At 43.5% G+C, this 64,968-nt stretch overlaps 3 protein-coding genes, 1 long non-coding RNA gene and 2 pseudogenes across 7 annotated transcripts; 3 read left to right on the top strand and 3 right to left on the bottom strand.

Annotated features, from left to right (window-relative positions):
• Positions 1–11,446: 11,446 nt before the first annotated feature.
• On the bottom strand, positions 11,447–16,895 carry LOC127777750 (probable homogentisate phytyltransferase 1, chloroplastic). 2 transcript variants are annotated; one of them, XM_052304367.1, is made up of 13 exons: positions 16,630–16,895; positions 15,553–15,842; positions 15,338–15,421; positions 15,176–15,250; positions 14,915–14,998; positions 14,441–14,530; positions 13,790–13,891; positions 13,149–13,244; positions 12,981–13,052; positions 12,820–12,915; positions 12,103–12,207; positions 11,844–11,903; positions 11,447–11,752 (listed from the first exon to the last, which is right to left on the bottom strand). In XM_052304367.1, exons 1-12 carry the CDS (start codon positions 16,706–16,708, stop codon positions 11,862–11,864), a joined length of 1,215 nt encoding a protein of 404 aa, XP_052160327.1. In that variant the 5' UTR covers positions 16,709–16,895; the 3' UTR covers positions 11,447–11,752; positions 11,844–11,861. The 2 variants fall into 2 exon arrangements, with proteins under 2 accessions (XP_052160327.1, XP_052160326.1); XM_052304366.1 differs by having other exon boundaries at positions 11,447–11,760; positions 16,630–16,893.
• A 6,493-nt stretch (positions 16,896–23,388) lies between these two features.
• On the bottom strand, positions 23,389–25,373 carry LOC127777729 (pentatricopeptide repeat-containing protein 10, chloroplastic-like; annotated as a pseudogene).
• Positions 25,374–26,136: 763 nt separating this feature from the next.
• Positions 26,137–31,606, bottom strand: LOC127777325 (uncharacterized). Of its 3 annotated transcripts, none has more exons than XM_052303902.1 (9): positions 31,307–31,606; positions 29,544–29,593; positions 29,283–29,395; positions 28,896–29,175; positions 28,217–28,346; positions 27,878–28,113; positions 27,677–27,773; positions 27,516–27,585; positions 26,137–26,727 (listed from the first exon to the last, which is right to left on the bottom strand). In XM_052303902.1, the coding sequence occupies exons 1-9, from the start codon at positions 31,530–31,532 to the stop codon at positions 26,430–26,432; spliced, it is 1,500 nt and encodes a 499-aa protein (XP_052159862.1). In that variant the 5' UTR covers positions 31,533–31,606; the 3' UTR covers positions 26,137–26,429. The 3 variants fall into 3 exon arrangements, with proteins under 3 accessions (XP_052159862.1, XP_052159861.1, XP_052159863.1); XM_052303901.1 differs by having other exon boundaries at positions 27,872–28,113; positions 31,307–31,605; XM_052303903.1 differs by having other exon boundaries at positions 27,872–28,053; positions 31,307–31,604.
• Positions 31,607–35,330: 3,724 nt separating this feature from the next.
• On the top strand, positions 35,331–38,980 carry LOC127777043 (probable homogentisate phytyltransferase 1, chloroplastic; annotated as a pseudogene).
• A 4,233-nt stretch (positions 38,981–43,213) lies between these two features.
• On the top strand, positions 43,214–43,591 carry LOC127777328 (uncharacterized). Its single transcript, XR_008018313.1, has 3 exons — positions 43,214–43,254; positions 43,380–43,438; positions 43,518–43,591. It is a non-coding gene; the product is annotated as an uncharacterized LOC127777328 (long non-coding RNA).
• Positions 43,592–48,549: 4,958 nt separating this feature from the next.
• Positions 48,550–54,980, top strand: LOC127777327 (AP2-like ethylene-responsive transcription factor AIL5). The gene is made up of 9 exons (XM_052303905.1): positions 48,550–48,773; positions 48,899–49,190; positions 49,469–49,551; positions 49,710–49,718; positions 49,829–49,917; positions 50,273–50,346; positions 50,579–50,629; positions 54,093–54,169; positions 54,275–54,980. The coding sequence occupies exons 1-9, from the start codon at positions 48,659–48,661 to the stop codon at positions 54,883–54,885; spliced, it is 1,401 nt and encodes a 466-aa protein (XP_052159865.1). The 5' UTR covers positions 48,550–48,658; the 3' UTR covers positions 54,886–54,980.
• Positions 54,981–64,968: the final 9,988 nt, after the last annotated feature.

The following is a 64,968-nucleotide window of genomic DNA, read 5'->3' as shown; positions in this document are numbered from 1 at the left end:
AGTGGGTAACCCATCTGTGTATATACTGTAGTACCACTGCTGCTCTCCTCATGCATGGAAATGTAAAAAGGACACCTGATCTCTATCGAAAATGTCAAGAAGTTATGGAGTATGGATGCTAACTAAAAGAATATCCACACTTCAGTTTATTGAATTATATTGAATCCACGTTGATATAAATTCTTTTTATATGTTTAATTAAGTTTATAGAAAATATTAACAACATTTATGACACCAATTAATTTCATTAAATTTAATATTGAATATATTTTAATATGCAAACGATTTATAATATGGAACGAAAAGGTATTAATTGTACTATATATATGCTGCACTACATGGGGGCGCCTAGTTGGCGCGTGCGCACCCCAGCGCACGTTTCTAGGACTATACATATAGTTAACTAATAAATTAGTTTTAGATAATTAGTGTTTGAGATAATGACGGTAGTAGTTAGGATTTTTTTTTCATGAGATTTTTTTAACTAACAAATTGAAAAGAAATCTATATCTGAAGTCAAAATTTCAAAATTTTAAATCCAGATTTGAAAATTTTAACTCCAAAATTTAAATTTTTAAATCAAGTTTTGAAAACTTTCAACTTTTCATCTCAAATTTGAAAACTTTCAACTCAGATTTGAAAACTTTCAACTCAACATTTAAAAACTTTCAACTCAAAACATGCTAAAGATTAAAAAAAATAATCAGAAAAAGTAGGGAAAAAAGCAAAAATATCGGTAAAAAAATGAAAAAATGCGTGGGAGGAGGCGCGCGCCAGCAACGCTGGCGCTGAGCCTTCTATACCTGAAGCGCGCGCGCGAATTAGCTATCGCGACACTGTATATTATAGTATGTTGCACACACACATGATCGATCAAATTAAAGAAATTACAGTGCACAGTAGTGTAAGATATATACCATTTTAGTTTCTGTTGATGAATAGCACCGTACCGATCCGACGTACATAGTAATAGTATTACACTAAAGTATAGATGTCACTTAATTGGGTAGCAGGGATTCACATACATAGTAATAGTATAACACTAAAGTGTTAATGTTCTGTCTGCTCTAGTTATCATGTACTTAATTACTTCTTGCCCTCGCATAATACAATTAATAGCGCGCGGCAACACGCCGGCATATATATACTCTATTTAGGCATCCTTGACGTCACCTCACTTAAACTGATAGTACTACCATATATTATATCAGCATCACACACGTACGAGCTAATTAAATTCACACGCTACTGCACACTCGATCATGCAGGCAGCTGATGTTCATGCTCTTATTTGTGCATGCATACATGACTCCATTAACACCGGTGGAGAAAGCCTTTTTACTCCCGGTTGGTAACCTCCTATAGTCCCGGTTTTTCAACCGGGAGTACGAATCCGGGACTAAAGATCATTATCGGGACTAAAGATCATTATCTTTAGTCCCAGTTGGTATTACCAACCGGGAAAAAAGAGAGGAATCTTTAGTCCCGGTTGATAACACCAACCGGGACTAAAGAGAGAGTAGCGTTTTTTTTCTTTTGCCAGATTTAATCTCTATATTTTCTCCCGAATCTAGTGCCATGTATATCCCTAAATCAATCCCCAATTCAAAGTAACATCCCAAATCTTAAGTTACTTATAAACATAAATCAAATACATCACAGATTTTTAAAAAAATACACTCAAATCAAATACATCACAAATCCTAAAAATACACACAAATCAAATACATCACAGATTATACATCTCATATCCATGCAATGAATCACAAAATTACACATCTCAATCAATCACAAATTGTCAAAAAAAAGAAAAAAAAGAAAAAGTCCGGCCGGCAGTCGAGAGGGCACGGCCACCGCCGGGCGTGCCCCCGCCGGCCGCCGCCACGCGCGGCACCTCTGGCCGCTCGCCATGGCCGCCGCCGGGCCGGCCCCGCCGGCTGCCGCCGCGCGCGGCGCCGCCGCTCGCCAGCCCAGCGCCGCCCGCCATGGCCGCCGCCCTGCGCCGCTCGCCAGCCCGGCGCCGCCCGCCACGGCCGCCACCCCGCGCGGCACCGCCGCCGCCCGTCACGGACGCCGCCCGCCGGCCACCGGATGGGAAGTGAGGAGGGGGAGGAGAGGGGAGGAGGAGTTAGATCTGTGAAGAGGAAGTGGAACGGTTCTGTGAAGTGTAGGAGAGTATAAGGGATAGGGATTATATACTACGTATTAAATTTTAGTCTCGGTTGGTAATACTAACCGGGACTAAAGATCAATATAATTTTTTAGTCCCGGTTAGTATTATCAACCGGGACTATAAAGATGATCTTTACTCCCAGTTGGTGTCACCAACCGGGACTAAAGTTTCTCGGCCCCTGACAGACTACTGACACGGGATAAACTGGGAATAAAGATGATTTTTAGTCCCGGTTGGTAACACCAACCGGGAATAAAGATCATAAAATAGCTGAGGTGTTTTTAACCGGGACTAAAGATCATTTTTAGTCCTAGTTTTTATTGCAACCGAGACCATTGTAGATTTTGGCCGACCAACTAAAGATGGTTTCTTCACCAGTGTAACTTTTCTTTTTCATATTATCACTGCAATGTATACTCGGATTTTTCAGGTGTGAAATGGTTATATTTTTGAATAAAAACAGTAAGGTTTCGTTTCTAGTACAAATAAGATGAAGCATAAGTATCTCACCATGGATGGATGCACAGTGCATACACAGCACAGTGAGCACCTAGCTAGCCCACCCTGACAAACACATTTGTCCAACTAGCTAGTATATACATACTCTCTTCGTTCTAAAAAAAATCAACCTAAACAGGGATATAACATAACCTAGCTAGTACAACAAATTTAGATACGAGCATATCCATATTCATTGTACTAGATTATATCTCATCCTTATTATCTAAGTTGGTTTTTTTTGAGACGAAGGGACACGGTGACATATATAGTGACGTGCGTAGAATGCAGTTGGAGCTACAGCTAGCTAGCTAGTACTCCCGTATACTACTCCGTCCCAGGTTTATTGTTAGGATTAGATTTTGTTTGGGACGGAGGTGTACACGCCTGGTGGCAATGCAGGTGGGGCTAGTAGCAAGATTTAGCTCAACCCCCCCCCCCCCCCCCCCCCCGCCACGGCTGACCCCACTGTCAGCCGGTCAGGCTTCCGGCGCCCTCTGGCAGTCTGGCTTGTGTTAAAATGGAAACAGTGGATCGAAGGACGGCGTCTCTCGATCGAATACAGACATGCCACAGATCTCCCCCTCGAATGGCATATGATGCAGCAGCAGCAGCTAGCAATAACCATATATTTTAGCAGGGGACCAACACAATGCAAGCTAGCTATATTATACTCCCTCCATCTCTGAATGTTTGACGCCGTTGACTTTTTTAAACATATTTGATCGTTCGTCTTATTAAAAAAAATTAAGTAATTATTAATTCTTTTCTTATCACTTGATTTATTGTTAAATATACTTTTATGTATACATATAGTTTTACATATTTCATAAAAAAATTTAAATAAGACGAACGACTAAACATTAAACATGTTTAAAAAAATCAACGGCGTTAAATATTTAGCGAAGGAGAGCCGACGCGCATTAACATTCAATGTACGTTTCTGTAATTAGCGGCCGGCTAGCTACTATAGCTGGTAGTAACCACGTATGCAAGCAGATTGTGACTGTGCGTTTACAGTGGCAGCGTCAGCGTTAGCTCGATCGATCGATCGCAGTACGTAGTACGTGCTGAGTACGTAGCGGCGGCAGATTGGAGGCAGAGGCGCGCGTGACACCGGCAGGCGGCGGCTGGCCGGCCGGCCGGTGGAACTACGGATCGGTCGATCGCTAGCTTGCGATCGAACAGTGGGAGACTTGAATTGCGCGGTTACCGAGAGAGATCGCGGAATCGTCTAGTGCTTCCCACCCGCCCGCATGCACGTGGTACTCCCTCCGTATCATAATAATAAAAAAAATATGTAACAGAATGAGACATTTTATAATATAACATACCTATAAAATAGTTCATCTCATTCTTGGATTACTATATTATGGAACAAAGGGAGTACGTGTCATGAATTTTGAATTTTCAAACCAACATACCAATCGACCAGGTAACTTGGTGTCTCGCGATATATATATATATATGATTGGGATAAGAAGACGTGGTTGTTTTTTTGGGGTTTGAAAAATCGTCTCTTTTATAATACGTCGCATGTGATCTTTTATAATTATAAGACCGTTCCTATTTACTGTTATGTTATGTAGTAGTGTGTTAGGGCGGGCTAGCGTGCGGTGAATAGCTCGATTGAGGATGAGATGGTAACACGATTGTCATGGAGCATGCATGGAGTGCCGGGAGAGAGACAGGTAGGGTAGGAAATTAACTCACCCTGTAATCTATATCACACAATTAATCAGCAAGGGTCCAATCAAAGCGTAAAGATGCGCAATTAATCACCCAAGGGCCACACACTCGCTGCTCGCCCTATCCGACACACTGTGCTCGATCGATCCAACGCCAATTCGCCACGCTAAAACACTGCACCCTGCTGCGTGACCATCGATTGTCACATTGTCTGCGTTAAAATCTCTCTCGGTGAATGTCTCTGGGTTGTTTTATTTTTCAATTTCTGTATAGTAGGTTTTAAACTTCTAATCGGCCAGTGACGCGCGTGGGAGCTTCGTAGGTTGCCCATATCCCCCAACAAAACAAAACAGCTTATGAAAGAATAAAAATCAATTTACAGTTAAAACTTTTATACATTTGTTCGTAGCGATCTAACTGCCAATACTGAAAGGAAATTACGTTCAAAATATATTAGAACCAACTTTAAATTCAAAGTTGAAAATATAAATTTGCTTTGAAAATTGAAATGTGGATCTCCGGCGCCGTCGCGCGGGAGGGACCCCGCTGCCGGCGGAGAAAGGGGCAGGCAAGTAACTGCGCGCGTGCGAGAGCGAGAGAGATTGCGAGTGATACGTAGGCCGCGGCCGCCATATACTCCATCATTATATCGCATTATTTACTAGCGTTCGTACAGGCTAGCTGCGTTGATATATCTCCGGGGCGTATATACGTACGTACTACATCATTATATGTACGACTGTACGGTGTACGTGCACGTGCATTGGTCATTGGTGGATCTCCGCAGCCGCCAGTGGCCACTGTTCAATTAGCTCCGGGTAATTATGGGGCACGTACAGTGTAACTCCGATAAATGCACTGGTTAATAAGGGATCCCGTCGTCTACCGCTACTACATAAACGTTTTTTTTTTTTTTTGCAAATAACCAAAATTCATTTTCACAAACGACTGAATGGTCCGCCTACAACAAAGTGTCTGTGTAAATCGGTATTTTCTCAAACGGGCAGCACAACCACGTGGAAAAATCTATTTTCGTAAGCGATCGAGTAAAGTCGCCCGCCTGCACAAAAATAAAAGAAAAAAAAAATCAGAATTTCAAAACCTAACACCCATCCGTCCTAGGCACCATTGTCATCACCGCAAGACCTTGCTGTACCAGAGGATCCGCCAGCGCACCTAAGGCCGCCAGCGGCGGATCCACCCTTCCTGGGACTGGGGTTGTTGGACCCGCCACCGTCATTGTCATCGTTGGATTTGCGAGAAAGGCCGGCGGTGGCGGAGGATCTGCCCCTTCCAAGGCCCTTGTTGCCGGATCCATGAGGGAGAAAGCCAGTGTTGCTCGGCAGGGCCGGTTCAACAATTTCGAGGGCCCTAGGCGAACTTGATACAATGGGCGCTTAACAAGTTAAGGCTAATTTTTTTACTTCTAATATGTACTTTATGAAACACATATACTAATAGTGACACAAGTAAACATTTCTAATATGATAAACTATAAATCAATCAATTTGCAACTTGCAATATAGTAATTTATTCTCGATAAATAATAACGATAATATAATTGATAACTGAAAAACGCCATAGAAACAAAGTAGTATAAATACCTTAATAAGATATCAATTAATTGATCTTCTCGTTTTCTTTTATTTCTTTTGTGAGCACCCGACAAATGTTTTGTAGGTAATGAAATTACAAAGTAAATTATACAACAATAACCATGAATTGAAATGATGAAAATTGGTATATAGTGACTAATTGATTAGCACACCTTCAACAGTCCAGCTTCAGGAATCAACCTCGCTCTCCTTGGCGCATGCCTAGGCCTCGCACCTATACTCGGGGGAGGGGGGTGGGTTGGGCCCCCCCTCTAGCCCGGGCCCTAGGCGGTTGCACAACCGGCCTAGGCCCAGGACCGGCCCTAATGCTCGGATCCGTGAGGGAGGTTGGGTGCTCCCGAGGCAGAGGATTCCCCCTGAGCGGGCGACACCACTGCCACCGTTGACGCACACCTCCTCCGTCGGCCTCCTCACGCACTGCTGGACTCACAATTGTTGTCACCACAGTCCGCCAGCCTCCTCGCACGCTTCCGTCGGACTAAAGAGAGAGAGAGAAAGAGGACGAGGAGCAGAGGAGAAAGTAAGAGAGAAGGAGAGGCAATAAATGAGTGGAGTAGTGTGAGTAGATAAGGATGAGGAGTGGTAAGCATCGCAAGTGGGCCTCTTAATAGGCTCGTGTGGGCTTATTAAGAAATCCGCTTGCGAAAATAGATTTTCACGAGCGGGTTTGTAATGAACACCACCCAAATAATTTTACAAACAGACATTCTTTTAGCCCGCTTACGATTAAATAGGGGGTATCCGCAGAAACCGTTTTTAGTGGAGGGGAGAAAATAAGACAAGAACGGATACTTCATGAAGCATGCATGATCGATCGAGGGCACAACATGCGAGGCAATTTAGGGCGTGCTTGTTAGGTCTCCAAATCCTAAATTTAATTTCATAATACTTACTCTATCTAAAATAAGTCTAATCATGTGTGTCTAGATTCATTCGTAGGTTTGGACTTATTTTGGGATAGAGGGAATAGTTCACAGTGTAGTTATGGAGCTTCCTAAATCCCGCTACACCTCTCCAGTTCATTTTAGCCAGCTTCGCTTATCTTTTGGGTGAAACTGAAACCGCTTGGTTGGGCTCTAGTTCCAAAAAAGATGGAGCTAGAGCTATGCCAAAGTTGGAAATATACAGAAATTAGTGATGGATTGTGAGGTGATGGCGGCACTAAGAAAATGATCGGCGACGAAGCCAGTACACGGGTAGTTCGGACGGCAGCCCCGTTAGCGCCTCCACTGTATGAGAGTGTATCCTATGCACACATGCCCTCGCGTGTACACACCGTGTACACCAACTAAAAATTTTCACAAAAAATTCTAGGAAAATTCATACATGTACTTTTAATATTATTACATCTACGTGCAAAGTCGCATATTCAAATTCATTCTACATAGAGAATAACAAAAAAGATAAAATTCTGACAAAATTACAACCTTAAAACGGTCAGATTTTTTGTTTTTTTTTTGTTACGGCTAAAATATAATGAATTTGACGTTAAGATTTTAACCCTAGGTGTAATACAATTGAAAGTATGTGTATGATTTTTTGTAGATTTTTTGGTGACATTTTTTAGTTGGTGTGCATGTGTGTACACGTAAGGGCTTGTGTGCATAGGATATGTTGCCCCACTGTGTATATAGGTGGCCGTCGACATCTTAAAAAATGATTGACCATAGAAAAACGCTATTGATCACCCGACAGAATTCGACCGTATCATCGGCTCCGCCACCAAAAATAGTGGAGAAAGTAGCGAGAGAAGAGTGGGAGAGATAAAAGATAATAATCATTAAGAGCTAGCAGTAAATATCTCTACCGGGATATACTTCAGAGACTAACGAACCTCCTGTAGTACCTGGAGGTAGTCCCCGGGCTTATCTCGTCCTCTAGACGTGCCCTGCGAGATTATTTACCGTGCTCTGCTGCATGTCTCCTCACCACACGGCTCCCATCATCTCTCGATAAGCATCTGAATTTCGGGACAATATATATACGGTCGATGTGCGTCGATCCGAATTCTGCCAACAACTGCCACTGTTAACCGTATACTAATAAAACCGCTCTGCACCTGCAGTGCTGTGGCTGTGCTGCTGCTGCCGTTTTGTTCGCCCCCATTTTCTCGTGCGTTTCGCGGTCGCGCTGCTGCTGCACAGCCACAGCACTGCAGTGGCCGGCCCCCGCCTGTGCGTTTTGCTTCCGTTTTCTCGTGCGTTGTTTGGGGTTTGCCTTTGCCGTTTTGCGGATGGGTATACGGTACGGGCAGGGGCGATTAAATGGGCGACGTCACGTTGGACGTCTCTCTGAGCGACTGAGCGCTGCATATTGTCAAACCCGGTGAATATCCCCGCGGCTTGGCCAACGTCACGCGATCTCCCTCTTGTCTGCCTGTCTGTGCCTTGGCTGGCCAGTTCAAACTCCTCGTCACGTGACCGCACAGGGCTATATATCTCTCTTCACTCATTTTTTTTTCAATTTTAAAAATAAACTTTTTCAAGACCTGCTGAGCTGGCGTGATAAAACAATACTATCATGATGGTCTGAATGGTATAGCAGCGTCATTTGACCACCGTTTTCGGATAAGAAAAAACTTTAGTCTAAATGTATGTGGGTATCGAAATTTTGCACTATTTTTTTTTACTTTGAGATACTAGACACATATGCATACACACCGCTACACAATGCACACGACACCACACTCACGCCCGACGAATACGCCCCCTAAGACATTCTAAGAGGCGAAAACCAACGTCATTTTCAATCTAAGTACATGTGGGTATCAAAATTTTACAGTAATTTTTTTATAGCTTAAGATACCTAAGTACCTGCTAGTACATTTTTATGGATGTTAAAATTACCCTTCAGATAAAGCTAGCAGATTTTCCCACGTAAGTTGCATGGAGAACTTAGATGTGGTTAAACTTTTGTTTCCTTTTCTCCCTTGGATTAAAGGATTTCCGAAGGAAAAATAGAGGAATCTAATCCAAAATAGTAATTTGTCTGTATGCTACTATTTGGTTTAGGAAAAAAAAAAGTACAAATTACCCCCTAACTATCGTGGTCAACCGAATTAGCCCCTAAACTCAAAAACCAGATATTGCGCACCTTGAATTTTTAATACCGGACAAAACACACACCCCCCCCACCCTGAGCACTATTGCAAGCGGTTTAGAGTTCAAACAGCACACGTGGTAGTCCAGTCATCCTTTTATTTTTTTAAAAAATCGCTAGGGCCCACTCTTCAGAATCCCCACCCATCTCTCTCTTCTCCATCCCATTCTGAAGCGCGCGACGGCCGGGGAGAGGGCGCGACGCGATCAGCGCTCTTCTCCCTCCTGTTCTGAAGCGCGCGGCGATGGGGGGGGCTAGTTCAGGACTCCATTTGCAAGCTGCTCGGATAATTTCATTACCTTCACGAGCAAGATCGCGCCAGGGCGACATAGCACGGCGACGCGACCGACGGCGGCATGGAGGCGGAGGCGAGGGCGGCGCGGCGAGCGCGCGGAGGACGCAACGGCGATCAGAGTACTGCTAAAATCTCTCCTCTCTCTTTCTTCCCTCTGGTGTGCAGCGAGATTGGGGAGGGCACGTCGCGATGGGGCCAGAGGGGTAGAGCCGCCGGCGAGGGCGTTAAAAGGAGAGGAGATTGGAGTGGCGGTGGAGCAGGCGGCGGAGGAGCAACTGGGTGCGGGGATGACGGGGATGGGCGACAAACTCGTCGTCGTATCCTACCACCTCCAATGTCCTCGGCGCCGCCCGCCGCTTGCCTCGCCCACCCCACCGCACGCGCCTGCCTGCTGCTCCGAGTCCTCACCTCAGCATGGAGACGAGAGACGGGAGTCGGGAGAGCAAGCGAGCGAGCGAGAGAGAGAGAGAGAGAGATAGGGAAAGGCGGCGCGTGCTGACGGCGCTCACTCGCGACCCCGAGCTGCCTCAGCCTCGCCACTGACCGCGCCGCCCTCGCCTCCGTGGTCGCCCAGCCATGTCACCCCTCTCCCTCGCCATGGCTGCCTTCTCACGTAAGTCCGACGCGGCTGCTACTCCCCCAACCACAGGAGGACAAGGCCTGGTGAGCTTGATAGGCCGGCCTCCGCCTCGAGGAGACTCGCAACCGCTGGCCCGTCGCTTGTCCTTGACCGCGCTGCCTTCGCCTCCACGGTTGCCGGCCTCTACAGCCGTCCCGCTGTGTCACGCCCTCTTCCCTGCCATCGTCGCCTTCTCGCGTAAGTCCGGCACCAGCCGCCGCTTTCTCGACCACAGGAGGACGACGCGAATGGTGAGCTCGACGGGCCAGCCACCACCGGCACGCGCGCCGCTCATTCTCAGCGGCGAGCGAGCGACGGACGAGAGAGATAGAGAGGTGAGAGGGGACAGAGAGGTATGACAGGTGGGCCCCACCATTGTTGTAATAAAAATTTGCTATCTGGACTACCACATAGGACCAAAACCACTCCGATGTTGAGTTAAGGGGTGTTTTATCCGGTACTGAAAGTTTAGGGTGAGCGATATCTGGTTTTCGAGTTCAAGGGGGTAATTCGGTCGACTACGATAATTCAGGGCAGTAATTCATACTATATCCTTTGGTTTATATGTTTGATTCAAAGGAATTTCATAGGATAAGAAAGATTACTCCATATTTTGGAGGAAATGTTTTTACTATACGGTAAACACATATGCACACACACCACTACACAAAACATGCGACACCACATTTACACCCCACAAATACACCCCCTAACACATACTCTAAGAGATGTAAACCAGCGTCGTATCCCTAATCTCACTAAATTCCTGTTGACACCAGCGTCGTATCCCTAATCTCACTAAATTCCTATTGAAAGTCCACCTAACATGTTTGGAGGAATTCTAACATGCATGAGAGTTAGCATCATGTTTTCAAAATCCTTTGGTAGTTCCAATGCAATGTGTTTTTCTCTCTCCCTTCTTTCTCAATTCCTCAATTATTATGTTACAACCTTATACAGCTCACTGTATTACTTCCACGTTCTAAACTACAAGTACTTTTGGAAATTTTAATGGGGATCAAGGAGTAAGGTAAAATTATATTTTGAGACAAAATTTAAACGTTAGTAGGGTAGGAGCTATATTGTGAAACAAAGGGAATCATATTTCCTACTTTGTAAATTTATGTTGCATTTCTGTAGTAACTGGTGGCCGGCAGTATGCATCTTGATGTAGTGGTTGGATTCATTTCTATCATCAAAAAATTAAAACATCCGAAAACGAACGGTAACCGGACTTCGTTAGGGGGCCACTAAATCCTGAAACACCTGTAAATTCCAAACACGGTGACCGGTGAGTTCACAACGCGTATTCGATCCTGTAGTGCACGACAATATACGTGTGGCACGCACGGCCAAATGGCGGTGGAAGGTAGTGGTTGTCTTGTGCAAGTATTTATACATGGATGAAACGCGACTACGGCGGAAATTGAAGCCTGCGAGGAGAGATGAGCTGAGCGGACAGTAACCCAGAGCTTTATTATGATGATTATTATTACTGCTGCTAACAAGTACTACCACTGTTCCAATAACGTCTACTATAGGCTAGCAGATGCTCACCTGGCCTAGTTACTTTTTTTGGGGTACGTTGGGAGTTGGAGGTTGAAATGCCGTGCGAAATCTTTCAGAGGAATGATGGTGCCGACGATGATCTATCAATATCATATCTGGATGCAGGATGTCAACATGTGTACCGGGTGATTTGCAGGTGATTTTATGGGGCGCCGTCCGTTCATCCATCCAGCCATGATCCAATTCCAATCTACCTGCGTCCCTACCAGAATTGACGAGGTTTGTTTGAGCTTTTCAGAAATTAGCAGAAGTGAGTTTACTCCGGCACTCAAAGTTGTCCCGTACCTGGAGTAATCGCCTTTGTCACCTTACAAGAGGAATGAGAAGGTATTCCGCGTAGAACAGCTGCACAAACCATGTGGGGGGAAGTAAATGGGTTAGCGTTTAATTAGCGATTGGATTGTTTCAGGATACGCGAGCTGAAGAAGGTAAACAACCAATTGATTGAGCTGGGGCAGTACAGTAGTACGTAGCAGGAATTTGTCAAGGAGGACAGGAAAGTGGGTGAAAGATCAGGAACAGATTTTGGAGACGAGGTAATTACCTTCCAGATAAACATGTAGAAAGAAGTGATTGCAGTTTTGCTTGTCAGATCAATCGACCGTGAGCGGTTCCATAGGATTGCCGCAAGGATTGCATGTCCCACCACCTTCAAAAGAATATAAATTCCACTTCATAAACAAACCAGGAACATTATCTTAAAAAAGATAAACAAATCTCGAAGAAGCATACATCACAGTCCATGAAAGCCTGACAGGTGCCAGGTTAATCACTAGAACTGTATTCTAGGAAAGATCTGGACAGGTAAACAAGTTTATCACAAAAGGTAGAAGGCAAATTCAACAAAACACACAGCCGTGGGCTTCCAGACACAAAAGTCGAAACAATTTTAATACTCTGTAAAGAAAACATAGCCCAGCCCAGCAGTTATGGCTTTGTTTGGATGCTACAAACCCAAGCAGGATCGATCCTGGCCCAAAATAATTATTGGCACCAGCTGGAATCCAGGCCAGAATTGGACCATCCAAACAGAGCCTTCTGCAGATAGCTTAAGATGCTAGAACTGACAGTAATTTGTTTCTTTTAAGAACTGGCAGTGGTAATCAACCATAATTGAATCTAGTCTAATACTGGTTAGCTTAACAAAGTAAATTTGACGATCCGAAAACACCTGGCATATATAAATAATAAATAAATCATAGTTCATAACCAAAACTAATCATTAATAATGCTGCTGAGTCGCAAGAGAGGTGATCCATACAGTTGCGTATTTGCTCCACAAACAGGCAGAAGTAGCTCCCATCAATATTGCAACACAATAAGCCATCTCGAGCAGACCAACACAAATCCAGAAAACCTGTTCAGATGTTTGTATCAACAAGTAGAAGAGTAATTCTCTGAGAAGTGCGCTTTTGCACTAACCTTCTTTTGACCTAATCGAACACTGAAAGATTTGATACCAAAAATACGGTCTCCTTCAATATCAGGTATATCCTACACGGAAACAGCAAATTTTATTAAGGCGAATCCGACCACTTCTGCAGCTAGATTTTATAGGGAGTTACCTTCCAGATAAGTACAGAATATTACCTTGAACAATGCTATTACAACGGAGAAAAAGGTCATGAATGCAGTTGCAAAAATCAATGGCCTGGTAAAGACTGCTGGTCTTCTGAATACGAATGTCTGATATATTTGCATGAACAGATCGTTAGGATAAGATAATGTGCTATGCAATTATCTGTTCATATGATCATAATATCTGATAATCCATGGTAAAAGCTCCTGGAATAATAGAAAGGTGCAGATAATTCTCACAAAAAAGAAGCGTCTACTCTTATTTGGTGGATCCTAATTACAGCTATCAACAACCATGGCATATTAAACTCAAAATATAAGAAAGAGATCCGATTATCCAAACATATACAACAGCATTCTTTAAGATATATTCCAAGCAAAAGTAGAGGTGAAAAATTTAGGAGTCTCTATTCTTTTAAAGAAAGCACAGGAGAGCAGCATGTTTGTACTAATAAAAATATGCAGATAAAGGTCAAGGTATTGAAAACTTAGGAATCTCTAAAGAACAACAATACAGCACAATGAAATTGACCAGACCAGACAATCTAATTTTAGATAATGTTCCACATGAAAATGCAACTGCAATTGACAAACGTACTGATTTTCACCAATGATTTTTTTTCTTATTTTTGAGGTTGTCACTGAAGACTCGCCTGAATGTGGAGAAAAAATGCCAGCTGAACAATCACTGCACGGACTGCTAATATGCAAAGTGCTGCAACAACAGCAGATCTCTTCCATCTCAGGAATGGCAGCTGTGGAGGAATAAAATGGAATGTCAGCTCTTTTGGTAATAAAAGTGTCGGAAAATGCTAGCAACATAAAAAGCCATTAACGTTGAAAAAAAAACATGCAGGAACTGAAAAAACAAGTTCATGTCAAAGCATCCATTTCATTTTTTTTTTCTTTTGAAGTAAAAATATGTGGATGATTGGAGGTCCAAAAATGCACTGAAAGGAGTACCAGATAATATTTAACATAGCCACGTTTTGAAAAACTTTTATTGCTTATATTGGCTAGTAAACTTTGAGGGGAGACTGACTGCAAGGTAAGCTTTGTATCAGTAAAATCTGCCCAGCCCACTAAACCTCTGGAGCCACGTTTTGTGGTTTGGTTTATAGTAGGAAATACATTCCTTAAAAAGTAGAAATAAGTTGTCCTACTAAAGTTTTGCATTGCAGTACATAAGATAAGATATTAAGATCAATGAAAGGGCAGACTATGAATCTACAAATAGTTGGTTCTACTATTATTTATTAATTTGAAAAATACAAAAGAGGGAGCTAAAGATATATGTCTCTTACATTAATCGAATATGCTGTTCCAAGAATAAAGCTAATGAAAAGAGCCAGGAACAGAGGCTGTGATCCAACAGCCCATCCAAGGCCAAAGCTCTGCAATATACACATAGAACACGTTCCGAATCAGTCTGACAGACTAAGAACCAAAATAAGCAAATTATTTATAGCTCTTGATCAGATGAACACAATGGCAGAAAATACAAACAAACTGCATTAGATTTAATTATCTGCGCATAGTAATAAATAAACTTTCTGGAGTGCAATTGCTCAACCATATAAGAAAGGTGTATCTCCATTCTGCTACTTTTATCTTCTCGCAAATGAAAACCACTAGTTCTAAAGGCTAACATTAAAAAGGAATGTTCAAAACAAACCATGTGCTTGAACAGCCAATTTCAGCATTTCATGACCCGCATATTAAAAAACATAACAAGAAGATTGTTTTTCTTATTTTCTGGACCAAAGAAGCTTATTTACCATAGCAGCAAAGGCTGATACAAGTGCAACTCCAGTTGCAGGAGAATATTCCCCAGATGCTAATGGAAGAGTTGGCTTGTTAACCTGAAGAGATAGCAATATTAGCACCCAAAACAGTTTGGATAAAGATAGTAAAAGACAGTGCAATTAGTACAAAATTAACATTTGAGATTACAGTGGATTGCAATTAGTACAAAATTAACATTTGAGATTACAGTGGATTCATTTTTTAACAAACAGATTACAGTGGATTCAAAGTACCTTATCTATCTCAATGTCGAACAACTGATTCAATCCAACGATATAGATGTTCATGAAAAGAGCTGCTACCACTGCCTGCACAAGTGTAACAAAGCAAATGTAGTGAAAACTTTTATCCATCTTGGGGGGAATATAAAGTAAATGTGCTGCTTCAAGTTGTACCTCCAGCAAACCAGTGAGGAACAAGGGAGACACATCGGACAAATTCTCAACAGCTAGCAGCGAAACTGAGACTATGCTAAGTGCCTGATTAAACAAGCAAAATCTCTTAGTTGAGGAGAGAACAAAAGGAAAGCACAACACAAGGACATTAGCTTCACTCAAATATCTTGGGCACTGAAGTGCGCCTAAATTGAAACATAGCAGCACCACTTAACTGTTCCTATGACAGTATGTGGCCGAGAAAACCTGTAAAATGCATCCAGAGAAGATGATATTGGCTTCCATATACTTGATGAATCATGTGCTTCAGCTGAAGATTGTAGAGGTTGTCCCGAAGCGTCAGCGGAACTAGCTGTTGGTCGATGTGGTATCCTGTGGTGGGAGGATTTCCAACCAAAGAATTTCTGACATTGATCGAAGGAAGGACCTTGGGTCCTTTGGCTGGACAAAGAAACTGGCCGTTTACCATTTCTATGGATAGAACATAAAGGTGGTAGAAAGTGATCTGGAAAAGAAAAATCAGCATTTCAAAACTACGTCAAGCACTAATGAAAGAAAGATGGAGAAACAAATTACCCAAATATCACTTATTATGTTCACATATCACTTGTTATGTCATAAAACCGTGGATGTTCTACTACCACTGTACTACATAGGAGCAGTCAAAGAAGAAACACTGAAACAGTTTTGTCATGCTTCCCTCGCATCAGATCAGCCTTTTCTTTTCAAAGGAGGGCAAAAGCTTTGCCTCGTATGTCTTAATACAGCAGGATCAGGTCAGTCATTTCTGTCAGTTGAAAAGATTGTTTGACTTACTTTGCCGAAACACAAACATGTTATGTCTATTGCATGGTGATTACTCACACAAGCTGCAACCATCTGAACCATCTGATAGAGAGTCGGAGAGAACATTTACACATATATAGTGTTGAAACTACTTTCTGTAGTACTACTACTACTACATCAGTATAAACCTTCAGTAATAAATCTGTCTTCCCATGAGATAAAATTGGCATGACCTGATCACTCACAAAAACCTTCAGTAATCAAATCCCCTACTCTACCAATTCAAAATGTTTTTCTCTGCATCTTATACTGGATGAAGTAAGGTTCACATCACACTTCCAGCCTAACAAATCCGGCATGAAAAAAGAAAAAAAAAACACTACTGGTCTGAATATCTACAGCGCAAGCCCAAGTCAGTTTATCACCGAAGTACTCTCCAATCACACACGCTCACATCACACTGCATGCAGAGGAAGCTAGGGGGAGGGTGAGCCGCAGCGACTTACCTCGCCGGAGAGGCGGCAGCGAGGCCGCGCCGGGGGCCCGCGCGGCGAGGAGCGACGGCCGGAGGCGCAGCGAATCCATCGCCGCCGCCGCCACCACCGCGGCGGCCGGGCGCGCGCGGCGGCTGCGGGGGGGAGTGGAGTGAGTGGGCGGGCGAGGCGAGGCGAGGCGTGAGGGAGGGAGGCGTGGACGCTGCAGGAGAAGAGGAGGTGGCGCTCGTCGGATAGCGAGGCGGCGCTTTGTGCAGTCCAACACTGCGGAGTGCAGAGCACTGTTGGCCTCTTGGCTCTCGCTCTTCAGAAATTTTGCATTTTATTTTGTTTGTTTATTATTTGTAGAAATCAGCTGGTTTCTTATGAAATAGGAATATTTCTTGGATCCCGGAATATTTTATACTGTATCTTTCTAACTCTACTGTATCGTTTTCCACGTGTACGTTTTCTAAGAGTACATACAATAGGGCGATAGGTGCTATGTTGGTTTTCCTGATGAGCTGGAGGAGAGAAAATGGGAGAGAGAGAAAGCGTGCGCCTAATCTGGCACCAGCTGCTCGTGCGCTCCAAGAGTATCATTAATTGCTCATGCCATCATCACCTTTGAAGCACCGAAGGATGTTTCCTATGGATGTAGCACCTACTTCTATTTTTTTTAAAGACATGCGAATGCTTGCAGCCATGGTAAAAGGACGGCGCCACAGTGAACTTAGGGGTAGAGCGCGCAACAACGATGCGACAAAGGCATAAAGATTGACATGGAGCAATGAGGTTGTTGGTGATGATGGAAACTGTGAGCTCGAGGGTGACAACCGAAGCGTTGGAAATTCGGTGCCACCATGCTCCATGCATCAAGTCATTTTCAGCGAAGGCGTTTGCACTCTCTAAGCTTATTGATGTGAGCAAAGGAGCCACTGAAACAACTAGTACTACTCCACTTTATTCGTTTCAATTCTAAGTTGCTAGACTTTGGAATGGGAGAATAGACGCTAGTGATCATTTTGGAACGGAGAGAATAGACGCTAGTGATCATTTTGGAACGGAGAGAATAGACGCTAGTGATCAGATTGTGGATGAGAAGGTGATGGTGTACGCTAGAAAAAAGAAGAAGGGATTATTTGTTTTCTTGGGAATTGCATAGAGACCATACCATCAACCATGGTGTTGTACTATATGTGAGCTGTATGGTATTACTTTGGCTGATTTAGCAAAGTTTTGGAGCCAGCGGTTTAATCTTCTATTGATCTTGCTCTTAGGTTGTATTCTTTTGTGGTAGTTAGGAACTCCTTCCCTAAAAACTGTTTTTAGAGGATTTACGCATAATTAATTAAGTATTAGCTATTTTTTAAAAAAATAGATTAATATGATTTTTTGAAAGTAACTTTCCTATAGGAATTTTTTGAAAAAAAAATGTTTATCACTTTAGGAAAAAAACACAGACTAAGCAATGTGACTGTTCGAAAACTTTCTATAGAAAATTTATTTAAAAAACATATAATCTATTTTAAAATATTTTTATAGCTAATGCTTAATTAGTCCTATGTTAATCCACCACTTCGTTTTACGTGAAGAGAAAATTTTTTCCACCTCTACTAGTGGTTCTTTGAAATATCAAATAAAAATTCACACGAAGTACCATAAGTACTCCTAAAAGCCTTTAAACCGTCCTTTGGAGTTTGAACGATGAGCGCAAGTAAGCACGAAGAGGAAGCTCAACGAAACCATACCATAATGTAGAAATAAACCGTATTACTATTTGGCGCAACTCTAAAGTGTTTATGAATATGTATAAAATGAGTTTATCATAATTATTCGATGGCACAAACAAATAAATTATATTAGAAAGTCGAAAGAGTTAATTTTAAAAAATTCTAAGGCATGCTAATGAACAAACTTTTTTTTTCTAAAAATTGTATCATTTAGAAACTCAAAACATGCCCACAATAACATCATGATGTAAGAACAGTGTGTGGATGTAATCTGTATATGCCACTGGATGCGTACAAAAATACAGAATGTACGTACCTAGAATAACAACGTCGAACGGGACAATACCTACTGTCCTACATTAACGAAGTACTCCACTCCGTTGTACTCCATGCGATGGCTCAACTATGGAACATGGTCCTTAAGACTGTCTCTAACAGCGGAGACCCATTCTAGGGACTCATATCATGGATTGGGTGATGCACAGTAAAAAGGTCGGACACTCAAAAATTCCTTTCTCCAACAGCCTACCTAGTGCTCCCAATCTTCTTCTCTCTTCACCTCGTCCTCCCGTCGTGGCAGTGGCAGCGGCATCAGCGGAGCAGGCGGGTCCTAGCCCTCGTCTCTCCTCCCTCCTCCCTCCGGCGGCCATTGGCTCCAGGTCGTCCTCGCGGCGGCGATGCGCGCCGTTCATCCTCACAGGGGCGGAGCGGTGATGGTCAGGCGTAACGCTCCCGCCGGCGGCTTGTGGCGCGGCCCGTCCTCGCGACGGCGTTGCTCGGGGCGGAGTGCGCCCGCTGGTGGCTAGCGGCACGACTCCTCAAGACGGCTGTGGTCGGGGCGGAGCGGCGGTGGCAGGCGGAGCACACCCACCGGCAGCTCGCGACACGGCTCGTCCTCGTGGCGGCAATGCTCGGAACGGAGCAACGGGAACTGCGACGACCGCGCTCCGCCGCGGACTCGCCCCGCCGGCCGCACTCCGCCCTGACGCCACTACGGGAGCAGGACGCCTCCTCCCCGACGGCGCGCTCCGACGACGCTCCCCGACGGTGCTCCCCGACGGCGCGCTCCGACCGCGCCCCTACGGCGCTCCCGCCCCGCCGTGCGAGCTCTGCCTCGCCGCACCAGCTCCGCCTCACCTTGGCCCACCGCGTGACTGCGCGAGCTCCGCTCCAGTGTTTTGCGTCGGTGGAGAGAGGAGACGGATATTTGTCTAGCGCTTTGGCCGCTACCCAATATGCGTATCGCATTTGCCTCCTCCATTGGAGGCTGTTTTTTTAACCCAAAATCACTGTGTATGACGGATAAATGAGTATGCGTCGCGTTGTTAGGGACAGTCTAATAGACATTCAACTTGATCTTGCACTTGCACACAAGACTGGACAAGGATGTCTGAACCATCCTGCCTCTGCATTGCAATCCACAATTTGGGTTGCACAGTTGCACGACAAAAAATGTAAAATGTCCTTACTCAACGGGACCGCTTCAGAGCAGATACAATAGCAGGCTAATGCTATTAGCCAGCTGTAAACATATTTTAATGAGATAAATAATAAAAGAGAAGAGCAACGGGCTATAAATCTGTAGCCAACTGTAGCACGGACTCCAAAACATATTGTATGTATAACAGGTGGGACCATATATTAATAGTATAGTAAGCAAATATTGTATGAATTGGCTATTAGATTAGTTATAGATGAATTGGAGCTAGTAGTAGGCTGTAATATTAGACTTGCTCTCATAGAGAAAAGCCACTGACATCGAGCTAAAAAACAGAGCGTCAGTGACTGTTCGCTCCGCTGGATGCTTACAAAAATTGATGGAACCTCGAATCGATCACAATGTTTCAACAGGACAGCACGCCCTGCGTTATCGTTTAGGGCAGTCCCAACCCATAGTGTCCATAAGCAGTATTTATGGTGTCATATTAATAAGACATCACAATAGAAACTACACTCTACAACCTATGGTTTCTTAAAGTAGGCCATTAATAAATACATCATCTCTCTTCTCTACCAATCATATTTATTCTTTATCTATTATGAAGACACTATTCTCTTCCAATGCAAAACTTAATAGTGTCTAGTGCATAGGTTCTCGTGTTGAAACTGTGTCTTGCATGAGACCCAGTTTCTTCCTCTCTTCACTCTCTCTCTCTCAATTAATATAGTGTCACATAAGCTAAAAGTCCTACATGGCAATGTAGCTAATGCCATAGACACCATCCTAGGTGGAGGGTTGGGACTACCCTTACTGTAATCTGATAGTTTAGCCATGGAACGTACATGGGCCCTTCATGACGCTGGACGTCAGTGAACAGGGTCCACCTCCGACGAAAACAGGTCGAAAACCGTAAAAATTTTAAGGTTTCGACACGGGACGAAAGTATATTTTGAAGGAAATTTAAAATGGTTTTTGAGAATTTTAAATTTAACACAGTAGATCAAGTGAAATTTAACGTAAACCGTCCTATCACTAGGGCACCCCTATCATTGCGGTAAGGTTGCCGTCTCTAACGATAAGCGCGGTTACCGTGAAGTAGTAATAACGAAGCGTCAAACTATATAAAATTTATAAAAAAATTATTATAATTATTTAAATTTGATGGGAGTATCTCACGGTAAACGCAGTTACCGTCGGTTTTAAAATCCCTGTGTGCCGTTGGGTCGAGGTCCAGCAGTCGTTGGTCATGAACAGAAGACTGGCTTACTAGTCTTCTAGACAAAGATGTTTGAATAAACCTTGCATCTGGATCACACTTAGACATATATGTGACGTACGACTTTCCTAATCTAGTCGTTTACCGTCAACATTTTAATCCCATTGTCACTGTCTTGCATAATCTATCATTAAATCGGTAGTATGCCTAAAACTTTTAGCATAAGACTTGATAGATACAAGACCATATAAAGACCAAAAATATGAAATGTTTCCGTCGTTAAGAAAAAAGAGTTGTAAAATACGCTCTTTCTATAAAAAAGATCCGTAAAATACAGTCATCCTCACGATTTAATTTGTTTTGGAACAGATGAAGTATTGGTGTACTAAACATGGGCGCGGTAGAATGCAGTACGTTATGGGGAAAGTGACAGCGGCATGGCACGTGTCGGTCTCCGATTGGACAGATCCGAGCATCGGTCTCCTTTGGCCATGTCGCCACGCTGTTAATTTTGAACATATATTTAACTATTTATTTTATTGAAAAATTTTATGTAAATGTATAAGATATAAATTATGTTTAAAATACTTTAAGTGATAAAACAACTCACAACAAAATAAATTATAATTATATAATTTTTTTCGAATAAGACGAATAGCCAACATCATCTATTAAAAACAAAGGTAGTATTAGTGAAGCTTTTTTTATACTAAAAAATGTATATTCGTGAAGCTGGAGACTCTAATGCTTCCAAGTAGGTTGGATTATGATATTTTCATAACATAACCCATATTTTCTTTTAAATTCGGAGCCGGTTACAGATAGCGCCGGATAACATATCACTCATCCCGTATCATATCCCATATTATTTCATTCGAATCGGATTCAGGAACGGATATCTATTTGTATCTCTAATTCATACTGTAGATATTAAATAAATAAGGTAATTGAAGTATTAAAAGAGATACATCAAGAAGAAATTATACAATATTACATGTGAGCACGTAAAATAGCGACTAACCAATATTTTATCATGTTTTTAGGTAGATTTATAATAAATTTTCATACATTTTATAATACGGGACATACGGACGGATACATGTCTTCCCGTATCCTAACCCATATTTAGATTAGAACTATGATAGTATCAGGTATCCTATTTTTTCTCCCATATTCCTCCCGCGAGCCTCGGGTCGGAATATCTGCCCCATTTTAGTTTCTTCTCGTCAGTTATCGTTGTAGCTGGACAAAAATTATGCGATGTATCAACCAAGCTGTAAAAAGTGTAAACAAAATTAAGAGCGGTAATATTTTTTTTCTCAATTTTGCTTGTTAACTAAGGTAATCTCTCCCCCTCCACGTTAAGAGAAACCCGCTTTCAAATACAAGGAAACAAACAAACACACTGTTTTCTATCAGACTAAGACGGAGAGTAGAAAGCATGTAGCTTTCATGCTTCGGTGAGACGGTGACTTGCTCACATGATTGAAACAATTATACTCCTCGAGTGGTTATTCTCTTATTTATTCAAAAACAACATATAAATAAAAAAATAAAAGTTTAATAGCACACATATATAACTCTACAAAAGTCTTACATCTGAACTTAACTTACACATAAAAAAAAAGACAAATCTATGTATGTACTGGAGTATTTTTTTTTTCTCAATGTGTAGATCGAGTATAGAGAATAGCTAGCACCGTGTGAAATGCTACTACTACTATACTGTTCTGCATATGATTGTTACTACTACGTCACCACTGTTTTACTACAGTTTTTTTCTTAAAGTATGGTGCTGTTGAGATGTTATCTAAACAGAGAATTCGCATGAAAAGAGCTATAGCACGGATAGACCATGTCCGGCATTATTGAGCTACAATTCCAATCCAACACACAAACAATCAACAGATACAGAAGTGCAAGATAACAACTTTTCCTTTTTCTGTGTCTCTCAATTTTTGCTGCTACTATTTATTTCTCGTGCTGATTTTAGCACTCGAGGCTACGACCACACAGTTCCCCGAATGAAACCACGTTCTTGCCTTGTGTCCTTGTCATCCCATTCTGATCTTTTTTCTGTGGCAGGTACGACCGTACATGTGCAAAGCAACACATAGCTATTTTCTTTACAGTTGTTCACAAGTCTCTAGAAAATTTATTAGTCAAAAATTTTGTTCACTTGTCGGTGGATTCAGGTCACTAAGTGGTCCATGTAGTTACAGTAAAAAAATAATCAGGAATCTCAACAGAGAAAACTCATAGCTCAAAAGCGTAGAGAGAAACTATATGTATCAACGGATAGTCCAAAAGTCTAATACAAATATTGGCCAGATTTTTAGAAATAGGCTTGCGCTATTGAAATCAAATATTCAAGCATAAACAAGTCAGGGCAGGCCCAAAATTCAGAAACCCATGGACAGTCCAGTCCATCAGAAATTGAGAATGGCGCTAATCAATTAGGCTGCATTAAATCAACTCAATATTGCAGTCATTGTTGAGAACAATCGGACGATCTATCAGATTCTATATTTTTTTTCAGACACTTAAGCTTTGGCGTAGTAGCTTATCTACCAAATCGAGAAGAATCCTACATACGTGCTTCAAGAATGCATTGCAACTTCTGATCAGAATTCAGGTCGTTACCTGAGATTTCAGACAGGAATTCACGGGGCCTCGTCGTACTGCTTCGCTTTGCATTAGCTGTCTACTACTCTCCTGTGGGTCAACTCCATGGGCTTCACCTTGAAGCTGAATCATGTAGCTGACGACCTGTCTCTCTGGCCTCATTGAACATTCCAGGCTAGCATATCCTCCCACGAGCGTGTGATGTGTCATACATAAAGTTACAACACATGGAGCCAATGCCATCTGCGATCATCTCGGATAGGATCCTCTGAGCATATTTGATCAGACCTCGCAAGCAGAATCCGTTTACGACGACAGTGTTATACGATGCAACGTCAGGCTCCACCTGAGAACTTTCCAGCTGTTTCAGTATTTTCTCAGCTTCCCAGGACTCGTTGGACTTGGCATACATGTCCATTAAGCTGTTGTAAATGATCAGGATAGGGTTCAGCCTGCTCTGCTTGATTGAATCGAACAACTCTGTGGCTTTGCTATGCAATCCATTATTCGCATACATTGCAAGCATGGAATTGAATATCGCTTGTAACCCTGCGCCTTTACCTCTTAAAATGCCTTCTCAATTCCTTCCAGCCATCGGCACTTAAAGTTGGCAGTCACAAGGGTCCGCAAGATAACCCAGCTGGGGAAAATGGTACAGTCATAAACTTCTTTCTGAGAGCTTCTATCCCAGCTGCATTGCCACCCTTTGCATAGCACTGGATCAGAATATGACTGATCATTCGGCTTGTTCAGTATTTTGCTCACTATGGACTGAGCAGTGGGCCAATCACCTTGTCGTAACAGCAAATTCAGCAAAGAATTGCATGTGAAGCCAGCACACGGACCATTTCATCATACATCTTGAAAGAGTTTGTCCTTGAACCACACCAAACCGTAGACAGATATCAGTGTGTCAAATGTGTGTCTCGGCTCAGCTCAACCATACAAGACTTCATCCCCTGGAGTACCTGGGTGACATATCCTCCATACCCCGCTTCTTGCAGACGGCCAGCATTCTGTTCCAGCCTACAGGTGACCCGATTCGGTGTACACCCACTCCTTGACATCACCGCGAGCATCTTCAGCATCACATTGAACCTTTTTTTTTTTTTTGGAGAACTCATCACATTGAACCTTGAATTCTTGATTAATTTCTTCCCCAGCATACCAGAGATGAGATCGTACTAGCTTTGTAGGTGTTTACATCCATAGCATAACCATTCTTTGTTCGGTCGAACAGCGGGAGGCGGCGATGGAGCGCCTCATCCAGCCTATGAAAGCTGTCATGAACATATTGCGGGTGAATGTGTTAGGCAATAATCCCTTGCTGGTCACTGTATATATCAAGGCACTTAGCAGCCTCCTCATAGAACCCCAGCCCTAGCATATGTACCGGCGAACTCATTGTACATATGCTGCGATCGCCCGTGCTGCGTCTCCTCAACCAAGTGCGATGCGAAGATTCGTCGCCACGAGCGCCCCCATCCCACCACCCGTACACGTCGAGCACGACGTTGTAGGTGACGAGAGATCGGGGACGCCGCCGCCCCCGAGAACAGCTCGAGCGGCCCGGGCGGGAGCGGCATTTCGTCGAGCAGATGGCAGACGGCGGCGTGCTGGCCTTCGCCGGACGAGTGGAGGACCATCTCAAGCGCCGCGGGGTCGGCGTGGAGTGCCTGCCGGCGCGTGGCCGGCGCCGGAAAAGGGGCTGCGGAAGAGTAGCGAGTCGAGCGGCAGCACGAGTTCGTCGGCGGCGTAGGCCGTCGGCGGCGGCGAGAGCGGAGTGGCCACCGTGTGCGGAGGAGACCAGGAGGGTTGGATGGGTTACGTGAGGCCCATATATATTGGGCCGAAACAGTACCACGGCCTACGTGGCGGCCCGTATTTATTGGGCTGGAACAATACCGCGGGCTACGTGCGGCCCATGCATATTTTGGGCCGGAATGGTACAGCGGGCTACGTTCGGCTCATACATATTGGGCTGGAACGTTACAGCGGGCTAGATTTGGCCTATTTACATTGACACTGACATGTGGGGCCCACGTGCTGACTCAGCCAGCCAACGGATCAAAGATGATACGTCGGATGAAACCACCTCCCAAACCGCCCGAGTAGTCGATTTGCAACAGTTTAGTGAGTTAAGGATGGGTTAATTAGGGGAATCAGTTGAGGAACGTAAAGTAGACTTTATTTTGGTTGACAGGATCGTGACAAACGTGCGGCCCATATACTGGGCCGGAACGGTAACAGGCCACAATGTTGGGCCGGAGCGGTATGTAGTGCTTAATCGCAAACTGAGGCAGAACCTAAAATCTGATGATACAAAGCACATGAATGTCCAGAAATCCATGATTTGAATTAGGGATTACGTCAGTAACAATTGAATAAATAATTCGGTTCCTATTCTAAATGAAATGTACAATTTTAAATCACTTCGATTTAACTTACAAACTTCTGATCCAGACAACATCCGGAGCTTTGTCAAACGTACCCTGAATATCAGAACTTTACACATAGACAGCAGGAGTGCAAGAGCCAGAAATGCATCAAATGAAGTTTATGTGACATGCACTACACCTATATGTTGAGTACATTACTACATTTACCAATTAACAGACATAAGTTAGACTACTGGGTAGTACATGGCAATGTTTCCCTTTCCTTCTGTCTAATACTTGATACACATGTCAGATGGAACAGACATATGTACAAGAGTGTAGGCTGCAATGTCCTTCAGAGATTGTGACTTTTCAGGTTCTTCAGAGAGGATATACATAAGACCATGGACAGATTTGAGGACATCAAATTTGTCTTGCATTCATTTTGCCTTCCTTGGCCTCCCAACTGGTCTCTTCACCGGAATATCGCCTAAATCTGGTGACTGCTCCATCAGTACCAATTTACTTTGCTCTAGCAAGTCGATCTCTGACTTTACTGTGACATCATGTGAACCCTTGCTTTGCTCTAGCAAGTCGGTCTCTGATTTTACTGTGACATCATTATTCTTGCGACGTGAACCCTTGGCAGGAGACCTTGCCGGGGTAATCCTCTGCGTGTTGGGTGCCCTTCGTCTCCGGTTCTTAGAACCATTTTCTAGCGGCACGCCCACTGGCAAGCTGAAATAGATACTAATATTACCTCTTTTTTTTCGAGGTGAAAGATACTAATATTACTCCACTGACCTAAAATAGGCGTAGTTTGTGCTACGATCATTCATTATAACATGCATTTTTTTTAATCTTTTATAGCATGCATTTTACTTGTTCAACATGAAGTGATCAATGATAGGAACTTGGCAGGCAATCTTGAGGAGGCCAGTGTGTTCCACAGACATAATCTTCTTGCATTGTCATGAAAGTGGCAACAGTGATCGTAAGTGGCAATGTTGTCCTATATATGTGTGCATAACGTTGCAACAGCCATCATTAAGATGTCGTGGCATTTCAATCTTAAAAAAGGACTGATCTAGAGCGACTCAAACATTTCAAGCTCTAAAGTAGAGAACACTCCCAAATAAGGCTGTGTTTAGATCCAGGGGTGTAAAGTTTTAGTGTGTCACATCGGATATACAGACACACATTTGAAGTGTTAAACGTAGACTAATAACGAAACAATTTACAGAATCCGCCTGTAAACTGCGAGACGAATTTATTAAGCCTAATTAATCCGTCATTAACAAATGTTTACTGTAGCACCACATTGTCAGATCATGGAGCAATTAGGCTTAAAAAATTCAACTCGCAATTTACACACAATCTATATAATTAGTTATTTTTTTCGTTTATATTTAATACTCCATGCAGGTGTTCAAACATTCGATGTGACAGGGTTAAAAATTTTGCCAGGGGATCTAAACAGGGCCTAAATTCACATACAGAATAATGGAACAGGCGACGTGGGGTACCTGAGTGCAGTCTCAATATCCTCCTTAAACATTAATTTTGAGACAGAACAAGAATCATCACATGCAGCATCTGTTCAAGGCAACCAACAAACTCAGAAGATATTAAGTTATCATTTCATGGCAGTAAGAGAAATATAGCAATTCCAAAGATGACAACATACGCTCATGCTTCTGGTGTGAGAGATCCATCATCTGCTGCTCGAAAGGAATACAAACATCCAAAGGTTCCACCTTCAATGGAAAGCTGTTCTTCAGATCCTATGGTAGAGATTGGCGTTAACTTCGTTTGTGATATGACTGACGAAACAAGACAGACGAAAAATATATCATGTTTGAGATGTGACTGGACACTTTACCTTTACCTTATTGGTACATGGATTTAAAAATTCAGAATCATAGTTTTTATTGTCATCACCAGCTGAAGGTTTGTTAGGTATGCCTATTTTTTCATCGGCACTCCCAACAATTGAAACAATATTAGAATATATTAAATTGTTGGTCCCAAAAAGGGGAACATCTGATAATTTATTGTCATCTCCTGAAAAGCAACCAAATGAATTATGATTCTTGGCGATGAGGTTTTCACATGAATTTGAATCTGGGTAAGAAAAGTATGCATGAAAATGTGAATCTCAAACAAATTGTATAAAAGGAAACAAATCCCCCCTCCCAAAGCGTTGAAGTAATTTTGTAATTCCTACCTGAATGAGTTCGAATAACATCGACTTGCTTAAATTTTGAAATTTCTAATGAATTTCCATTAATTTTTGGCCTGACTCTTCGGGAGTCCTCAGGGGTATCCTTTGCAACAGAGTAACTTCTTTTGAGTACCTGCAGTTAAATGTGCAGAGAGAAATTCTATTACTGCAGAGTATGATACAAAGGAGAAACAAAGAAAATCAGTAAATTAGATGGTTGTAAAGATTCAAAAGAGAACTATTGACCTACACTTGCTTCCATATAATTGCAAGCAAAGATACCAGAGTCAACGTACTCATTAATTCGTATTGCATCCTATAGCAAATAGGACTTTCTGCTGTTACATTACCAGTTGCATCGCGTAGAAGGCTAGAGATCCACTGCAAATGTACAAATCCACTATATTGCTATAGTGCTATGGCAGTCTAACAGCACTCAAGTACAAACGATATACATCATTTTTATTTTCCATGAATATAAGTTAAATGATGAGGGATAAGTAAGATTATTGGTCATCATTCATCTGATTGAAAGACAATTTTAATATTTTGGATGCTTTATGTCGAACTGATTATTAGGGTTTCACTTTGCACTTTTGCAAATATAGCCATGTATTGTGGCTTGACTGTTCGAGTTACCTTATATCAGTACAAACTAAAATTATAAGCAAAGAGCACTCACGGATTGAATTTTATCAGTAGCGTGGGCGGAAGGACCCCTATCATGAGCTATTGTTGTAGATGCACCGGCACCAGCACTATTATCAAAAACATGGTCCTGGACTGGAGGAATTGAAGTTGCAGGCAACAATCCTTTTGGACTCAATGAAGAATATCCAATATTTGCTTGTCTGCCAGTCTTCCAATTGATTGGAAGAGCAAGCCCACCAGCATCAACTCCATTTAAATTTGAGTCCACAACCCGCTCTTGAATTATCTTTACTAGTGCATTGCATTCAGACCTAAGTGGAATAGTTCAGTAAAATCAGAAATAGGTATGTAAATTAAACAATATTGTATAGAACTAGAAGAATATAATGGAAGGAAACAAGATGTACTACATGGATACCTTGAATAAGTCTCCTGCTTAAGTAACTGCATTATGGCATCCTTCGGCTCAATCTCTGAGATAATTGCTAGTGATGCCTCAGAATAATCTTTCATAATTGCTTCATTTTCACTCTGACATCATATCAGGCAAAAAAAGATGTACAGCTTTAGTCTCAAAAGTCCTCAATAGATAAGGACGCACTCCTAAACCTGTTTGTTTAGAAAAAGAAGGTATGCAATTTTTCAAATAACAAACAGGAAAGCCAAGAAGCGAGAATACCTTGTTTAACTTATTAGCTTTCGGAAAAAATAGTGGGGAATTACCATGATCTGTGAGCGAAAAGAAAAGAATCAGCACAGGGGTACATAACAGAGAAATCATTTTTTTAGTATGGCAGTATCTATGCAAAATGCAAAAAGGTACAGCCCTTTAGAAGAAAAGAAAGAACTGGCTTGAGCACGAACAAAGAAACATCATAGTCAAGAAATTCACCCAAATTCATACAATACAAAAAAATGCACATGAGAAAGATAACGTGATCAAAGTGTTGTAAATAGTAGAAACGAGATATGGAATAATAGGCATAAAAAAACATCTTTTCACCACAGATTTAGACTAATTCCAGATATTACCATGATTTTGGAATCACCCTTGTTTTGGACTATTAAGAAAACCGCATGTTTTGTATACTAGAAAAACACACAATTGTCATGCTACAGAATGAAAGACTAGCAGCCGTGTCTTTTTTGCAGGGAAGTATAAACAGTTCCTGCATCTAGCATTAGGAGAAAGGTGATGATGATTGAACTTACAAGTTTGAGATAGCCTCCAAGTTCAAACGCAAACTTATTGACCAATCACTGAAGTCACTAACAGGTTCCAGTCTGGCTGGCTGTTTGTTAGACAAGCTAGAAAACTCGGTCTTACTTTTAAAAGATAGGGTCATATACATACATGCCTTCATGATCTCCTCGCTTATCAACTTTGGATTATAAAAATACAAAGCTTCAAGACTATAAAATATTTTGGACTATGACATTTCAGGATCAAAGTTGTATGTGAGTAATGAAGGGTCTCCACGAACCAAATGCAGCCAAAATAAAGGGTTAATAGGTGAATTACAGGAAACTATATGAATAAAAAGGCACCAAATAGGCATTTTCACCTAGTTAGTCGCTTAGTGCCAATGCACTCAAGTCCACGACCCAACGCATTTTACTAGTACAGTACTGAACCTGGATTGACTTTTGTGTGCAACAATGACAGCGATATTGCCATTGACATGACTATGCACGACATAATAGCATGAGCTCAACGAACAAAACACAAAGAAACAAGCATATTTATGCCCTTTTTTATACTATTATTAAAAGACTGACATGTGACATGTGAGCCATCAATGTTCTGTTTGCTCTTAGTACTATGTAGGTTGCGTAGGTTGCAGCTCTTTAGTTTTATAAGCATGGTAAAATGAAAGATATTGTTTCAACCAACTAAAAATACTACCTTATTTTTTCAATAAGGACTTAATTTTGTTATTTTCAAAAATACTACACAAGTACTACCTCCATCCCAAAATGTTTGACGCCGTTGACTTTTTTAAAAATGTTTGACCGTTCGTCTTATTCAAAAAAATTAAGTAATTGTTAATTCTTTTTCTATCATTTGATTTATTGTTAAATATATTTTTATGTATACATATAGTTTTACACATATCACAAAAGTTTTTGAATAAAACGAACGGTCAAACATATTTAAAAAAGTCAACGGTGTCAAACATTTAGGGAAGGAGGGAGTATTTAGCTAGATTTTCAATATGAAACTGCTAGGTATTGAAATTTCGATTCTATTCACAGTTCCATGCAGTCAAACCGCAAAAGCGAGAATCCCATTGTAACGTTTCCCATGAGCGGCCATAATAAGTTAATTCAAGCGGCCAAGCTAGCTAGAATTCCACAAGCAAATGAAGGCCCGCATCCAACTCCTGAAATGGCTAGCAAAGCATGGACGATTACGAACACACACACACACAACACCTCTACCTCGAATATAACCGGGATGCCTGGACGACGCCGGGGAGGAGGACGCGGACGGCGACGTGGCTGAGGTCGTCGTGGCGGAGCCGGAGGCGGCGGCGGGCGAGTCGGGACCTAGCACGGAGGCGAGGATCCGGCCGGCTCCGGAGACGAGGCCGGAGATCCACCCCCTCGGCGGGGGCGGAGGAGCCTCCGGCGCCGGAGACGCGCCGCCCGCGGCGGGTGACTCCATGCGCGACGACGACGACGACGAAGGGCGGAGGCGGTGGGAAGGGGAGGGGAGGGGAGGAGAAATCGAGCGGGAGGAGGGATAAATTGAGGCCGTATTTGGGGAGGAGTAAATTTGGTGCGGGGGGCGGTTTGAAAACGCTCCAAATTTGGGGGATCCTCTGCCCCTCTGCTTCCCGCCCGCGGATGGATTTCTCAACGTTTTTTGTGAGGGCCCACATGTCAGTGTGTGTTGTAGGGGGCATGTTCGTTGTGCATGGTGAGCTTGGATACCACATATGGAAAGTACATACAGTACTATTATTATATACTCCAATCTAAGACCGTAAATATAAGGCAAAATTTATTATAGAACATTTAAAATTTGTGTAATTTACTGATAGACATCGTAAAAAGTGTCACGGTTGAAAGTCGCTTTAAACATTTGGTAATTTGTTAGATGAAACTTTTCGGCTCAATTGGCAAGAGAAATTCTTTAAAAAATATAGGAATGTTCCTATGGTCAAAAGTTTTTGAACTAAGTCTAAAGTGAGGATAGACTATGTTGTGTGCTAGTGATGCAGTACTTTGGATGATGATAAATTTAGAGTTGCGCTGGGAGCATTATCGTCTTTCTTAAGAACTTCACTCCTATTGAGATGCAAGTGTCCTATAGCAAACTATCAGTTTTTAAGATATCTTAACTTTTTTCAACATCTACAGTAAATTACACAGGTGTTGGGTGTCCTCTGACAAAAATTGTCCAAGGGATTATACCCATTTAATAGAAACTAAGAAATAGGCAAAATACGAGACAATGGTTGGATTGCCACATAAAAAAAACTGCAGAAAGTACATGTTCAGGGACGAGTGGGAGTGAAAAAAAGCTGATAAGTTGATGCTAAATCCTGCTATTCTTTGCTCACATTCATTGGCGGAGCCTGAAAGATTTTTGAGCCCCGGCAAATTCCAATATAACTAATATTTTCATCATTAGCAAATTTTTTTTATTGCCACATCGAATGTTTGGACATATGCATGAGGGTATTAAATATAAACGAAAAAAACTAATTACACAGAATGCGTGTAAATTGCGAGACGGATCTTTTAAGCATAATTGCTCTATGATCTGACAATGTGGTGTTACGGTAAATATTTGCTAATGAAAGATTAATTAGGCTTAATAAATTCGTCTCGCAGTTTACAGGCGGAATATGCAATTTGTTTTGTTTAATACTTCAAATATGTGTCCGTATATCCGATATGACACGCCCAAACTTTACCCCCATAAATCTAAGCACAACCTATAGATATTTCATCATCAATTTACTTATCAATATTAAAAATTTAATGAAATTCTCGCCGACAAGTCCGGGATAGTCAGATGGTGGCTCCGTAATTTTGAATCCCTTGTATTGGTGGATAAATCAGAAGGTGTAATCCCTTGACCTGCAGGCCAATTCTACCGAACATGCCGAACTTGCTCGAACCCATTTAAAGACGTACAATGTGAGAGGAGCTAAGTTTATCATGCCACGATCAAGTAGGCTGGGTAAATGAGAAAGTAGCTAATCCACGTGCTAAATGCAATGTCTTAAGGCTGCAGCTGCACAGCACAGTCCGAACCGTACAGCCCCGTTGGCTTGGCTTCCCGGATGCGTGCGCCTTCCATTATTCGATTGCGTCAAACCTCGATACGTTTTCGCCGAGCCGTTACGAATTTCATCAACACGCCTCTTAAGCCACATTAACCTTTGCTTACGAACAGACTGAAAAATCCTTCGGCGCGAAGCCTTCTCCCACTCCTCCCACCTCCACACGCCGCGGGCGCGCGCGCGGCGCGGAGCTCGTCTCGCCTCCGGCGAATCGCCCCCGATTCCAACAAGGTGCGCACGAATCCCTCCCTCCGCATCCCTATCTCACGGCAACCACCGATCGGATTCGCTGAATCGAGAGGAAATAGCGGGCACAATGGGCTTGGGTTTGTTCGCGAGAATTTTTTATCACCTATTCGTGAACCAAATGGTATTACTCCGCAGCAATGGGTAAGCGAGTGGGCGGAGTTTGTAGATTGGGATCGCAAAATCCCGTGGATGATGGCCCAAAACAATGTCCCCATTTTAAGTTGGTTGAACTCCCCCTAAATAAGGCTCTGATACCACTTGTTAACCCAAAACTGGGAGATGGTTGAACTCCCTCTTGTTAACCCAAAATTACCACTTGTTAACCCAAAATTAGGAGACGTTGGCCCAACCTGAAGAAAGCACCCCAAAAGTTAGCTCAAGAGGTGAGGGACTCCCCCTAAATAAACAATGTGGGACTATTTCCAACAGTGGATCGCGTCTGTGATGTGGTTTAGGGTTTATGCGGGCGGTTGTTTGCGATACTGAGGCCCCATTTGGTAGGGCTCCAAACTTTAACTCCCAACTCTAAACTCCCACTCCAGTGGGAGCTAACTCCTATAGAAGTTGAAGACCTATTGGAAAGTGTTTGGTAGGTTTTGAGCTCCAAATCTTTTTTTTTAAAAAAAAATAATCCCCAATCGCAGTCGCCGTCCTCGTCCCCGCGTGCGGCCGGCCGCCGCCTGTTGCGCGCCAACAGCCACAGGCCGCACGCCGCTCGCGCGCCATGCCCGACGCCGACCGCCGACCGCCGCACCCCGGCCGCCGGCCGCGAGCCGCTCACGCGCCGTCCCCGACGTCGGCCGCTATCGACCTCGCCGCCAACCGGCCGCCGGCCGCCGTCGAGCCCATGGGAGTGAGTGTGATGGGAGGGAGAGAGAAAGATGTGAGAGGTGAGTTAGGGGTAGTTGAGTGGCATTTTTGTGTAAATATATAAATTTAAAGGGTAGTGAGTCTTTTGGTTGGAGTGGAGTTGTGTAGCAGAAAAACCTAGCTCCACCTCCGTAGTACAAATTTCTGGAGTAGCTCTGCCAACTCCGCTCCAAAAAACGGAAGATCTGAACTGTTTGGCACAGCTCCTGCTCCAAGTAAGTTGGAGTTGGGAGCTGGAACTGTGCTAAACGGGGCCTGAGTTCTAATCATGAAAGTCTCGTTTAGACTGCAGTGTGGACTGCACAAGTGCCGCCTACTTCTTTTGCATCGCTCGCACCTCCCGAAAAAAATTTATTAATATACTTATTTTTTTAATAATTTACGTTTATATACCTGCATTGGACGGATCCGCAAAAATATACCCGTCCCGCGAGACGGAAACGCGGAATTGCGATGGTTCCGCAGCTCTAAAACGCGGGACCATCGGTCCCGCAGAATGGTCGCGTGGGACCGCGATGGTCCCGCAGGTACGGAATGCGGCAGCAAGGCAGCCTGTGATTTTTATCGTTGTTTAGCACTGTGTAGCACTGTTTTAATACTGTTTGAAACTATTTGACACTGTTCACACAAGCGGTACCGCAGGTTTACTGTGCGGAACCGGCCCCTAAACAGGCCACAACAGTGTCGAACAGCGCAAACAGTACCCCAAACAGTGTTGAACAGTGCCGACTCAGTGAATAAATCGCTAGCCAACTCGCTCCGGGTTTTGAAACCGCGGCACCGTCGTGGTCCCGTGCGACCATTACGAGGGACCGACGTCCCGCGTTTTAGAGCTGCGGGACTGTCGCGGTCCCGCGTTTCTGTTCCGCGGAACGGGTATGTTTTTGCGAATCCATCTTATGCAGGTATATAAATGTAAATTATCGAAAAAATAAGTATATTCGTAATTTTTTTTTTCCGCGCTTCCCTCCCTCACGCCTCGCCTCGCCCGCCCACTCACTGCACTCCCCATCTCCCCCGCAGCCTCCGCGCGTGCCGTTGCGGCGGCGATGGATTTGGTGCGACTCCGGCCGTCGCTCCTCGCCGCGCGGGGCCCCCGGTGCGGCCTCGCTGCCGCCTCTCCGGCGAGGTCAGTCGCTGCGGCGCACCCTCCCGGCCTCCCCTCCCTTCATCTGCATGCTGTGTGATGTGAGCGTGTGTGATTGGTGATAACCTGACTTGGGCTAGTGATGGCTTGCGCTGTAGATATTCAGATCAGTAGTGTTTTTTTTTTCATGCCGGATTTGTTAGGCCGAAAGTGTGAACCTTACTTCATCCGGTATAAGATGCAGAGAAAAAAAAAACTTTTGAATTGGTAGAGTAGGGGATTTGATTACTGAAGGTTTTTGTGAGTGATCAGGTCATGCCAATTATCTCATGGGAAGATAGATTTATTATTGAAGCTTTACTGATGTAGTAGTGGTACAGTTCACAGTTTTAACTATGAGGAATTTTACAGTTCTTGAGAAAGTACCTTGAGGTATCTAAATTTTACACTTTTTTTTTGCACCTTGAGGTACTTAGTACACTAGAAAATATGGTACCTTTCTCAAGGATGGTAAAATTACCCTTCAACTATACTATGTATAAATGTTCTCTCCGAACCTCTACCAGATGGTTGCAGCTTGTGTGAGCAATCACTCTGCGATAAACATAACATGCTTGTGTTTGGGAAAAACAAGTCAAACAATCTTTTCAACGGACAGAAATGGCTGACCTGATCCTGCTGTATCAATACATACGAGGCAAAGCTTTTGCCTCCTTTCAAAAGAAAAGGCTGATCTGATGCGAGGGAAGCATGACAAAACTGTTTCAGTGTTTCTTCTTTGGCTGCTCCTATATAGTACAGTTGTAGTAGAACATCCACGGTTTTATGACATAACTAGTGATATGTGAACATAATAGGTGATTTTGTTTCTCCATCTTTCTTTCATTAGTGCTTGATGTAGTTTTGAAATGCCGATTTTTCTTTTCTAGATCACTTTTTACCACCTTTATGTTTTATCCATAGAAATGGTAAAGGGCCAGTTTCTTTGTCCAGCCAAAGGACCCAAGGTCCTTCCTTCGATCAATGTCAGAAATTCTTTGGTTGGGAATCCTCCCACCACAGAATACCACATCGACCAACAACTAGTTCTGCTGATGCTTCGGGACAACCGCTACAATCTTCAGCTGAAGCACATGATCATCAAGTATATGGAAGCCAATATCATCTTCTCTGGATTCAGGCCTGGTTTAGTTCCTAACTTTTTCTTCAAACTTCCAACTTTTTCATCACATCGTTCCAATTTCAATCAAACTTTTAATTTTAGCGTGAACTAAACACACCCTCATTTTACAGGTTTTCTCGGCCGCACACTGTCATAGGAACAGTTAAGTCATGCTGCTATGTTTCAATTTAGACACACTTCAGTGCCCAAGATATTTGATGAAGCTATGTCCTTGTGTTGTGCTTTCCTTTTGTTCTCTCCTCAACTAAGAGATTTTGCTTGTTTAATCAGGCACTTAGCATAGTCTCAGTTTCGCTGCTAGCTGTTGAGAATTTGTCCGATGTGTCTCCCTTGTTCCTCACTGGTTTGCTGGAGGTACAACTTGAAGCAGCACATTTACTTTATATTCCCCCAAGATGGATAAAAGTTTTTCACTACATTTGCTTTGTTACACTTGTGCAGAAAGTGGTAGCAGCTCTTTTCATGAACATCTATATCGTTGGATTGAATCAGTTGTTCGACATTGAGATAGATAAGGTACTTTGAATCCACTGTAATCTGTTTGTTAAAAAATGAATCCACTGTAATCTCAAATGTTAATTTTGTACTGATTGCACTGTCTTTTACTATCTTTATTCCAAACTGTTTTGGGTGCTAATATTGCTATCTCTTCAGGTTAACAAGCCAACTCTCCATTAGCATCTGGGGAATATTCTCCTGCAACTGGAGTTGCACTTGTATCAGCCTTCGCTGCTATGGTAAATAAGCTTCTTTGGTCCAGAAAATAAGAAAAACAATCTTCTTGTTATGTTTTTTAATATGCGGGTCATGAAATGCTGAAATTGGCTGTTCAAGCACATGATTTGTTTTGAGCATTCCTTTTTAATGTTAACCTTTATAACTAGTGGTTTTCATTTGCGAGAAGATGAAAATAGCAGAATGGAGACACACCTTTCTTATATGGTTGAGCAGTTGCACTCCAGAAAGTTTATTTATTACTATGTGCAGATAATTAATCTAATACAGTTTGTTTGTACTTTCTGCCATTGTGCTAATCTGATCAAGAGCTATAAATAATTTGTTTATTTTGGTTTTTCGTCTGTCAGACTGATTCAGAGCGTGTTCTATGTGTATATTGCAGAGCTTTGGCCTTGGATGGGCTGTTGGATCACAGCCTCTGTTCCGGCTTTTTTTCATTAGCTTTATTCTTGTAACAGCATATTCAATCAATGTAAGAGACATATCTTTAACTCCCTCTTTTGTATTTTTCAAATTAATAAGTAATAGTAGAGCCAACTATTTGTAGATTCATAGTATTGTTGGTATTTGATACGGTTACAGATAAAATTCACAAGCGCACGGATATACCGATGTAGCACTTCCCATACGGAGTATTCTAAGGATATCGAATCCAAGGGAACGTGTGTGATCAGAGCTTCCTCCGGTTCATTCAAGGACACCAAGCAAATGATAGGCCAGGATAGAGAGGATTCACTAGTGAGAAACAGTGTCTAGGGAAAGCTTAATTTTAATCCTAACGCAATACTTCAGGCACTGGCAACCCGCTGTTCCCACATGTCGCTCTACTATGTATCCGGACAGGAAGGACTTCAGTGATCTTGAGGACTGTCACCACCTCTATAGCCACCTCAACGTATTGTGGAATACACATTAATTACTAGATAATAATTATCTAAACACTACGTCTAAGCAATTAATATCTACTTTAGTGTTTATAACTCACCAAAGCAATCACTATATTTTAGTTGATTATAGTGAACAATAATCCCGTATGCTATTTAGGAACTAACCAAGAGATAATTCTCACAAGATAAATCTAAATTACTCAAGAAGAATATTATATTGAATTCAGAGTAATAAACAAAATAAAAGAAATAGGAGAAGATTACCGATAACTCCAGAATTCTTCCGACTCCTTCTACTCTACTCTCTTCATATTCTAGTATACAATATAGTACAATAGAGCCTCTTATAATTCAGCTCAAGCTTAGAAGTGTGTGTATGAAGTGAGGAGGTGAAGCCTTTATATAGAGGTAGGTATGACAGTTGGCGAAGGGGAAATGTCCGAAGTGCCCTCCAACCGCCATCAGGGATGCATCTGGGACGTCCACACCAAACCCCACATCTAACGGTGGAGATAGTGGTTCAGCCGAACCTGGGCTAGGTCCATCTGGCCTGGCCTTTGGCCCAAGTCCTCCCCTGGTCCTCCTCTATACATTTTGGGCTGATTTACTGATGTTTCGATGAAGTTCACAACCCATCCTTGTATGGATACAGAATTCTCCTCACTTTAGTCTAGATTTCCTCCTTCAGGGTTTATCATCTGCATACAAATACATACCTACACTTGCGGAATACGTGAGATTAAGCACCTATCACTATGTTGGATGTTTTATTATCTGATCTTTATGCAGATATTGGCGGTATAGAATCGGCATTTAACAGCCGCCAACAAGTATGTCCTTTCATTGATCTTAATATCTTATCTCATGTACTAACTTTAGTAGGACAACTTATTTCTATTTTTTAAGGAATGTATTTCCAACTATAAACCAAACCACAAACCGTAGCTCCAGAGGTATAACGAATATGGACATCCTCATGGTTCGGCCCCCTTTGAAACAAAGGAAAAAACATAGGAATTCCAAAGGATTTATACCCTATGGGAAATAATCCTATGAGACCCTTTAATCAATTCCTTTGAAATTTCTATAGAATGGACTATTGTAGAGAAATTTTGGAGGAAAATTAGCATGAGGTCTTACCTCATGTTTTGTCTTCCTGTGTCTTGAATTCCTACTTCTTTCCGTTGTGACTATCAAATGGTAGTTTTGAAACATTCCGTGTTTTCAAATCCCGTAGGAATCCAATGAACAATAACATTCTATTCCTACTTCCTACGTTTTTCCTATTCCCGTGTTTTGACAATCCTGCATTTCAAAGTGGGCTGGGCAGATTATATTGACAAAAAGCTTACCTTGCAGTCAGTCTCCCCTCAAAGTTAACTAGCCAATATCGTCATTTTTAGTTTTCAAAATGTGGCTATGTTAAATATTGTCTGGTACTCCTTTCAGTGCATTTTTGGACCTCCAATCATCCACATATTTTTACTTCAAAAGAAAAAAAAATGAAATGGATGCTTTGACATAAACTTGTTTTTTGGGTTCCTGCATGATTTTTTTTTCAACGTTAATGGCTTTTTTGAAGCAGCATTTTCCGACACCTTTATTACCAAAAGAGCTGACATTCCATTTTATTCCTCCACAGCTGTCATTCCTGATATGGAAGAGATCTGCTGTTGTTGCAGGCTTGCAGCACTTTGCGTATTAGCAGTCCGTGCAGTGATTGTTCAGCTGGCATTTTTTCTCCACATTCAGGCAAGTCTTCAGTGAGAACTTCAAAAATAAGGGAAAAAAATCATTGGTGAAAAACAGTACGTTTGTCAATTGCAGTTGCATTTTCGTGTGGAATATTACCTAAAATTTGATTGTCTGGTCTGCTCAATTTCATTGTGCTTTGTTGTTGTTCTTTAGAGACTCCTAAGTTTTCAATACCTTGACCTTATCTGCATATCTTTATTAGTACAAACATGCTGCTCTCCTATGCTTTCTTTAAAAGAATAGAGACTCCAAAAAATTTTCACTTCTACTTTTGCTTGGAATGTATCTTAAAGATTGTTGTTGTATATGTTTGGGTAATGGAAACCCTTTCTTATATTTTGAGTTTAATATGCCGTGGTTGTTGATAGCTGTAGTTAGGATCCACCAAATAAGAGTAGACATTTCTTTTTTGTGAGAATTACCAGCACATTTCTATTATTCGAGGAGCTTTTACCATGGATTATCAGATATTATGATCATATGAACAGATAATTGCATAGCATATGATCTTATCCTAAAAATCTGTTCATGCAAATATATCGGACATTCGTATTCAGAAGACCAGCTGTCTTTACCATGCCATTGATTTTTGCAACTGCATTCATGTCCTTTTTCTCAGTTGTAATAGCATTATTCAAGGTAATATTCTGTACTTATCTGGAACGTAGCTCCCTATAAATGTATGGGTAGAGACGGGCGTATTTCCCTTTTTTGATGGACTTTGAGTTAGACGTTTTTTCTTTTTTTTTTTACGAGAAGTCCTCGGACGTTTTTTTTTTCCTTTTTGTTACGACGGAATTTTTTTTCTAGCTGTTCTTTTTAGTTTTATACGGACAGCGAAAATATTTTTTATTTTACTTTTTATTTAAGTAGTAGAGATAGAGAAGAGAAGAGATAGAGATAGATGGTTAGACCAAAGGCAAAGTTTGCCGTTGCCGCCATCCACACCCTTCATTATGTGATCAACCGTTACATGGTTAGACCCCTTCCGTGACTAACTAGTACCTGCTATTTATAATGATAGAATTTACTCTCCAAAAAGAATATCAAAAAAGATAAGAACTATATTTTGAAACCATTTGGTATCCGTTCATTCAAGGAAACAATTTCATTGTACAAGACTATATTTTTTTTTGAACGACTCGCCCTAGATAGTGCGAAGTTTTATTGATAGAGCAGGAAAAAAAATTACAAGATTACAATCCTGTAAGGTCGTAACCAGGAAAATGAAAAATGTATACCACCAGCCGTACACTGACAGCGCCAATACACAGACCTAGGAGAAGGCTAGCACCGGACCGGCCACCGCTAAGTGTGACCGATCGCCGCTAGGCCAAAAATGAAACACAACTGAGATCGCCCAAAACCCGACCCTTACAACCAACACAAAACCTCACTCTATCCAAGTCTTTGGGATTTAGGGAGAGAGGGTGAGAGAGAAGAATGGAACACCTCTCCCCCATAGGCCCTCCGACGTGGCCAACTTGCAGAAGCTAGGACGCCGTCACAAGAGGATATGAATCTAGAGCGGGCTTTCACCAATTGCTTGGGGGAGGGGGGGGGGGTTCGGCAAGGGGGTGCCTAGACGACGTGATGTCTCCAAGGAGAGGAGCGACCGCCACCGCCGTCCGTCAAGGTCTCAAAGAGAACCGAGTCTGGGCTTTCGCCCGACACCCACACTTGAGGGGTGGAACGGCACGACAACGCCCTCAGGAGGGGAATGACGCTCAAACGTCATTATTGCCTTAGGGTTTTCACCCGCCGTCCACCACCTGCTGATCTACCACTGATGCACTATTGCTCCACCGCCATCTGAACCTCCGTAGGCGTGTGGGCACCACTGCACCGGCGCCCCCCGCCGGCCAGTCTCTGCTCGCTGCCACGGTCACGTCTCACCGAGCTGGCCTCCACCCACTGCGACGGCCACCGTCTCCACGCCGGCAATCCTCGTCGTGCCGCAACGGCACCTCGGCCTCGCCTCCACGCACCACGGCCGTCCTCGGCCGCGCCTCACTAGCCTCCGCCGTCGCCAGCCGCGCCTCCACGCGCGCTACCTCCGCGCGTGTTGCCTCCGCCGCCGCCAGCTAGCCAGCTGCTGCTCCTTCCGCTGGCTGCCCGTCGTCGCCGCGAGTCTCCCGGGCTGCGCCGCCGCTCCTCCCGCGCATTGTCTCTGCCGACGCCGGCCGCGCCAGCCAGGTGGCACCACTCCTCTGCGCACTATCGCCGCTGTCGCCTCGTCGCGCCGGCCTGTCCCCACCGTCACCCACGGCCGCGCCATCCTCCTGCCAGCCCGCCAGCCGCACCAGGCCGCGCAGGCTCGCCCGCACCATCCGGATCCAGCGCGGGGGTGCCAGATTCGGGCGCCCCGCTGCCGGATCCGCGGTCTCCGCCCGCCGCCATCCCATCGCTGTCACCATCCCTGCCGCCTCCTTCGCCGAGACTCTGATGTCGCCGTCGCCATCCCCGCTGTCGTTGTAGATGCCTTCCCCGCCGCCGGCCACCACCCTACCAGATCCGGCCGAGGCGGCACGGATCTGGCGGTTGCCGCCGCCGCTACCCAGGGTAACTCCCATGGCCGCTCGAGCCGGTTTGGCGAGAGGCCCCGCCGCCACTGTCCTTGCGGCCGCGCGGCTTTGCCGGCGGTCGCTCGGGTGGCAACAAGGCGGAGGAGGAAGAAGGAGGGGAAAGGGGCGGCCGGGTCGTCGCCTCCCGAGCCGCCCCTGGGGTTGGGCGACGTGAGAGCTCTGTGGATCGGTTTACTGCACAATACTATATTTTGTTGATTTGTAAAAATAAAAGTAATAGACACTGCTAATCCTTATAAAAGGCTATAGGGGAAAAAATTTACATCTATAAACGCTGATTTGACATGGTGTCAGTAAATGTAGATTTTTTTTAAGTAAGTACATGTAGCAATATTAATTAATTAATTGTCTTTTAAATTGGTCCAGCATAATTGATTTTATCAATTAATTGGCTGTTAATCATCCTTAAATTGAAGAAAAAAACATGCAACCGTTGAATAGGAAATGGATGGGCTGGATGGCAGCAACGGCAAACCTTGCCTTTGGCATCAGAGGCAGGGGATGTGAACCCGAGATTGGAGATAGAGATGTTCCTGGTTTGTTTATGAAGTGGAAGTTATTTTCTTTTTCAGGTGGTGGGACATGCAATCCTATGGAACCGCTCACGTTCGATTGATCTGACAAGCAAAACTGCAATAACTTCTTTCTAAATGTTTCTGGAAGGTAATTACCTTGTCTCCAAAATCTGTTCCTGATCTTTCACCCACTTTCCTGTCCTCCTTGACAAATTCCTGCTACGTACGACTGCTACTGCCCCAGCTCAATCAATTGGTTCTTTACCTTCTGCAGCTCGCGTATCCTGAAACATATCCAATCGCTAATTAAACGCTAACACATTTATTTCTCCCACATGGTTTGTGCAGCTGTTCTACGCAGAATACCTTCTCATTCCTCTTGTAAGGCGACAAGTCGATTACTCCAGGTACGGGACAACTTTGAGTGCCGGAGTAAACTCACCTCTGCTAATTTCTGAAAAGCTCAAACAAACCTCGTCAATTCAGGGAGGAGGCAGATTGGAATTGGATCATGGCTGGATGGATGAACGGACGTTGCCCCATAAAATCACCTGCAAATCACCCGGTACACATGTTGACATCCTGCATCCAGATCTGATATCATAGATCATCGTCGGCACCATCATTCCTCTGAAAGATTTCGCACGGCATTTCAACCTCCAACTCCCAACGTACCCAAAAAATGTAACTAGGCCAGGTGAGCTGCTGCTAGCCTATAGTAGACGTTACTGGAACAGTGGTAGTACTTGTTAGCAGCAGCAGCAGCAGCAGCAGCAGTAATAATAATAATAATAATAATAATAATAATAATAATAATAATAATAATAATAATAATAATAATAATAATAATAACTATAACTCTGGGTTACTGTCAGCTCATCTCACCTCGTAGATGCTGGAAGAAATCTACTCCCTCCAAAAAAAAAAATAAATCTAAGACTGGATGTGATATATTTTAGTACAATGAATATGGACAGAGGTATGTCCAGATTTGTAGTACTAGGATGTGTCACATACAGTATTAGGTTTGTTTTTTATGGGACGGAGGAAGTAGGCTTCAGTTTCCGCCGTAGTTGCGTTTCATCCATGTATAAATACCTGCACAAGACAGCCAATACCTTCCACCGCCATATGGCCGTGCGTGCCACACGTATATTGTCGTGCTCTAAGCGTTGTGATTGGAGCGAAACTAGAATGAAATGGAGGGTTATCACTTTCTTACTTTACTTTTACTTTGGATTGAGTTAAGTTGACACGGATGTCTATGATTGTATTAAGGGGGGTGCACATTTTGATTGCACCTAGACTCAAAAGCCAAATTTTTTCGGGGATTGCTGCCATTTTGTGGGCTTTATGGCTTTGTAGGAATAACGTAGTCTTTAATGGCTATAATCCAATGTCTTTTATGCAGGTAATTTTCCGGAGGACTCAATGGATAAGACTTTAGTCCTTACTTCTTACTGAGGAGGAAGGGAATGGTGTTCGTGACCATTGCAGGATTTTGGAGATGAGAGTGATGGAGTTTTATGCTACTTATGGCTAGAATTTTAGAAGGAGAATTAAAAGTTAAACTTGTGTTCTCCTTTTCTTTTTGCTTCAGCATTGGATGCTGAATTTCCTGTGTATTTGATTGAGTATTATGTACTCTTGGATCTTTTGTTGGCTGTGTACACCTCCTAAAAGGTGTAGAGGCTGGGTTAATTTATAATCCTTTATTAAAAAAATTAGGGGGATGCACATATGGTAATAATATGTAAACTATAGCTAAATAATTTTCTTAACGGGGTTTGGAATTTACCCTGTGAACTCACCCGGTCACCGTGTTTGGAATTTACATGTGTTTCTGGATTTAGTGGCCCCTAATGAACGGTTACAGTTCATTTTCGGATTTTTAATTTTCTGAATTTCTATAAAGCTAATGTCCACTAAACATCTAAAGCTCAACATCCAAGCATAATATTTATTAGCACCCTTAAAATCTATATGCAAACATGCCATATCAACCCATTAAACATCCAAAGCTTAACATGCAAGCATATAGTAATTATATCTACAATTTATTTCATTCAAACTAAACATACACATGCTAAATCATCATTCTCAAATCATTTTCATAATATTTCAAACCAAATTATTTTATTATTTCTTCAACATCTAACATATATCATGTAGCAAAGCGCGGAGTGTCATCTAATAATAGAAATGAATATAACCACTACATCAAGATGCATACTGCCGACCACCAGTTACTACAGAAATGCAACATAAATTTACAAAGTGGGAAATATGATTCCGTTTGTTTCAAAATATAGCTACTAGCATACTAACTTTAAATTGTCTCAAAATATAATTTTACCTTACTCCTTAATCCCCATTAAAAATTCCAAAAGTACTTGTATTTTAGAATGAGGAAGTAATACAGTAAGCTATATAAGGTTGTAGCATGATAATTGAGGAATTGAGAAAGAAGGGAGAGAAAAACACATTACATTGGAACTTCCAAAGGAATTTGAAAATATGATGTTAACTCTCATGAATGTTAAAATTCCTCCAACATGTGTTTCGTGGATTTTTAACAGAAATTTAGTGAGATCAAGGATATGTTGGTTTTCGTCTCTTAAAACATGTGTTAGGGGACGTATTCGTCGGGTGTGATTGTGGTGTCGCATGTGTTGTGTAGTGGTTTGTACGCATATGTCTCTAGGTACCTCAAAGTATAAAAAAAAAGTGTAAAATTTTGACACCCACATATACTTAGACTAAATTATTTTATTATCTGAAACAACGATGGTCAAATGACGCTACTATACCATTCAGACCATCATTATAGTATTGTTTTATCACGCTAGCTCAGCTGGCTTGGATAAATGATTTAGATCTTGAAAATAAATCTTAGGAAGGTTTATTTTTATTCTTTTTAAAAAAATCGATTGAAGAGAGAGATGTAGCCTGTGCGGTCACGTGACGAGGAGTTTGAACTGGCCAGCCAAGACGCAGACAGGCAGACAAGGGGGAGATCGCGTGACGTTGGCCAAGTTGCTTTGACAATCTGCAGTGCTCAGAGATGACGTCGCCCATTTAATCGCCCCTGCCCGCAAACGGCAAAGGCAGACGCACGAGAAAACGGAACCAAAACGCACAGGCGGTGGCCGGTCACTGCGGAGTACTCCCTCCCGTTCTAAAAAAAACTAATCAGTATTAGATGAAACGTTTGATAGTACAATGAATCTGGACATAAGTATATCCAGATATATTATACTAGGAAACGTCTAATTTAATACTAGGTTGAGTTTTTTTAGGGACGAAGTATGTCCAGATATGTTGTATTAGGAAACATCAATTTTAATATTAGATTAAGTTTTTTTTTTAGGGACTGAAGGTGTACGAGGCTACTTGCAGCAGCGCCACCGCAAAACACACGAGAAAATGGAGCGAACAAAACGGCGGCAGCAGCAGCAGCGCAGCCACAGTACTGCAGGTGCAGAGCGGTTTTTAAAGCATTCGGTTAACAGTGGCAGTTGTTGACAGAATTCAAATCGATGCACATCGATCGTACCCGAAATTCAGATGTCCCGAAATTCAGATGCTGATCGAGATGATGGGAGCCGTGTGGTGAGGACACGTGCAGCAGAGCACGGTAAATACTCTATATGTCCCAGCGAATATGGACATACTTATCTTTATATTAGAAGGGGATGCTGAGTTATTTTAGGATGGAGGGAGTAATCTCGTAAGGCACGTCTAGAAGACGAGATTAGCCCGGGGGCTATCTCAGGTATTACCAGGAGATTCGTTAGTCTCTCTAAGTACTCCCTCAGTTTAAAAAAATTCCAAGATATAATTTAATACAATGAATTTGGATATTAATATATACTAAATGATGTCTTATCCTATACTAGATTGGATTTTTATGAGACGGAGAGAGTATGTCGGTATAAATATTTACTGCTCTTAACGAATATTTTTTATTTCTCTCCCTCTCTTCTATGGCTACTTTCTCCTCAACTATTTTCAGTGGCGGAGCCAACGATACTGTCGAGTCTTGTCGGGCGATCAGTAGCTTTTTTCGATGGTTAATCATTTTTTTAAAGATGTCGATGGCTACCAAGTGCTGGCTTTGTCGCCGACCATTTTCATAGTGCCGCCATCAACTCACAATCCATCACTAATTTCTGTTTTTTTCCCAACTGAGGACTTGTTTGGCAAAGCTCTAGCTTCACATTTTTTGGTTTTATCCAACCAAACGGTTTCAATTTTACCCAAAAGGTAAGCGAAGCGGGCTAAAATGAACTGGAGAGGTGTAGCGTGGTTCAAGCTGCTCCATAACTACCCTATAAACCTACTCCCTCTATTCTAAAATAAGTCCAATCCTAGAGATAAAGCACTGAGGGAGTAGCTTTAAAGTTATATTTAGGATTTGGAGACCTGCCAAACATGCCATTAATTGCCTCGCATGTTGTGCCCTTGATCGACCTTGCATTCTTCATGAAGTGTCCGTTCTTGTCTAATTTTCTCCCCTCCACACCGGCAATACACTACTAAAAACGATTTTTTGTGAATATCCCCTATTTGATTGTAAGCGAGCTAAAAGAATATCTGTTTGTAGAAATATTTGGGTGATGTTCATTATAGACCTGCCTGTGAAAATTTATTTTGCAAGCGGATCTCGTAATAGGTCATAAGAGGTCCGCTCGCGACGCTGGCCACTCATCATCCTTATCTACTCACACTACACTCGTTTACTCCCTCTCCTTCTATCAACGGGAGATACCCGTAGACCGGATAGTATGGGTATTAGGGTACGTTGGTACGAGGATCTACACAGTTCGATATCAAGCAAACAAAGAGACAACGATTATACTGGTTTAGACCCCTCGTCCTTACGATTTAATAGCCCTAATCCAATTTATATGAGATTGATATAGAAATCCACAGCGTACAATTGAGAGCAACTGATTCCGAGATTACTAGCGAGATCCCTATCGAGATGGTCTCGACAAGATCTTCCGACGAGTAGGCTTCAAGTCCTTTGGATTGCTTCTATGGTGGCGAGTTGGCTAGTGCTATGATTTGATGCCTTGGACCCCTCAGAGGGCGTGTTATTTATACCGTAATCTCCAAGTAGAACTCGAAGACCATGGACCCTAAACGATATAGTCTAATCCTAACCTTCTCCGAGTAGAACTCTGTTACGTATTTGCCCATGAGGTGTATTTCCATAATCTCTTATCGATTTCCTTATTGTATACGGAAATCTATCGTACACACGAAGGTATGACATATCCGTATATTTCATAAATCGTAAGATAAAATATATGCCTTATCCGTAACCATGACAGTGGGGTGACCATCTCTCTTCTTTTCTCGAAATTCGAACCGTCAGATAGTGCGCCTATAAAACCTGGTTTTGGGATTCATTTTGGGTCCGTTTGCCCAAAACACTTTTGTCTTCCCTGCGCACACACCTCCAGTTCTTTTCGCCATCAACAAACACTAATAATTCTCTCCTTAGCACAACACTGGTCTACATCGATCGATAGCTTTATAGTTATCCTTCCCTCTCATAAGCTCAAACAAACGCTGGTCAAGTGCTCTTCAAGATCGGCGCATCGATCATATCTATCGCCATGGACATGGACATGAGCTCGGCTTATCCTCACCATTGGCTCTCCTTCTCCCTCTCTAACAACTACCACCATGGCCTCCTTGAGGCCCTCTCTACCACATCTGCACCTCCACTTGGTAATATATGAGCATCTCAAATAATGCACTATTCATAATCTTTCATGTGCATGCATGTTTGCTAAACTAATGCCATGTGTTCATCATCACTAAGTATCATTATTTTTCTGTGTTTTCTGGTGTAGGAGAGGAGGGGCCAGCGGAGGGCGCTCCGAAGATGGAGGATTTCCTCGGCGGCCTAGGCGGAGGCGGCGGCGCCGTCGCCGCCGTTCCGGCAGCTGCCCCGGAGGATCAGCTCAGCTGCGGCGAGCTTGGCAGCATCGCCGCCGGGTTCTTGCGCCGGTACCCAGCGCCTGAGAACGCCGGCGGGGTGACCATCGCAATGGCGACCGACGCGGCGGCGGAGCTGGCCGATCCGGCGAGGAGGACCGCCGAGACGTTCGGGCAACGGACGTCCATCTACCGTGGTGTCACTAGGTATATATATTTTGCGATAACACATGGATCCATAGATGATCTATCTATCTAATCTAGCTACTCGATCCCAGCTCTCACAGCGCCCAAATAGCTAGGTGCATGCATGCATGTAGTTAGTTATACTACTAGCAGTACACTAACGACACTAGTAGTCGTTCATGGTTAAAATGTCATTTTAACTTATAGCTAAAAATAATCATGCAAGCATGACAATGAGCTGAAAAATAATATAATCAAGTTTTTGATAAGCGATGTTGGGTATTGGGAAAATGCATCAGGCACCGGTGGACGGGGAGGTACGAGGCGCACCTGTGGGACAATAGCTGCCGCCGGGAAGGCCAAAGCCGCAAAGGCCGCCAAGGTTTGTGCATGCGTGTCATAACCCATATCCAACAAATTAATCTGCAAATTCTATCATATGGACGTTACATTGTTGATCACTAATTAACATTTGTACCTGCTTTTCTCCAACCTAATTTCTCGCCTGTTGGCGGACCGCCGGTGATGATACTCCATCAGTCTACTTAGGTATGTCGTCATTATTTGCAACATCTATATATCTTAATTAGTTAGTTTCTTTTCCATTCGTTCACCTTGAGACTTACTGTAAAAGTTGGGGGATTAAACAAAACTTTCAGGAGGTTATGATAAGGAGGAGAAGGCCGCAAGAGCTTACGACCTCGCCGCCCTCAAGTACTGGGGTCCAACCACCACGACGAACTTCCCTGTAAGTACTTGTTGCAACAGTCAACTTATTATTGCCAGCCCCATCAATTAATACATTATTCGATCTTTACACATATGGCATGCATGTATGTGCTTATCCTGGTCGCTGATGAGATAGCATAAGAACAGTCAACGTTCATATACGCTGATACGCGTATTATACTTACCTAGTGATTACTTACTCTATTTCATAATGTAAATCATTTTAGCGTTGCCCACATTCATATAGATGTTAATAAATTTAAACATATATGTGTATTTAGATTTATTAATATTTATATAAATATAGATAATACTAGAAAGTCTTACATTATAAAACGGAGGGAGTAGTTAACTACACCAATCGATGACTATAGGTTGCCAACTACGAGACGGAGCTGGAGGAGATGAAGTCGATGACGCGGCAGGAGTTCGTCTTGTCGCTGCGCAGGTGAGAAACAGTAGTCATCCAGAAAGTTTATTTATTTATTTATTAATTTATTTATTTTGGAGAAGAAGCAGTAATCCAGAGAGGCACATCAGCACATGCTTAGGAGAAACAATCCTTTTTCCACGTACATGTGCCACTGCTTTTACTCGTACCACCTTGGGTTCTCACACTTGCACAGGTTGACCTCATTGTGTGTGTTCCTACTCTTTTTTTTTTTCTTTTAATTTGTCAGGAAGAGCAGCGGCTTCTCAAGAGGGGCTTCCATCTACAGAGGAGTAACAAGGTATAAGATTGATCAGAGTTAGCCACTCGGAAATAATATGATAGTATCAAGTTGCATCATTCAGACAGTTCGAGATTGCTATGAAATGTATTCTACTAAACCCTCAAATAAATAAAAACCTATAAAAATTGGATCTAAAAGTTTAGTAAATTTATGAAAATATTACAGGAGATAAATACAGATATAAAATACAATCACACTAAATTTTAAGTTTAAACTCAACTTTATTTTTACTAACAAAAATGAAAAATTTTAGGTGAATAGTAAAAGGACACTATCTATTATATTATTAAAACATCTTTGAAAGGAGGCACCACGTTCGCTGTAGGGGCTAGAAATTCCCACATTAATCAGAGAAAAAGAAAAAAAAAGGAGAGACCAAGTAGAAATACAATCTAAAAATAGCTAAAATTTAGAATTAAAAATAAGCAATATTTAAATAAGAGTCCATATAAGAACCCAATACGAGATTAATCAAAATTCAAAATAAAAAATAAAATAAAATCCGAAATTAGAAAAAAAAAATAGAGTCCAAGTAGAAATACAGTTTAAAAATAGCTGAAATTCGGAATTAAAAATAAGCAATATTGTAAGAAGTTTCCATATAAGAACCCAATACGAGAGATTAATCAAAATTCGAAATAAAAATAAAATAAAATCCAAAATTTAAAAAAAGGATAGTCCAAGTAGGAATACAATTTTAAAATAGCTAAAATTCGGAATTAAAAATAGGGAATATTAAAAGAAGAGTCCATATAAGAACACAATACGTGATTAATTAAAATTGGGAATAAAAATAAAAATAAAATCCGAAATTAGCAAAAAAAAAAAGAGTTCAAATAGGAGTACAATTTAAAATTAGCTGAATTTCGGAATTAAAACAATATTGAAAAAAGAATCCACATAAGAACCCAATATGTGATTAATTAAAATTCAGAATAAAAAAATAAAATAATATCCAAAATTAGAAAAATTAAAAGAGAGTTCAAGTAGGAATACAATTTTGAAACAACTGAAATCTGTACTATTAAAAATTGAAGATGTTTTTGCCGGTATAAAAAAACAGAAAAAAAAGGGAGAAAACGAATTTCTATGTAAAAAAAACGTCCGACTCCATAAAAAAAGTCCGACTATCTGTGGAGAAAAAAAGGCAAGAAAAAATAAAAAAAAAGAGAAAAAAAACTTCTACCGTATAAAAAAATAAAAACGTCCGATTCCTTAAAAAAAAGTACGATTGCCTCGAAAAATGACTTTTTGTCCGTAATCTTCTCTTCTCTTCTACTTCTACTATTTTTTAAAAGAAACCTCTACTATTATGAAAAATTTAAGATGTTCTTTTGTCGGTATTTTGGTATGTCATCCGTGTATGAGGCGGTTTATAAATTTGTTTGCTTTTGAAAAAATATATATCCTTTGAGTTGATTTTTAAGTTCGTCCGCTTTTGGTAATATAGGAGTCGTATAAAAAAATTCGCATGCTGACTTTAGACAAACAGACTCCTAACCGCAGCTTATGATTTTATAGAAATATATAGATCCAAGCGAATTCTCACAGTGAATTAAGACTAAAATAGTTGTCACCCGTTGCAGCGCACGGGCTTTTCTCTTGAAAATAAAAAATAAAAGTATTAAAAGAACACAATACGATATTAATTAAAATTTGAAAAAAAAATTCTAAAATTACAAAACAAAAAATAAGTTTTCAATTTGGAATACAATTTATAAATAGCTAAAATTTATGATAAAAATAAAGACTATTGAAAGAAAAGACCATCTAAAAAACATGACGAGATAAATTAAGTAACAGGCCTATAATAGAGTAGAGTGGTGGTGGTTGATACAACATATAAAAACTGTTAATAAAATATCAAATAGAATCCTAATAACGATTAAAAGGAGGGACGGTAGGAAGGCCGTGAAGCAAACGAACAAGGTGATTGCTGGGACTTCTAAAAAGTAAAAAAAAAACCCCAATGATAATCATGTTCAATTTTTAAAATCTCAATGATAATAAAAAGGAGAAGCAGCGGGCGGGGTGTACAGGAGTATAGTTGCAGAGCCGCCAATGGTTGACGGGATTTCTAGGAAATAAAAAATGAATTCCAATGATAGTTATGTTCAATTTTTAAAATCACAATGATAATAAAGAGTAGGCGGCATACGGGCCATAGAGGAGCATAGTGGCATCGTGTGACAAGACTTCTAAAAATTATAAAAAATAAAACCCAACAAGACAATAAACTCTAAAAACTACAAGGTTCAATTTTTAAAGGTTCGGAACTTCTAAAAAGTAAAACAAAAACAATGATAATCATGTTTGATTTTAAAATCTCAATGATAATAAAGAAGGGAGACAGCGGACGAGCCGTAGAGAAGTACAATAGCAAAGCCGCTGACGGTTTGACGGGACTTCTAGAAAGTAAAAATGAACCTAAACGATAATTATGTTCGATTTTTAAAATCTCAATGACAATAAAGAGAAGAGATAGTGGACGGACCATAGAGGAGTATAATGGCAACGTTTGACGGGACGCCTAGAAATTATAAAAACGAAACCCAACGTGACAAAAAAAAACTCTAAAAACTATAAGATCCAAATTTTAAAGGTTCCAAGAAGAATGAATAGAAATAATGGTAGATCGAACAAGCAAATAAAGAAGGAGATGACATAAAGGGTAGCAACTGGTGTGACTTTTAAAAAAACTATATAATTAGAAACACGAGGATGATAATGTTTGGTCTTTCAAACTCTTAAGAAAATGAGATAGCTATTTAATTAAATTTTAAGTAAAATCATACTAAAAATATATGATTTTGTTTAGGTGCTAGCCGCGCAATTGCGCGGGTCACCCAGCTAGTTCATCTAAAATTTGTCTTTTTTTTATTCTTTTAAATGAAATAGAGTTTACATTTGAGATTGGTATGAATGTTCATGCCTAGATCTAATTGTTTTGTAAATTTAGAGAAGTTTTAGATATTGTTTTCATGTATTTTCATTTATTTGATGATTTGCACTGGATATTTTTCTATTTTAGTGGACGTATCTAGTGAAAACCCATGAAAAATCGGCCTTAAAGCTTTGTAAATCGATTTAAAAAAACTGAAAATAGGTAGTCACCAAATAACTGAAAATAACAGTTATACCAAATCTCAAGTTCAATTTCAATGTTACTTGGGACTAACAAAAATGACAAATTTTGGAACAGTAGTCACATCCTTCCCTTCTGTCCCCCTATCCATGTATAAAAGACCGCTTCCAGAAAAAAAAAAACGGTACAACCAAAAAAACTGGCCAGCCCAGGCAAAAATAAACCTTTTTTTCTCAAATCAAATTAAACCACGATCTCTAAATTCCGTTGTATCACGCAGGCATGCGACTAGTTCAGAGCCTCTCTTCTTCTTTTTTTTACTTTCTTAAAGTCAGAAAACTTTGTGATAATGGGAACCTAATGTTTGGCATGCAGACATCATCAGCACGGCCGGTGGCAAGCGAGGATCGGCAGTGTGGCCGGAAACAAGGACCTGTACTTGGGCACTTTCAGTAAGCTAGCCTCGACCTTTTCAAATACATATACACAAACGCTAAGACCATTGAGATGCATGGTTGTTGGCAAATTTTCCTAAATGTCCCATGCACCGCGCGCAGGCACGCAGGAGGAGGCTGCCGAGGCGTACGACATTGCCGCTATCAAGTTCAGGGGGCTCAACGCCGTCACCAACTTCGACATGAGCCGCTACGACGTCGACAGCATCCTCAACAGCGACCTGCCAGTCGGCGGCGGCGCCGCCGCGCGCGCCTCCAAGTTCCCCTCTGACCCATCGCTGCCGCTGCCGTCGCCTGCCATGCCACCGTCGGAGAAGGACTACTGGTCCCTCCTTGCCCTGCACTACCACCAGCAGCAGCAGCAGCAGCAGTTTCCTGCTTCTGCATTTGACACCCACGGCTGCTCCTCCGGCGTGAACGTGGACTTCACAATGGGGACAAGCAGCCACAGCGGCAGCAACAGCAACAGCAGCAGCAGCAGCGCCATATGGGGCACAGCCGCCGGCGCAGCGATGGGGAGGCAGCAAAACGGCGGCAGCAGCAACAGGCAGAGCAACAGCTACTCCGGTAACAACATTTCTTATGCTGCTGCAGCAGCTATGGCTTCTGGATCAGCACTCTACGGGGGCTCCACCGGTAGCAACGGGACATGGGTGGCGAGTAACACGAGCACGGCTCCCCACTTCTACAACTATTTGTTTGGGATGGAGTAGGTGGACTTACTGGCTCTATTAGCTTCATTAGCTGAAACGAGTGGTAGGCCTAGGACTGACATGGAACTGATCAAAAGTTTTGGCTGCTGATGCATGCAGGAATGCAATGCAATGCATCCTTCAGATTGTTCTTTTCCTTCCCTGACATAGCCCTGTAGCACAGAAACTCATGTATCACCAGCGTTTATAGTTCAAGCTCTATTTTTTAAAGTTCCATTCTCCACTACTCCATTTGTTTCATATTAAAATCACTTTGATTTTTTTCTAGTTAAATTTCTTTAAATTTGACCGAGTTTATAGAAAAAATATAGCAACATTATCAACACAAGCAAACATATTATCAAAATATATTCGATATTATATTTAACGAGAATAATTTGGTGGTGTAGATGTTGTAAAATTTGTCTATAAACTCAATCAAATCTAAAGAAATTTGACTAGAAAAAGAAAAGAAAACGACTTATAATACGAAACAGAGGGAGTACTACATACGTGTCAACAGCCTCCGCAAGAACTCCACGACTCCTGCAGCACATGATCCAGATAGCCGCGATGAGGTGCTCGGCGTGGTGCCCGAGATCCAGGAGTGGCACGGCGCGCCTCCGCCTCCAGATGGTTGACGTCGACCGCCACTCGGCACTCGCCGCCTCCGTTGCCTCTCCACCCGCGGCTCCGCCCCCCCCCCCCACTCCTCGCATCCTCACTCACCTCGCCACCGCTGGGGTCCACGCCGGTGAGCTCGCAAGAGCTTGGGGACCGCTTCCACGTCGGCGTCGGCGTCCAACGGCCGGACGATGACGATGGTGGGCGTTCGTCAGCCACCGGCCGTGCCGTGCGCCTCCGGTCTCCCCCAACCGCTGTCCGTCTTCACCCTGGACATCCGACCCCGGCACGGCAGCCTGCTCCCGCGTCGCAGCCGCCGCCGCCGCCGCCGCCTCGTCACCCACCGCCATGTCGCCGGCCGCCAAACCTCCTCCTCTCTCGCCGACCCCCCTTGTCTCCGCGACCTCCTCCCCAGTCCCCACCCTTTGGTCGGCCAGCAGAGAGGATAAAAGTGAGAGAGAGAAAGGAGGAAGGGGGAGAGAGGGTGATGACGTGGCATACTGACATATAGGGCCTACGCTGACTTAGTCGCCACGTCGGATAAAACTGGGGTCAAAACCACCGAAGGACCTGAAGTGAATGGTTTTGTAAGTTGAGGGATGCCATATATTCGATTTTATGGTTGGGGGACAATTTTGTAACTCGATGATAAGTTGAGGGACCTTCGGTGTACTTTTTCCTATTTACATTGATTTTGATTGACAGGGTCGTGACAAGGAATAAGTTCATCTGAGGTCCCTTAACTTGTCAACGAATCCGATTTTTGTCCTTCAACCGGAAAACCAGATACAAGAGGTCCCTCAACTATCAAAACCGGTGCACTCAAGGTCCCTCAGCGGTTTAGATGGCAGTTTTGGCTGACGTGGCGCCTACGTGTTTAGTTTGACTCGGTCTTTATTTGACATGGCGCTTACGTGGCAATTCGATCCAAAAATAATAATAATACCCATGGGACCCACATGTCAATTTCACACACAAAATAATAAAAAATGGTGGGACCCACCCAGACCCCACATGTCATCCTCAATCCCCTTCTTTTCTCTCTATCCCCTCTCTCTCTCCCCCTGCACTGATAGGTTGTTCCCAGCGGCGATGGGGAGCAGCGGCACGGGAAGGGGTCGCTGCCTCGCCGGAGTAGCGGTGACGGCGTCCGGCGAGGGAGCCGTGGCAACGAGGAGGCACAGCGGCGGGCAGGCAACCATGCTGCATGGCGCTAGCGCCGCTCTCCTCTTCCTCCTCGGCGGCCCCGGGGCCGGGAGCTCCTGCGGGGCCCTCGCTGACGGTGGCCGCGGCCGGGGAGATGGCGGCGGCGGCGGCGGATGGCTCCTCCGATGACTCCATGGAAGGGCTCATCGCTTCCTCCGCCTCGGCGTCGGGGCCTCCTCCTCCTCCTCCGGCTCCTCGCTCGTGCTGGGTGCAGACGCCGGTGACGTGGCGGTCTGAGTCTTCATCTTCTTCTTCTTCCTCCACAGGGGCGGCGGCTGCCGGCTGCACCTCCTCCGCCTTGCCAACCGTCTTCCGCCATAGCCGCCACCTCCTCCACCGCCGAGGAATGCCGCGGCTCCCTCCTCGATCGCCGGCCACCTCCCGCCGCTCCTCCCTTTCTTGTCGGGCGCCGTCGGTCGTCGCCAACAGCTTAAGTGTGTCAACAAGAAGTTACAACAAGAAGAAGGCATACAGAACAAGCCGCGCACAATTTTCCTGGATTACCCAGGAGCCGTTGTCGTTTGAGTGGTTCAAAGGAGTGATGAATGAGGTTGCTGAAATGGACAAGGATAGGCCAGCAGTATATTGACGGTGTTGGTGATCAATTCGTTATGCAATTTCGACCAGGGTGTGTCATAGAGTTGCACAAGGATGCGCCGCCGAACACCGCATCGCACTTCGCCCATCCGTTGGTCTCCGACGAGAAGACGTCCAAGGTGATGCCGATTCCCGCCGCCGCCCCGCTGGCTTCGCGCGCTGCCGCTTCGGCCGCCGTCGCCCCACTCCGCCCGTCGCCCCGTAGGGAAGAAGAGAGAGAGGATAGTGGGAAGACGGAAGGAGAGGATGGCATATGGGGCCCATGTAGGTCCCACCATTTTTTTATTATTTTGTGTGTGAAACTGACATGTAGGTCCTACGGGTTTTATTATTTTTTCAGATCGAATTGCAACGTAAGCGCCACGTCAATGCCACGTCAGATGTAGACTGAGTCAAACTAACCACGTAGGCGCAACGTCAGCCAAAACCGCCATCTAAACCACCGAGGGACCTTCAGTGCACCGGTTTTGATAGTTGAGGGACCTCTTGTATCTGGTGTTCCGGTTGAAGGACGAAAATCGGATTTGTTGACAAGTTAAGGGACCTCAGATGAACTTATTCCTCGTGACAAACGTGCGGCCCATATACTGGGCCGGAACGGTACAGTGGGCTACAGGCCACAATGTTGGGCCGGAGCGGTATATAGTGCTTATTCGCAAACTGAGGCAGCACCTAAAATCGGAAAAAGTACACCGTAGGTCCCTCAACTTCGAGTTACAAAATCATCCCCCAACCGTAAAACCAGATATCCAGGTCTCTTAACTAATCAAAACCGGTCATAATAGATTTTTCGGTGGTTTTGAACCCGGTTTTATGCCATGTGACGGCTAAATCAGTGTGGGACCTACGTGAGCCCCACATGTCAGGATGCTACATCAGCGCACACTCTCTTTCCTCTCCTCTCCCTTCCTCTGTCATTTTTTTCCCCTGGGCGTCGTGGATGGCGCCATGGCGGCACCTTCGTCGATGCAGCGGGGAGCAGGTCAGGAGGCCCGCCATGGCCGGCGGCTGGCGGGGGATAGTCGCGGCGGTCGTCTGCCTTCCCTCCTCCTCCTTCGCGTGCTGTGCGGCGCCATTGCCGTGGTCGAGAGAGCGGAGCGGGGGCGGTGACGGCGGGCCGAGAGGAGCGGGGGCGGCGGTCGAGCGGAGCGGCTGGCGACGGGCGACGCGGCAGCGGTGACGCTGGAGAAGGGAGGAGGCCGGCGGGTCGGGAGGAGGTCGGCGGGGCGAGGAGGGAGAGAAGAAGGTCGGGCGGCTGGCTCGCCCGCCGCCGCTCCACTCCGCTGGGGTGACCGGCGACGTGGCCCCCGCCGCGGCGGCTATCTCCTCATCGTCGCCATCGTCGTCGGGCTGGACGAGGCTGTAAAGCTCGGCGATGCGGTCTTACTTACCTCCTCTTCCTCCTCCAGCTGCGCCGGTGCCGCCGCGGATGCTGTCGCCGCTCCGCTCCACTCCCCTGGCCGCTCGCTCGCCGCCGCTCCGCTCCGCTGGCCGTACGCTTGCCTGCCGCCGCCACTCTGCTCCGCCGCCCGCCCGCTCGCTGCAACGTTCGCCCGCCTTCCGCACCGACTCCTTCCGCAGCGCCTCCATGCTCAACATGCTCAGCTCGGCATCTCCGCGGGCGTCGCCGTTGCCGCCTACGGTGAGGCGCGGTTCGACGCGTTCGGCGTCATGCTGCAGCTCGTCGCCGTCGCCGCCGAGGCCACACGGCTCGTGCTCATCCAGATACTGATCACCTCCAAGGGCATGTCAATGAACCCCATCACCTCGCTCTCACATCGCGCCGTGCTGCCTCGTGTTCTTGACGCCGCCATGGTACTTCGCCGCGCGCTCGTTATTTTTGACTGCAGCGTGTTGTGCGAAATACCACGACTTTAGAATTGTAACTACGTGCTGCACATACATGGTATAGAACTGTCTTTACGTGATGAATTTGGCCAGGTGATGAAGTATCTGGAGAAGAAAACGATTGTGTGGACTGAAGTGTAATCCAACCCTGGGGCCATCCTCATCCCAATTAATCAGAAGCAGGACCAGCAGGATTAGGTTCATGTACAAAAGTGGTGGCTCTCAATGACACAAACTGACAGAAGCCGGCCGCCGCCGCTCCGCTCCGCTGCCCGCTCGCCCGCTGCGCGCTCGCGGCCGCTTGCTAGCCCGCCGTTGCCGCTCTGCTCGCTAGCCGGCAGCTGCCGCTCCGCTCCCCTCCGTCGGCCGCCGCGTGCTCACCTGCCTCCGCGGCCGGCCGCGGACGACGTCGTCGCCGCCGTCACCGCCGCCGCGTCGCCCGTCGCCGACCGCCAACACACTCTTCTCCCGCCGGCCTTCTCCCCAGTCCCAACCCGCTGACCAGCCTGCGCAGAGAGTTGTGAGAGAGAGAGGACAGAGGAGGAAGGGTGAGAAGAGGGGAAAGAGAGGGGTGACGTGGACACCCAGACATGTGGGGCCCACGTGGGTCCTAAGCTGACTTAGCAGCCACATCGGATAAAACCGGATCAAAACCACCTAAGAAACTAAAGTAAACGGTTCTGTAAGTTGAGAAATGTTATATATCTGGTTTTGCGGTTAGAGGACGATTCTGTAACTCGATGACAAGTCGAGGGACCTTGGATGCACTTTTTCCCCTAAAATCTGATGATACAAAGCACACATGAATGTCCAGAAATCCACGGATTTGAATTAGGCATTATACATCAGTAACAATCATGTTTAAGATGTGACTAGACACTTTACCTTATTGGTACATGGGTTTAAAAATTCTGAATCATAGGTTTTTATGTCATCACCAGCTGAAGGTTTGTTAGGTATGCCTATTTTTTCATCGACACTCCCAACAATTAAAATAATATTAGAATATGTTAAATTGTTGGTCCCTAAAAGGGGAACATCTGAAAATTTCTTGTCATCTCCTGAAAAGCAACCAAATGAATTATGATTCTTGGCGATGAGGTTTTCACATGAATTTGAATCTGGGTAAGAAAAGTATGCATGAAAATGCGAATCTCAAACAAATTGTATAAAGGGACACAAATCCCCCCTCCCAAAGAAGCGTTGAAGTAATTTTGTAATTCCTATCTGAATGATTTCGAATAACATCGACTTGCTTAAAATTTGAAATTTCTAATGGATTTCCATTAATTTTTGGCCTGACTCTTCCGGAGTCCTCGGGGGTATCCGTTGCAACAGAGTAACTTCGTTTGAGTACTTGCAGTTAAATGTGCAGAGAGAAATTCTGTCACTGCAGAGTATAATACAAAGGAGAAACAAAGAAAATCAGTAAATTAGATTGTTGTCAAGATTCAAAAGAGAACTATAGACCTACACTTGTTTCCATATAATTGCAAGCAAAGATACCAGAGTCAACGCACTCATTAACTCGTATTGCAAGCAAAGAAGCGGCGGAAGAGAACCAAAGGCCTCACCTGCACGAACATCTCGCAAAAATGCGCGAAGACACCGAGAGTCATCACGGCGTTGAGGTGAGGTGCAGCATATGGAGCCCATAGATCTCCAGGATGTTGAGGAAAAAGTCGGAGAAGGGCAGCACCAGCCCCCTGGCGGCATAGGCAATGGGATACACTACCTCCCCAGCTTGCGGCCTGGTGTGGGACTCCTCGATCCGTACCACGAGCGTCGGGCGACCGGCGCGTGAGGTTGACATCAAAGCCCGAGCAAACCCTAAGGCATCGGCGGTTGTGCTTACCGAGGGAGGCAAAACACTCCCCTGCAGCGCCCGTGCGTCGCGGTTTTCCTGCGGCATGATGTCAAACAAAAGGAGAGAAAGAAGGCGGCGGGGAAAATTGAAACGGAGTTGGTGAAGACGGCGACAGCGAGATTTGATCAAGGGCAAGAGTGCTAGGGTGTTGAAAGATCGAATGAAGGCGAAAGATGGTTTTTAAAGAAAAAACCCCGAGTAGCCATTTCGGTCTCCACGCCCATGACGCCTAGAAAAACAGGTTGGTAGTGGGAAATTAAGGCGGAGTGTGAGCGTGGCTAAACTCCCACAACAGACCTGAAGAATGATGAGACACGCAACGTGACAAAGCGTTGTCCCGTCCGTTGAATCCTAACAAGGTGGGCCTGGGGGCTTGACTTCGGTTTTCTTTCGAAGAGAAGCCCCATGCCCGGCCTCGATTATTTCTCCAGCCCGGCCCGGGGCTGGGGGCTACTGTCGGTGAAATGGGAACTAGGGTACCTATTTCCCCGGCAAAACAATTACAAGTAAAATATGCTTAAACCATCCTTAAAAATAAAAAGCTACCCCAGGGTGATGTGATTAGGGGCCCACCTTTATTTGTTTGCAGGTCGCTCCTCTTGGTTAAAGAGGAACAATTTATAATTAAGATACAATGGCTCAAAACTCTGAGTGATAAGGTTGATTCAGGGCTTACATCTGTCTTAAGTCCCAGGACCACCAATATATCTATATCTTAAGAATGTAGCCTAAGGTCTACCTCGAACCTGATCTTCTCCTGGGTCACGAACTCACCTTAGTCCTTGTAAGTCCTACGCTACTTAGTGAGAGAAGCGTAGAGACATACATTATCTACATCTTAAGAGAAATAGACTAAGGTCTGCCTCAGACACGCCCTTGTTTTGGGTCTCGGGCTCATCTTAGTTTATCTAAGTCACACACTGCTCTGTGAAGAGGAGTGTTGAGACCTATAAATCAGGATGGGAATGGTTGGAATGGTTAGGATATGTATCGAACCTAAACCGTTTCAAATGAGTTTATTGAACCATGGTTTAATAGGGTCAATCTATCATGAGTCCATTATATCAATAGGTTATCCATGGATATCCAAATGGATCATCTACGCTCCTAATAGATAAAAAAAGCTCTTATTGCATGCATGTAAAACTCGGGCCCAAAATTTTTAAACTCGCGTTCACATTATAAAAACTTATCAAATTTAGTTGAATTTTATAGAGATGATTTATTATATGAAGAAGCAACTTTGTTCAAATTTTAAAGTCATTTAGACATGCGGGGCCCACGATGCATTACTAAGATTCAAAAATTCTAGTTACATGTGTGTAAAACTCGGACCCAAAATTTTTAAACTCGCGTTCACACTATAAAACTTTGTTAAATTTAGTTGAATTTTATAGGAATGATTTATTATATAGAGAAGCAACTTTGTACAAAATTTTGAAATATTTATACATGTGAAGTCATTTTGGGTCGAACCTCTTAAACCTTAGGTTCTAATGGTTTGAGCCGTTTGGTCCATTTATATTTTTTGGAGCGACCCTAAAATCCGTTAGGACAAATTTACGGATAGGTTTAGTGGATAAATGGATCGACCCTACCCATTCCCATCCTGACCTATAAAATCTATATCTTAAGAATGTAGCCTAAGGTATGCCTCGGACCCGGTCTTGTTCTGGGTCCCGGGTTCACCTTAGTCCTTATAGGTCCTACGCTACTCAGCGAGAGGAGCGTAGAGACATATAAAATCTACATCTTAAGAGAAGTAGGCTAAGGTATGCCTTAGACTCGGCATTGTCCTGGGTCTTGGGCTCACCTTAGTCCATCTAAGTCACACACTGCTCTGTGAAGAGGAGTGTCGAGACATATAAAATTTGTATATTAAGAATGTAGCCTAAGGTTTGCCTCGGACTTGGTCTTATTCTGGGTCCCGGGCTCACCTTGGACCTTGTAAGTCCTACACTACTTAGTGAGAGAAGCATAGAGACATACAAGATCTACATCTTAAGAGAAGTAGGTTAAAGTCTGCCTCAGACCCGGCCTTGTCCTGGGTCTCAGGCTCACCTTAGGGCACGACTTCAGGACCGGCCAGGGAAACGGGCATGCGCCACGGGCTGTTGTGAAGCAGTCCTCTCCTCCATAAATGAAACAGGTTTATGGGGAGCCCCAGCAAGTCTGGAGCTGAAAGGACGTGGACAAGACACTAGCACTGAGTTATTAGCACTGGTGGCACTTTGGACGCGTGTCGTGCATGCCCTGCGCCACCTGATTAGGCCAAACGGGCAGAAGCAGAACCGTGGCGCTGTTTCAGGCAGTTTAGGTTCCACCAGGCCCACCACTCGCCATGTGGTGGGCTAGCTGGCACAACCCAGCTGTCTCGGACAGAAGCTCGGGTGCCCAGGGTAACACAGGTTTTGAATCTCAGTAGGTTACTCGAAGACTGTGTAAGGGAACCATCCGACATTGATAAGACGACTGATAAGACAAGACAAGAAAGTAGATTAATGGCACTGTGAGCCCCTCCTTAGTTTATAAAAGTAAGGGGACAAGCTAGATGAAGGGTTGGATTTTTTTTTGACCAGAACTTCTTGTTTGTAGCATGAAAAGGCATCCCTTGTTCTTAGCTGATTTGAGAAAAACAACGAAACCAACAGAAGAGTAGGGTATTACACCCCCGGGTGGTCTGAACCTGTATAAACTCTAGTTTATCTTGCTCTACGGGGAGGTCAGGCCCCGCAAACCTTCTCTTTTTTTTAGCTTTTCCGTCATCTTTCACTACTAACCCCTTGGTCGAATCTTCGAACCAGGGAAGGGGTCTCCACTTCCCGCTATCCGAGGAATCGCCCCCTCGACACATACCCTTGTTTTTTTTTAAAAAAAATTTTCTTATAAGAATATCATCCTGCCCATATCCACTAAACTCCAGGAACACTCAACATGGCTTTGTTAATACATGCAGTCTGAGATATCTAAGAAGTGCAATCAGCTAGGAGTACTACCTTGGCACATGACTTCCCAAGTGCAAACAATTGCTAGCAGTGTGCTAATGCTGTAGATTGCCCTGAAAAGATATGTGCGTGAGAGAAAAATCAACACATTTTTCCCCATTGAATCATGTAAATCAAATTAGATTTTTAACACCGTGACTTCATTAGTAATAAACCAATTGCAGAAACACGATTTTTTCATATTTCTCCACATAGGTAAGTATGTACTCTCTCCGATTTAGCAAATGTTACTGTAGCACCATATTGTCAAATCATGAATCAATTAGGCTTAAAAGATTCGTCTCGTAAATTAGTCGCAATTTGTGTAATTAGTTATTTTTTAAGCTTATATTTAATACTTATTACATATGTTTAAACGTTTGATGTGAGAGGATGTAAAGTTTTGAGATGAGATATACACAGGGCCTAAATTCAATGTCGTAGGCTGCAGCTGCACAGCACCGCCATTCGATTGCACTTGATTTTGGACTTTTGCGGTGTAAAATACTCCTGCTACAGAAAGCCCCAGTTACCGCTGCACAGCACAGTTGGCCTCCCGGGTGCGTACGCCTTCCATAGTTGGATTGCGTCAAATCTCAATACGCTTTCGACGAGCCATTACGAATTTCGTCAACACGCCTCTTAAGTCACATAACCCTTCGCTTACGAACAGACTAAAAAAAATCCTTCGGCGCGAAGCCTTCTCTCACTCCCAACCTCCACACGCCGCGGGCGCGCGCGCGGCGCGGAGCTCGTCTCGCCTCCGGTCTCGAGGATCTCCGCCGGCGAATCACCCCCGATTCCAGCAAGGTGCGCACGAATCCCTTCCCCCCGCATCCCTATCTCAAGGCAACCACCGATCGGATTCGCTGAATCGAGCGGAAATAGCGGGCAAATGGGCTTGGGTTTGTTCGCGAGAATTTTTGATGACCTATTCGCGAATCAAACGTTACTCCGCAGCAATGGGTAAGCGAGGGG

Source organism: Oryza glaberrima, chromosome 6, assembly GCF_000147395.1.
Source record: "Oryza glaberrima chromosome 6, OglaRS2, whole genome shotgun sequence".
In the NCBI taxonomy this organism is placed as follows: Eukaryota; Viridiplantae; Streptophyta; class Magnoliopsida; order Poales; family Poaceae; genus Oryza; species Oryza glaberrima.
This window is presented reverse-complemented; position numbering and strand designations above follow the sequence as displayed.

What these genes read in the sequence shown, in the direction of transcription:
- LOC127777750 (XM_052304367.1), bottom strand. Translation starts at nt 16,708, where the DNA reads ATGGATTCGCTGCGCCTCCGGCCGTCGCTCCTCGCCGCGCGGGCCCCC. An exon ending in GCTGCCGCCTCTCCGGCGAG is followed by an intron (nt 15,843 to 16,629) that starts GTAAGTCGCTGC and finishes TTTCTTTTCCAG; the next exon opens with ATCACTTTCTACCACCTTTA. An exon ending in GAACAGCATATTCGATTAAT is followed by an intron (nt 13,892 to 14,440) that starts GTAAGAGACATA and finishes ATTCCTCCACAG; the next exon opens with CTGCCATTCCTGAGATGGAA.
- LOC127777327 (XM_052303905.1), top strand. Translation starts at nt 48,659, where the DNA reads ATGGACATGGACATGAGCTCGGCTTATCCTCACCATTGGCTCTCCTTC. An exon ending in CACATCTGCACCTCCACTTG is followed by an intron (nt 48,774 to 48,898) that starts GTAATATATGAG and finishes TTTCTGGTGTAG; the next exon opens with GAGAGGAGGGGCCAGCGGAG. An exon ending in ATCTACAGAGGAGTAACAAG is followed by an intron (nt 50,630 to 54,092) that starts GTATAAGATTGA and finishes TTTGGCATGCAG; the next exon opens with ACATCATCAGCACGGCCGGT.
- LOC127777325 (XM_052303901.1), bottom strand. Translation starts at nt 31,532, where the DNA reads ATGGAGTCACCCGCCGCGGGCGGCGCGTCTCCGGCGCCGGAGGCTCCT. An exon ending in AAGCTAATAAGTTAAACAAG is followed by an intron (nt 29,396 to 29,543) that starts GTATTCTCGCTT and finishes ATATGATGTCAG; the next exon opens with AGTGAAAATGAAGCAATTAT. An exon ending in CTCACACCAGAAGCATGAGC is followed by an intron (nt 27,586 to 27,676) that starts GTATGTTGTCAT and finishes TGCCTTGAACAG; the next exon opens with ATGCTGCATGTGATGATTCT.